The sequence below is a fragment of the Somniosus microcephalus genome, chromosome 25 (assembly GCF_052327205.1).
Source record: "Somniosus microcephalus isolate GS21.2 chromosome 25, FLI_Smic_1.0, whole genome shotgun sequence".
NCBI lineage: Eukaryota > Metazoa > Chordata > Chondrichthyes > Squaliformes > Somniosidae > Somniosus > Somniosus microcephalus.
Window position 1 is genome coordinate 54,756,297 of NC_141011.1, and position 71,542 is coordinate 54,827,838.

General features: G+C 47.8%; 2 protein-coding genes across 3 annotated transcripts; one reads left to right on the forward strand and one right to left on the reverse strand.

Annotated features, from left to right (window-relative positions):
* Positions 1–466: 466 nt before the first annotated feature.
* LOC147100906 (calglandulin-like) lies at positions 467–37,750 on the forward strand. 2 transcript variants are annotated; one of them, XM_085967582.1, is made up of 5 exons: positions 467–619; positions 27,094–27,268; positions 30,919–31,063; positions 36,380–36,480; positions 36,714–37,750. In XM_085967582.1, exons 2-5 carry the CDS (start codon positions 27,145–27,147, stop codon positions 36,758–36,760), a joined length of 417 nt encoding a protein of 138 aa, XP_085823708.1. In that variant the 5' UTR covers positions 467–619; positions 27,094–27,144; the 3' UTR covers positions 36,761–37,750. The 2 variants fall into 2 exon arrangements, with proteins under 2 accessions (XP_085823708.1, XP_085823707.1); XM_085967581.1 differs by lacking the exon at positions 467–619 and adding an exon at positions 22,425–22,537.
* Positions 37,751–43,457: 5,707 nt separating this feature from the next.
* Positions 43,458–50,109, reverse strand: LOC147100907 (transmembrane protein 52-like). The gene is made up of 5 exons (XM_085967508.1): positions 47,624–50,109; positions 47,374–47,426; positions 46,838–46,873; positions 45,335–45,489; positions 43,458–44,263 (listed from the first exon to the last, which is right to left on the reverse strand). The coding sequence occupies exons 1-5, from the start codon at positions 47,759–47,761 to the stop codon at positions 44,022–44,024; spliced, it is 624 nt and encodes a 207-aa protein (XP_085823634.1). The 5' UTR covers positions 47,762–50,109; the 3' UTR covers positions 43,458–44,021.
* Between the last annotated feature and the right edge of the window lie 21,433 nt (positions 50,110–71,542).

Sequence of the window (71,542 nt, forward strand, 5' to 3'; positions counted from 1 at the left end):
ACCGGCGCCCGGAGCCAACAGGGTCCTTCTTTACATATGCATGTTGTGGCCCGAGGACATCATTGAGGTCCGACTGTAATTCTAACTCCGGCCTGTGCGGGGAATCCACCTGGAGTTAAAATCAGGGCCGAAGTGAGTTCTCCGAAGTGACCCCATGGTCCCTGTATAGTGAAGTGAGTACATTTTTATTGTTATTATATTGAATTGAAACCAAGAAATGTTTATATTTGATCAAATAATGAACTAATGTATTATTAGATTTAGTACATACTAAATCAATTTTATTACATTTTGTGTCCAGCATGACTAATTTATGCTGGCACAAATTATATTCTGCAGCAATTGTTAACATTAAATGTGGAGTTATGCCAGCACTGAAATTAAACTCAGTTCCATTCCAATAGTTTTCACTGGCACTAGCAGTCACTGCGGTGCTGTACTCAATGTACCGGAGGGATTCTGGATAGTCGGCGCTCTCTGTGCCTGAGCGTCTCCTTTTAGCTTTCAACCTGTTGGTACAGACGGCCTCACACCATAAATCAAATTTTAAGTGGCTTAATTGAAGTGCCTCACCAGAAACTACGGAGCTTAAAAACTATTTTTTCCTGTCCTTGAAGAGGTGAGTCCAAAATAGAACTATGCCTGCTCAAAAAAAAAATTAAAAAGCTGTTCTATATTATTTTGATTTGGGAGTAATTTAAGATGAGCAGTGACTGACGTTAAGAATGCAAATTTATCCAGTGGAGCCATTTTGAATTGCATGGGAATAGCATAATTGGCTGACGGCACAACACTGTGGGTTTATCAACTTATCCGCTGCTGAAACCCTCACCGATGCCTTTATCACCTCTAGACTTGACTATTCCGATGCACTCCTGGCTGGCCTCCCACATTCTACCCTACGTAAACTTGAGGTCATCCAAAACTCGGCTGCCTGTGTCCTAACTCGCATCAAGTCCCATTCTCCCATCACCCCCTGTGCTCGCTGACCTACATTGGCTCCCGGTTAAGCAGCACCTCGATTTTAAAATTCTCATCCTTGTTTTCAAATCCCTCCATGGCCTCGCCCCTCCCTATCTCTGTAATCTCCTTCAGCCCCACAACCCCCCCTGAGATATCTGTGCTCCTCCAATTCTGCCCTCTTGAGGATCCCTGATTATAATCACTCCACCATTGGCGGCTGTGCCTTCAGCTGCCTGGACCTGAAGCTCTGGAATTCCCTCCCTAAACCTCTCCGCCTCTCCACTTCACTTTCTTCCTTAAAGACGCTCCTTAAAGCCTCCCTCTTTGACCAAACTGCCCTAATATCTCCTTGTGTGGCTTGGTGTCAAATCTTGTTCTTCCTTTTGATCACATTCCTGTGAAGCGCCTTGGGATGTTTTATTACGTTAAGGGCGCTATATAAATACAAGTTGTTGTTGTTTGGATACATCAATACCTTTGAAAAAGGGACAAAATGTCTCTTGTGCAAGAGTATCTCCCTGTTCCTTGTGGGATCATCGCACCACAGCAAGCAGAGGGGGTCAAATGTTCCTGGTGACACGCACAGTTGGTAAGCGACCAAAGGCTTATTACCCACGTCTCCTGGTATCGATAGTAACAAGGCTGGGAGCGGCGGAGCTGGGAATTTGAACACTACCCGCCCGGCGGAGACCGGGCGGATTGCCAGTTAACGTACCCCTGGATACTTACCCGGTGGAAAAGCGCCCGGATCCCGCTGCTTCCGATTTTAACGGACAGGTGGCTCAGTCGCCCGCCCAACGCCGGTGGGGTCCGAATTCGTATAATGCTAATCAGGGATCTGGTGACATCATTGGGTCCTGATGGCGATTTTAACTTTGGTGCGAGTGGGGAAGCTGACAGTGACATTCATGCCCGGTGAAGGCCGGCGTGAAGAGGATTGGAAAGCTCTCCAGGCATTGTTTTATCCGGTCTGCTGAAAAACATGGGCCCAAGAAGTCCAGTGATGGCCTCTCCGTGTGGCACTGAGTCACGTAGACAGGGAAGATCCCAGGCTGGATCCACAGTCTGTGCTTGCCTGTGATATTCCCCGTGTTAAAATAACCAGCAGCTGCTTGATATCTGGGTTCACACATGAAGATTGACTCCCTCAATGAAGCACAGAAGAGCTGCCGCTATCTGTACTCCAGCGTAAGTCGCAGACGTCAGAAGAGTGAAAATTGGGAAAATAAAATTGGTCCTGCAATGTATTGTTATCTTAGGTTTATAGTCGCCATCATGTGGCAAAAAATATATTGCAGCAACAGAACATAAGAATTAGGAGCAGGAATAGTCCATCCGGCCCCTCGAGCCTGCTCCGTCATTCAATAAGATCATCGACCTCAACTCCACTTTCCCGCCCGATCCCCATATCCCTTGATTTCCCTAGAGTCCAAAAATCTATCGATCTCAGCCTTGAATATACTCAACAAATCAGCATCCACAGCCCTCTGGGGCAGAGAATTCCAAAGGTTCACAACCCTCTGAGTGAAGAAATTCTTCCTCATCTCAGTCTGAAATGGCCGACCCCTTATCCTGAGACTATGCTCCCTAGTTCTAGACACTGCAGCCAGGGGAAACAACCTCTCAGCATCTACCCTGTCAATCCCCTTCAGAATCCTGTATGTTTCAATGAGATCACCTCTCACTCTTCTAAACTCCAGGGAGTATCGGCCCATTCTACACAATCTCTCCTCATAGGACAGCCCTCTCATCCCAGGAAGTCATATTTTACATTAGAGCAGCAATTTACTGAATGGACCAGTGTTATTCTTCCAATCATTGGAAACATTCATTTTTTAAGAAATAGCAGAGTTTTGCAAAAGTTAAGAATAGTTGTGAACAAAACAAGAACCAGATCTCCATTATTAATTTATTTTCTTAATCATGGCTCCAATTAATCTGAAAATGCATTGCAAGCTCCTTTGTGAGGTTTTGTCAATGGGAAAATGCATCGTAAAAGTGTCAACATTTAACTGAAGTACTAGTTACGTCTGTAGGTGGCACTGAGACTATGTCACGTAACGTTAGGCTGATGGTGTATTCTGGTTATTGGGTCTGTATGCAGCTCCATGCACTGGCCACTGGGTGGCTCTACTGCAGAAATGTCTGCTTCAAATGCAAGTCTAAGTTGTATCAGTTGAGCCTGAAATACTGCAGTGAAGGTAATTGTAATTCATCTAAATTAAGGTTTTTGCATAATATTCCTGTCTGTCCAACTCTCAGCATGGTAATCTGCATGGGATAATAGTTGATGCTGAAGGTAGCCATCGATGAACCGTCAGACTTTCTGACCCACGGGCCCTGAGTAAAGTGCCCCAGCTGATCTAAAGCTCGAGTAGCCTGCTGCTTCCTCAGACCCAGCATTAATTACAGCCTCATCTCTCCCGCCCTCCCTCCACTGTCAGCTTTCGTCAGACAGCTACCGCCCCACCCCACCACCGGTCCTCTCTTGCAACCTGTTGCCTTTGGCTGGGCTTGTTCTTAAGTTCTGTTGCTCCAATATAGGGTTAGCTCCCACATATAGGCTGCTGACACCTAGCTCTCTCTCTCCGCCACCACTCTTCAACCTCCGTTGCCTCTGTACTGTGAGACTAGTCTGACATCCACTCTTAGATGACTGCAACTTCCTCCAGCTAAACACTGGGAAGACCAATGCTATCATACTCGGTCTACATCACAAACTCACACATTCCCCTCTCACAACCCGCTCCTCCTTTAAGACCCTCCTTAAAACCCACCTCTTTGACCAAGCTTTTAGTCGCTCCTCGGAAAATATCTCCTTCTTTGGCTCAGGAGCCAAGTAGAGAGAGTTAGAGGAAATTAGAGACAGAAGGGGAGGAATCCCGTGAGCTGCTGTGCCACTGGAAGTGTGATGGAGCGGAATTTTGTCTGCAGCTTTCACCTACTAATGACGCGTCCCACACCCTGGGAACAGGGTCATTTACATAATGGGGTGGGTGACTGTGCCAGTCGTGATGCAAGAGGGGGGAGCCAAAGGCTCAGATTGGGCTGCAAATAAAGGCTACATTTTTTACGTTAATTTTCCTTTGAGGGAACAGAAGGGGCCGCGCTGTAATTGGTTCCTCTAAGAGTGGTTATTGACATGAATCAGTCATTCATGAAAGAAAGACTTATGAAATAATACTGAGCGGCCTATGGTTGGCGATGTCCAGGGAGAGTATAAATACTCGGTCACGGGCCCAGCTTGCTCAGGACATTCTTAACAGGAACTAGTGAAGGACACAACTAGATCTCCATGTTGTAAAGCAGTTGATTAAAGCTTTGTTTAACGCTTAGACCAAGTGCCTAGTAGTTTTCTTACATCAGTTATCATTTCCCTTTTCAATGTTATGGCCTTAACTGGGCTCAAAATGAGACCTGCGCCTACTGTCAGCAGACGGCGTTACTGCTGAGCCTAGCGGGGGCACTTCTGGCAGAATTCTCAGGGTAGCCTGGAAATGCCCCCTCGGGTATACCCCCAAACTGCTACCGGGGGTGTGGGTGTGGGGGGGGAACAGGCAGAAGAAGCGTGTACCGTCCAGCTCCTAATTTCCTGATGAGTCTAAATGGAGCAGGGAACTACTGGATGGATTCAGGGTTTCGTTTCAAATTTCGAACCCTCCCCACAGCAAGTTTCTGCACCAAGGGGGCAGAATATCTAAGCTACGGTTCTTAAAAAAAAATTGTTCGTTAGCAAAGCCCTGAGAAATCAATTAGCTTTGCTGACATATTTCCAGCTAACTTTAGAACAGCTCATATGATCGGACACAAGGGAGTACGAGCAAATGCTGACAGCTGCCTGTTAAAGATATTTGCTTGAGATGCAAGTGGATGGGATGTCAGTAAATGACAGCTGATATTTTTACTCTGCTCTAATCTTCAGTGTCTCTTCACGGTAGTGAAATAATGCCTCTGATCTGAATGGCAGGTTTCCCTTCAATAATGCTGCAAAATTGCTTTTAAAAATACCATTCCAACTCTTCCCTTCTTCAAAATCACTGCCACATCTAATCAATCATATCTTCCCCGATAAAATGGACTGTTTTTCAAGCCAAAAAATGTCTCCTGGAAGAGTTCCAGATATTTTAAAATATCAAAATAAGAGTGTGAGTCCCGGGGGGGGGGGTGACTGGGGTTGGAGGTCACAGGTTGTGATTAAGCCGGAAGTGGTAGGTTTGAAGCCCGCCACTGTGTCAACAGGGGAAACCAATCTGGGCCGGGGAATTTGGACAGGCCCGAGCCTGAAATCAGGTAGATAGCAAACTGAGAAGTGCAGAGGATCAGAGGGACCTTGGAGTGCACGTCCACAGATCCCTGAAGGTAGCAGGACAGGGAGATAAGGTGGTTAAGAAGGCACACGGGATACTTGCCTTTATTAGCCGAGGCCCAGAATATAAGAGCAGGGAGGTGATGCTAGAACTGTATAAAACACTAGTTAGGCCAAAGCTAGAATACTGCGTGCAGTTCTGATCGCCACATTACAGGAAGGATGTGATTGACTAGAGAGGGTGCAGAGGAGATTTACGAGGATGTTGCCAGGACTGGGGAATTTTAGCTATGAGGAAAGATTGGATCGGCTGGGGTTGTTTTCTTTGGAACAGAGGAGGCTGAGGGGAGACTAAACTGAGGTGTATAATATTATGAGGGGCCCAGATAGAGTGGACAGGAAGGACCTATTTCCCCTAGCAGAGAGGTCAATAACCAGGGGGCAGAGATTTAAAGTAATTGGTGGAAGGATTAGAGGGGAGTGGAGGAGAACTTTTTTCACCCAGAGGGTGGTGGGGGTCTGGAACTCACTGCCTGAAAGGATGGTAGAGGCAGAAACCCTCATCGTATTTAAAAAATACTTGGATATGCACTTGAAGTGCCGTAACCTACAGGACCAAGAGCTGGAAAGTGGGATTAGGCTGGATAGCTCTTTTTCGGCCGGCACGGACAAGATGGGCCGAATGGCCTCCTTCTGTGCTGTAAATTTCGATGATTCTATGATTCTGTGAAGTGCATGGTTGGAAGTGGATGTGGGATGCCTGCAAATACTGTATGCAGTGGAGTCTGGAGTCTCCTGATGCCTTATTTTATTGCGCGTAAAACCAAAATATCAGGCTTTAAACACCCATTAAATAGGGAAAAAAAGCCCCAAAATTAGGGAAGAAACGATGTAGCAGAGGGAGTTGAACGACTCAAGCCACAGCACTACCTAGTGGCCAGTGCCTGCAACCACATCAAAATAGGCAACAAATTCTCATCATTAAATGGTGTCTGAAGGTCAGTTTGCAGCATCCCATTATACAGGTAATTGCGTCTGTCAGCAGTTCCAATTGTAAATGATGACATAAAGTGTGACAGGAAGTAAATCTTAGCCTGTGCAAATTCCTCAGCTTTGCCCTTACTACATCCTGAAATGCTTCCTACTCACGTGGCCTTGGTCAGAATTCTTCGCCAAAGAAATGTGGATCAATGAGCTGTGGAAGATACAAAGAACGGAAGGGAAATGACTACCAGGCCCACCCATGCTCACCCGATCCATAATGCAGCCTCACGCACGGTTCCCCTCCCCTTCCTCCCCCCGCCACCAAATGCCCCCTCTGCAAGAGGCAGCAAAGACTCCTGTGGCCAATGGCAGGAAAACCTCTTGGAAGTTTCACCACAACTCCATAGACAATCAAGCAAGCTTCGGGAGACCATGGTTACCCTTGGTGCATCACGAGGTCAATTTAACTAACCTACACTTCCTCCCTATCCCAATAAACCAAATGTCCTCCTTTCTCAAGTTCCTCTTTTTTGAAAATTCTATGGTTTACAAACACTTACCAACTCCACTGTCCAAGGAGATCTTCAACACCAACAACAGCTTGTATTTATATGGCGCCTTTAACATAGTAAAACGTCCCAAGGCCCTTCACAGAAACGCTATCAGACAAAACTTGACAATGAGCCACATAAAGCGATATTAGGACAGGTGACCGAAAGCTTGGTCAAAGAGGTAGGCTTTGAGTTCTTGTACTCAATGAACCTAAATCAAGGGAAATTCCTCAAGCCTCAGGCCTACCCGGCTACCGACCATAGAGCACATATACCAGAAACGCTGTTTACGGAGGTCACGGTCCATCATCAAAGACCCTACCCACCCCAGCCACAGTCTGTTCGCCCTCCTGCCATCTGGGAGACGCTACAGATGCATTCGCACCCGTACGACCAGATTTAGGAACAGCTTCTTTCCCAGGGCTGTCATCCTACCGAACTCCACAAATAAACTCTAAAGCCTGCACATCTGCCAATGCACTTTATTATGTTTATGTTAATGTATTACAAGCCAAATGAATGTTGAATGTTTAAATGTCTTAATCTAAATGTACACTCTCGGGAGCCGCAAGCCTACATTTCGTTGTACTGCACTTGTGCACTAACAATGACAATAAAGTTGATTTGATTTTTGATTTTTGATATACACCAACAGCGGATATCTACGACACCCAAATCTCTCACGTAAGTTTAAATAGTAAGGCAGAAAGACATATAACTCAAATGGGGATCGTTGACAATGCAGAGTATGAAGGGCCGCTCAATCTTTATGATAAAATATAACTGATTGAAACAGAAAATAATTATTAAGATCTTCCTCAAGCCACACCTAATATTAAACCATTAGTCAAATTTTGTGTCATAGACCTGCTCTGATGATGGGCCACCACAATGCACTTGCCTACACCATGTACTGTACCGAGCCACACGTACCTGTAAAATAGTTACAAAAACAAAGATAACAGGTTCTAAGAAGACATGGGAGATACGATCAGGAGTGTTATTTCTTCCACTCGACTCTGTCTGGCACAGTCGTGTTATTTTGAAATGGGGAGGCTGTGTGGTTGGAAGAGCTTCACCGAGGCATTGAGGAGAAGAGGGGCCCGGTCCAATCCAGCAGCACCATCCACTCCGCCAGCATTCCTGAAGTGAAGCAAGTCAGAGTTTGGCAAAGTGTTCAGCTAAGCTTGATACAGGAACTTGTCGAGGAACTGAAACATGAGAGTGTTTTCATTGTTACGATGTCCTTGTGTCTCAGCCCCTGTGATTAAAGAGAATGTACAGACCTTTGTGACTGTTCTATGAGCGACTGTCTGCTTTTAGTTTGGTCCTGGACTTGCCAGATGTCTCATCGGAAGTGATTCAGATGACTGTGTATTGAAGCGATTGGTACATAGACAAAGGATTCTGTCTGTCTGTTTTATAAAGTTGGTACATCTACGTGCATGTCCTGTCTGTCTCGCTTCAAAAAGAAAGACTTGCATTTATATAGCACCCTTCATGACCACCGGACATCCCAAAGCGCTTTACAGCCAATGAAGTACTTTTGAAGTGTAGTCACTGTTGTAATGTGGGAAATGCAGCAGCCAATTTGTGCACAGCAAGCTCCCACAAATAGCAACGTGATAATGACCAGATAATCTGGTTTTTAGTGATGTTAAGGGATAAATATTGGCCCCAGGACACCGGGGATAACTCACCTGCTCTTATTCGAAATAGTGCCATGGGATCTTTTACGTCCACCTGAGAGAGCAGACGGGGCCTTGGTTTAATGTCTCGTCTGAAAGACGGCACCTCCGACAGTGCAGCACTCCCTCAGTACTGCACTGGAGTGTCAGCCTAGATTTATGTGTTCAAGTCTCTGGAGTGGGACTTGAACCCACGACCTTCTGACACAGAGGCGAGATTGTGCTACCCACTGATCCACGGCTTCAGGTATCACACACTGGCATCGCACTTCCTGCAACAAGTCAGAATGAAGGAAGTAGGGAACATATAAATCAAAGGCGGGGCAAGTGCTAGAAAACTGTCATTGAGAAACTACAGAGGACCAACCAATCCTGAATGGCCATTCTGGAGAACCTACTGATGAAAGAAAGGCAGAAGCTTATCAATCAAATTTCTTAAATTATATTTAGAAAATGATGTATGAATATCACCATTCCGCCTCATCCATCGCACTTCTAAACCTTGCCCATGTCCGCACAATAACAGGTTTAATTAACCTTCATTTTATTTATAACCCAGGGTGGGAATGTCCTTAGTAAGTCTCACTGGTGGCAGTGTGTGATGGAAAGCCAGATATAGGGGGTGATTTTGCCAGCCCTGGGGAGGCGGCTATGGGGGCGGGACTGCCGTGAAAATGGCAGAAACTGGGAGCGAGAACCGAACTCACCCCCAATCCGCCTCCATGCCATCTTCCCGGGAGGCGGGACCCCGACTCGCGCTGGGACCCATCTCCTGGAGGCGGGAAGGGGATTACAGCCACTTAACTGCCTGTTAACAGGCAGTTAAGAGGATTATCCCCATTTTTCCAACACAAGTGCGGGCTTCCCGACATTGGGAAACCCCACCAGGGTCAGCGAGGCGAGCAGTGGGTCTGCGGGTTCGAAAAGTGCGCTGTGGAAGTGAGTGATGGGTGCAAGCCTGGAGAGGTAAGTATGTGAGGTGAGTGAAAAGTCTTAGAAAAAGTTTCCTTACCTTTGTTTCTTCCAGCAGGCTTCAATCGTTGGAGATCCGGAGGCTCCGGCATTTCACCGGCAGAGATGACAGAATGGCTGCTGCATTCTCCGATGTAACAACCATCTGATTTCTGCTCAGGAATAGGTTTGGTGAGTCTTGAGTACAAGAACTCACCGAACAACAGAGAATGTCAGTGTTTGACAGTTTCACAGAGCTGTCAAACGATGACAATTCATCTGTCAAAATTTTTTGACTGAACCCGCTGGGCGGGCTTAACAAGGTCAATCAAGGGACATAGCGTGGGTTGGCTGGACGTCGATGGAGGCGGGACTAAAACCCGACAAGCAGCAGCCCCGCCTCCAACTCGCCCCCATTGGCAAAATCACCCCCTAAGAATTCTTGGGCCCCTGGATGCCAAAAACATTTGTGGCCCCTCTGCAACCGCCCCCCCCCCCCCGCCACCCCAACACAACCCCCCACAATCCATTAAATGGATCTCCATATTTGTTCAGGGCCCTTGGACACGAAATCTGTCGGACTGTGTGTCAATCCACCCCTTGAGTAATGCTATAACTCTTTAACCTAATCGGGTAATCCTGCTCAGTGCTATCTGAGTGGTGGGATCACATGATATGAGCTTCGAGACGAGTGACCCTCGTCTCATTGCAGCTAAGTCCTGAAACAAACCAGCTGCAGGAGGCATCTGATTCTGCTGCCTGAGCAGCCTGGCCCTGCCTCCTCTCTGCCGCATCTCTCTGCGGGCTTCTGAAGGGGTCGGTGCAAGTTAACACATTGTATGCTCGTAGTAAGGTAGTGGGATTCTGGGCCTTCAGCACATCCTATAGTCCTGGGCAGGAACCGAGTCCTTTTTGTTACCAAATTCCAATGCGGTGCTATACAGTCTCTGCTGGAAATGTCGGCTCTTCCGCAGTAATACTGCTTTTAAATTCCCCACGAAATGTTAGACCGTTTTGCATTCGGTGTAACTGGGGTTTTAACAGTGTATTGACTGCTAAACAACGTTATGGCCCTGAAAAACTCATTTTAATTTTGTGCTGTGTCAAATTTTTTTTTACCAGTTTGTCCAGGTTTGCTTTTTCCCCAGGCTCTCTCCAAGATTTTTAAACCGTTAGAATTTTAGGAGCTTATTCTCTTCCTGGTTCCTGGTCTGTGAGAATTCTGCATTTTGATTGGCTGCTTAGACAGCCTGTTGATGTCACAGCAGCTTGCGTTAGGGAATCCCCATTAACTTCTGTTGATTTGAATTAGGCGTCGGAAAACACGAAATTCGCGACGCAGAGATCGTGAGATCTTGGTGCGAAGCTTACTTCGGGGCCGGCGACGAATGTCTTCGCTTCGCCGCTGACCGCAAATTCCGGCTCGATATCATTCCTTAAAAGAAGCTCTTAAAGATGTTCTTACATTGTTTTTACTAGATCTTCCCAGCCACTGGCTCTGGCAAAAGTAACGTTTATTTTGGGCTGCTATTGCAGTGTGTTAGCCTGGGTCTCACGTAATATAAATGCAGCGTTGGGATAAGGGAGCTGATTATCGCAATGCAAACGCAAGGGCTTTGATCTCCCATGACACAAATTAAAGAAACACCAAATATAAAAGGCTTAACTGATTCTTTATTGCTTTTGATGACAGGCTCCTATGCTGGGGATGCAAAGTGCAATTTGGTTTAGACATTTCCCTCCAATAATAACAAATAATATTTGCATTTATATAGCACCTTTCAAGCTGAAACATTTCGAGATGCTTCACGTTGATTTATTGTTTGAAGGGCAGCGACTTGCGATGTTAAAGGTGCTATATAAATATAAGTTGTTGTTGTTGTTGTTCTAGGTAAAGAGAACAGCCAATCCCAACCAAGAGTGATGAGATGATGACCAGGTAATCTTTTTGTTGACTGAAGAATATCAACAAGGAGAGATACTGTTTGATCCAGGGGTGAGACTGCTGCCAACGGGGGCAAGCCAATGCTGACCTTTAAAGACATCATTGATAATAGGTTGTCTATTAGCAATTGTTAGCTTTAGTTCATCCCTGGGTGGTCCATATGCGACACTGGGCCTGAATCTGATACCGATCTACAGGGCCATTAATAATTAGGGTTGTGAGTTAGTGTTAGCCAGTGGCTCAGTGGGTGTCACCCTCACCTCGGAGTCAGAAGGTTGTGGGTTCAAGTCCCACTCCAGGGACTTGAGCACGAAAATCCAGGCTGACACTCCAGTGCAGTGCTGAGGGAGTGCCGCACTGCCGGAGGTGCCGTCTTTCGGATGAGACGTTAAACCGAGGCCCCGTCTGATCTCTCAGGTGGACATAAAAGGTCCCATGGCACTATTTCAAAGAAGAGCAGGGGAGTTCTCCCCGGTGCCCTGACCAGTATTTATCCCTCAACCAACATCACTAAAACAGATGATCTGGTCATTATTGCATTGCTGTTTGTGTGAGCTTGCTGTGTGCAAATTGGCTGCTGTGTTTTCCACATTACAACAGTGACTACACTTCAAAAAGTACTTCATTGGCTGTAAAGCACTTTGGGACACCTGGTGGTTGTGAAAGACGCTATAGAAATGCAAGTCTGTCTTTCTAATGGACCAGATTTCAGGGAATGTGTAGCAAACGCAGCAGGCATTTAATAAATAACCGTTGGAGAGAATAAATCTCCAGCTTATGTCTTGTCCTTAGTAGAGTTAACTTGTCCCTTGCTGGTAATACCAACTGTCTGCACCTCCTTCAGCTGTATTGCCCAGCTTGCTGATGTAGTTATAATTTGCCACCAATTGTGGGCAGGGGGTTAGTGTTTATTCACAGAGTTCTTATATCAGTGCAGTTGTGCGCCATGCTAAAATTAACCTTTTAGTCAATACAGTATTTAAATAAACACAGAATCAGCATCGAAAGTTAACTATGCAGAGCAGGTTTATAAAGGTCCAGAATGTGAAATACCCTCTGGTTCTCTGGAGACGAGTTAAATAAATGTTCTCTAATCATTTGCCTTATTTGGTGAGCTGATCTCTAACTGTGCACTTGGGACTAGCAGACACCTGTTCTGAAGCTGGCTGCTAGGACTAACACGCTGAGCATTTCATTCTAACCCATTTTTCTGAATTATGGTTGTGGAAAAGGAAGAGACCGACGATACCAGGTGATGAGTGTAACAATCTAAAAGACTATTTTTTTGACAACGGGTCGGGACCCCGCTGTCAACCCACCGCCACGCGCCTTTCCCAAATGTCGGGTCCTCCAGCGCTGGGCAGACCCGACACACAGCGGCGGGGGAGGCAATTCAGGTCATTATGACCTTGTTAACAGAACATTAAGAACTATTTTCAGCTCACCTTCAGAGATTACCAGGTCGCCCACAGGGTCCACGCTGCTCGGAGATCACGTCAGATAAGCAGAGCGGGAGCTGAATGGCCATGGAATCATCTCATTACTTGACAGCTGCAAATGTGCTCACCTCATTGGAACAACCTCATTGACAGATCGCTTCTGTCATCTCAAGTTCACCTGCCATCTATTACATCAGTATCGGTGCCCTTGAAACTGTCTCACCTTGGTCCTCAGAATCCCACCACGATCAGCCCCAACACCAGCAGGCACACCAGCAGCACCAACAACAACACCAACCTTCTCTGCAATCAACTGATGCTGCACAGGACAGAGGGCATCAGCACCCGACCACATTGCTGCCCAGGACGCCAGGGATGACTTCACCATGGCCAGATTTACTTCACTTGACGCTGTACACCCTGGCTGCCACATGATGCGCCAGGTTGGCACCACCCTACACCAACACCATAAAGCATTCCTACAATGCCCAAGCCATTCCTTTCACACTCATGACCATTGCGGGGGGTACCGTTACGTCTCAACATTCACTGCAACTCACCTAAGCCACTTCCAAAGGTGCACACAAATCTGTCCAAGAACACAAAGTGTTGAAAATAAAGGTTTCAATGTTTGACACCACATTAACAGAAACTTTACATGAACATTGCATAAAACACCCTTGTGTGTTGTTAGTTGGTATGATTGGACTAGGACGAGGGTGAGTATGAGGGGTGGCTAGTGAGATGGGGAAGTGATAATGTAGATAGAGAGGGATGGGTGGAGGTACAAGGTAAGTTGGTGTGAGTAAGGATGTGCAGGAGTAGGGTAGGGAAGGCAGAGTGATGGGGGTGTGATGAGTGGCACAGTAGGATGAGGTTGAGTGTGGCTTTGCAGTAACGTTTCGTGATCTACTGAGATCATTGAAAGGTTTGCGCCACTGCAGCCTGGTCCTCCTGACAACATCCCCGCTTGTGTCCTCCTGTGCAACCAGGCTGTGTTGGTCTCCTGGGGCGGTCTCTTCTGCCCATTGGAAGGGAAGAGAACCTCCCTGCGTGCTGTGACTCCCTCCATAAGCATAAGTCATGGGAGAGCCTGGGTGCAGCCGTGCACCTCTGTGCAGTGCTTGTCAGTGTTTGCAGCACCTCAATGCTGTAGAACACTGACAGCACAACTATCAAAATAAATTTGCGCATGGTCCCTTTAAGGAAGCTGGCTGATGACATGTCATCAAATGATGTCATCAGACCCACTTCCTTCAATTGGCTGGGAAACGCGCTGGGCGGGCTTAGTAAGTCCAATCAAGGGAAAATCATTTTGGACAGCGGGCTGGAGCCGGCAGCGAGGCCGGGACCCGCCCCCGACCTCGCCCGCCCCCGACCTCGCCCACCCCGGACCTCGCCCGCCCCCGACCTCGCCCACCCCGGACCTCGCCCGCCCCCGACCTCGCCCGCCCCCGACCTCGCCCGCCTCCGACCTCGCCCGCCCCCGGACCTCGCCCACCCCGGACCTCGCCCGCCCCCGACCTCGCCCGCCTCCGACCTCGCCCGCCCCCGGACCTTGCCCACCCCTGACCTCGCCCACCCCAGCATCAAGAGGTATGGGGAGAGAGCAGGAATATGGTATTGAGATAGAGGATCAGCCGTGATCATATTGAATGGCGGAGCAGGCTCGAGGGGCCGAATGGCCGACTCCTGCTTCTATTTTTCTATGTTTCTATGACTCTGCAGTCTTTTCTCAAAACTCAGACCCCTGACTCTTGGGATTGGCTGCGTTGCTCCTCTCTGCACTGACCCCAGTGTATGAACGCCTCCCTTGTGTCACAGGGACCAGAATTTGACACGGTGCTCAAGGTGCGGCCTGACCAGAGCATTGTGCTGTTTGATCACAGCTTCCTCTGATTATATTAAACATACTATTGGCTTTATTGATCGCTGCTCTGCATCCTTATCATGGAAAATAAAATATAATATTAATAATGTACAATTTCAGGCATCGGCCAAACTTTTAACAGCCAATAAAATCCAAATGTTCACGTTTTCAGACGTTCAGTTCTCACATGTGGCAACAAATGAACAAATTGTGAAGAGGTGATGGAGATGAGCAGGTTAGACAGCGATGAGAAGTTAGCAGACACTGGCGTCGCCTTGCTGAATATCACCAGTGTAACTGTAACCGTCAGCCTGGGAAATACCACAGCAGGAATAGACAAACATGGAAGCATTTTGTTTTGGGATTTGGCCTGGGGAGTTTTGGAATTTCACCTCACATCGGCGCAGTAGGTATTTCCACACTAGTCAACTCATCCGTCAGCTGCACTGAGATGCAATGGTTTAGTGGCATGCATGAGGCGAGAAGCGATTATTCATTAAAATTTGTTCCTCCTGTGGCTTTGTTGATAACTGCACAACCCAGCATGGTACTGAGCCACGCAGAGCAGGAAGGTCCGAGGAATCACCTCAAGGCTCTGCTGAGACACCTGGGCAGCATTAAGGGTGCTCCCTTTGGCCTCGGGACCCCAGGGCTAGCGTGCAAAAAAAAAAACAGCCAGGGTTTCCACTGGTTAGCGCTACCCTGTAACCAGTGCCGCAAAGTAGACATGTGTGGCTAGCAAGCGAAGACAGCAGTGGGCTTGGGTTGTGATGCTTCTCCTGGTCAACCATCCCGCTGACACTCAAGTGTCGAAAATCCTCAGCCACACTCTGTCAGCGGAGGTGTAGCAGGGCATGTGCCGGTGACCTCCGCCCCTGACCCTACTGGAGTATCTGGGGTCAGAGCGGGGGGGGGTCACATAATTTACACGCAGGCGGCAAACACCCTCACTATGGGGGCTTCCCGGGTGCCTGGCAGCGAAGGAGGGGCGGGGAAAGCACCTTCATGTCTGTCCCAGACAGAACCTCTCCAGAGCCTCATTGCTGCAGATTTCTAGATTCCTCAATGGCTGTCAGAGTGGTCCCAGGGAGCGGTGAAGATGGATTACCAGATTAAAGGCAACAAGAGACTGGAGGTTACGTCACAATAGGTGCTCCCAGTACAGCAGATAGTTAAGAATCAATCAGACTAATTAATTCAGCTCCTTAAAAGACTGGCTTTAACGAATAGTGAAAAAGGGTATTTAAATAAGAACATAAGAGTCAGGAGCAGGAGCTCCGCCACGCGGCCCCTCGAGCCTGCTCCGCCACACGGCCCCTCGAGCCTGCTCCGCCACACGGCCCCTCGAGCCTGCTCCGCCACACGGCCCCTCGAGCCTGCTCTGCCATTCGGCCCCTCGAGCCTGCTCCGCCATTCAATACGATCATGGCTGATCTTTGACCTCAACTCCACTTTCCTGCCTGATCTCCGTATCCCTTGGAACATGCGTTTTAGTGAGAAAACCAAATGCACCACCGCTTTCTTAATGGAGCGTTGCCTTTGACAAAAAGCAGAAACTGCCGGCAACGGACGAGTTAAGGTTTCAGGTGTAGACCCTCCAGCAACACTGGATGACATTACGGGTGAGCAGCATTTAAGAAGGAATGTAAAAAAGGAATGGGAGGGGGAAAACAAACTATTTTTGGAAAGTGAGGAGAGGCAGAAAGATCATGGATCATTTATAGAATCATAGAAATCACACCACGGGTGGCCATTCGGCCCATTGGGCCTCTGCTTGTGCTAGTACATTGCGACTATCTGCTCCAGTCACCTTTATCTGTTCTTTGTTCACAATTACTTATACAATTCCACTTTAATTTACGTTCCAGCCTCTGCCGCAACAGCCACGTGTGGTAAAGTGTTCCATGTTCTAACAACGCTCTGTGTGAAGAGATTTCTTCTGATTTTCCCTGTCATCCCTTTGTTTATGCCTCGTTCACCAACCAATGCAGACAAACTTTCACTATTTACCCTATCAAAACTTTGCATATTTTGAAAACCTCAATTATCCTCTCTCCCCCTCCCCCCCCCCTCCCCCCACCCCCAAATCTCCTCTGTTCCTTTCTCCATGTGTGGTCTTTGACTGTGAGTGTCAATGGGCTATTCAACCGGAGTGTGATTCATAATGGAGAGCCAAAATAACGAACGGGAGGCCAGTCAGCGCCACATTCCCCCAGACAGCCCTTTGTTCAAGATGATGAGTGGAGCGTGTCAATAGTACAGGCGATGGGGTGGGTACGTGGTGCACACGGTTACATATTACATAGCATCTACAGCACAGAAACAGGCCATTCGGCCCAACTGGTCTATGTCCGCCATCTATGGTTGTGCGCTATCTGGATGGGGTGGGCTTGATGGTCTTTTCCCATTCTTATTTTCACAAGTTCATACGACGCGATATCTGCAAACAAAAGTGAAATCGACACACCAGCCGAGACGTTACACTGGAGTGAGAGGTCTTGGATGGGAAATTAATCCTGACCCACGTCACAAGCTTCCTGTCACCTGCGATTTCCTGCTGGGAGTGACACGGAGTGTGTTTTACTTCCACCCGTGTGTGAGTGGGTGCATTCTAACATTGTGCAAACAACAGAAAATACATCATCCAACTCTGGGTGGTCAAGCGTCCGCACTAAGCGGCCTTTTTATTAACGGTTCTTTTTGGGCAGCCCAGCAGCCACTGCCCACGTTCTGCTACACCACTCTTCACCCGCACCCACAAAGCAGCCTGACCCCATTAAAACAGTCGGGATCAGGGGCGCATCCTAGTGTGGGCGGAACTCCTACCCCGCTGAAGATACTGCAAGAGTGGAAAATCCAGGCCTCCACACCATCCTTTATGATGCCATCCAACTCACTGTTGATGAAGGCCTTGAATAGGATTAGTGACAATGGATAACCTTGCCGTGGCCCTTTTTTAAAAGGGGTAGGTTCAGTGAGCCAAAAGCCTCATGAAAGCAGCAGAAGTGGCTTCCTCTGAGCCTTATGACATGTTGCAATCTCGTATAAAGTGTATTGATGAAAGAATTTAAACTGACCCAATTTGGAATTCTTCTTTCCCCCCACCAGTGCGATAGCCACCATTGAAACAACAAATGCAGGTACCCAAGTAACTTAGGAACATAGGAACAGGAGGAGGCCATTCAGCCCCTCGAGCCTGTTCCGCCATTCAAAGAGATCATGGCTGATCTGTGACCTAACTCCATATACCTGCCTTTGGCCCATATCCCTTAATACCTTTGGTTAACAAAAAGCCACCGATCTCAGATTTAAAATTAACAATTGATCTAGCATCAATTGCCGTTTTGCGGAAGAGAGTTCCAAACTTCTGCCACCCTTTGTGTGTAGAAGTGTTTCCTAATTTCACTCCTGAAAGGCCTGGCTCTGATTTTTAGACTATGTCCCCTAGCCCTAGACTAGCAGAATCAATGGCCCAGAAATTCGGGTCGGGGGCTTCCCGCGGGTGCAAGCCCCCGATCTGCACTTACCTAGCGCGCCGGCCGTTGAGCTGTGGGCTCCCGTGGAATTCCGATCCGGGGCCTGGTCCAGCTGCCGGCGCGCAGTGCTTGCGTATCCCAAGGGCGCAGTTAGTTCGATGCGTCCCCTGGGATCACGTGGGCCATGGGCAGCCAATCGGAGCAGGGAATGCTCCATTCATAAGTCTGACAGGAAGTGCTGTCAAGACTTATAAATACTACGGCCCCAAAATAGCACTAAACCTTCAAATAAATTTTTTAAAAATCACATTTTTAAAATAAACTATAAATTACATGAAATAACTATTTTAAACAATAATTTAAATTTTTGAAAAAAATAATTTTATTTTCTAACGGGGCTAAAAATAAACTTACCTTTCTTTAAAGTATTTAAAAATAATAAACCTGTGGAAAAAATGTTTTAATTTTAATTAATTCACCACTTACCTTGTAAAAAGCAGGCCTTACGCCTACTTTTTATATTTCTAAATTCTGCAGGCTTACGTTCCCTGGAAGAAAAAACGAAGTTCGATGCGCACGCGCAGCCTCCCCCGCGCACGCGTTCGACCTCTGAACCTCTTTGTTCAGAGGAATGGAAGTGCCGGTTTCCCGCACATGCGCAGTGCACGCAGGAAACCGACACTTCCATCGGGCCTACGGGTGAGTACCCCGTGCGTACTCACCCGTGGAGACCCGAATTTCTAATATGGGAAACGATATTTTGAACATTTGCTTGCTTGGCTTGGACCTGTTGGCAGCATGCACCAAAATCTGATGGCCCATTATCGCCTGAAGGACAATGTGTACTGTCGCCCCAGGGTCATGTTTGTGGAGCCTGACCTTCCTGCAGCATGCTAATTCAACTAGCCCTCCTATTCTTTCGGATGAGACGTTAAACTGAGGCCCCGTCTGCTCTCTCAGGTTGATGTAAAAGACCCCATCGTACTGTTTTGAAGAAGAGCAGGGGAGTTATCCCCGTGTCCTGGGGCTAATATTTATCCCTCAACATCATTAAAACAGATGATCTGGTCATTATCACAATGTTGTTTGTGGGAGCTTGCTGTGCACAAATTGTCTGCCGTGTTTCCCACATTACAACAGTGACTACACTTCAAAAAGTACTTCATTGGCTGTAAAGCGCTTTGGGACGCCCTGAGGTTGTGAAAGACGCTATAGAAATGCAAGTTCTTTATTTTCTAACTTACAACCCTTGCTGATCCTATATGATTGCTTAACATGCTCATAACCAAATCCCTCTCTGTGCTATGTTAAGGTAAGTGTTGGACCATTTAAATGGCCAACCCCTGGTCTGGCCTCAGCAACATCTCACCTTGACAGCCTCCTGCGTGTTCCTGGTCATTTCTCCCGTTTATATTCCACTTCACTCCCACCGGTTCTGCTCACCTTTTAATAACACTTTGTCTTTCGAGCACCTTTTCACAACCTGCTTTTTGTTAGTCAGTGATTTTCACAGCTTTCTAAGAATCCGCTCACGGACTATTTAACACAACTGCTCCTTTGTACTTTTACCTGATCTTCTGCCCGCCCACCTTTGACCTGGTCAGTCTTATAGAGGGACCTGCCTTGCTTTTTCAGATCTGATGAAAGGTCTTTACCTCAAATGTTAACCTGTCTTTGCTGTTCTGAGTTGCTAATGTATCTGCTGTGAATTTCTATCAATGTTTGGTTTTATTCCAGATTTCCAGTATTTGCATTTGTTTTCCTTTAGTTCTCTTTTGCTAAGACTACATCCTTCAAGACAGATTTTTTTTTTAGAACATTTGCTTACGATTCCTAGACATCCAGATATATCTGCACCTTTCACTGCCTGAGATAGGGATATACAAAAATGCATTAGAAATAAAAGGGGGGCTTTTGGCAGTTACAAAAGACTAAAGATGGAAGAAGCCCTAGAGGAGTATAAAAAGTGCAGGGGCATACTTAAAAAAGAAATTAGGAGGGCGAGGAGGGGCCATGAAATAACACTGGTGATGCAAAATAAAGGAAAATCCTAAGATGTTTTATAAGTATATTAAGGGCAAGAGGATAACCAGGGAAAGGGTAGGGCCCATTAGGGACCAAAGTGGCAATCTGTGTGTAGAGCCAGATGATGTAGGCGGGGTTTTAAATGAATTTTTTGCATCTGTGTTCACTATGGAGAGAGACGATGCAGACATAGAAATCGGGCAAGGGGACTGTGACATACTTGAACATATTAGCATCGAGAGGGAGGAGGTGCTAGCGGTTTTAGCAGGCCAAAAAGTGGATAAATCCCCAGGCCCGGACGAGATGTATCCCAGGCTGCTGTGGGAGGCAAAGGAGGAGATTGCAGGGGCTCTGACACAAATTTTCAGAACCTCTCTGGCCACAGGGGATGTACCAGAGGACTGGAGAACAGCTAATGTAGTACCATTATACAAGAAGGGTAGCAGGGATAAACCAGGGAATTACAGGCCAGTGAGCCTAACATCTGTGGTAGGGAAATTATTGGAAAAAATTCTGAGGGACAAAATTAGTCTCCACTTGGAGAGGCAAGGATTAATCGGGGATAGTCAGCATGGCTTTGTCAAGGGTAAATCATGTCTGACAAATCTGATTGAATTTTTCGAGGGGGTGACTAGGGGGGTGGATGAGGGAAATGCTGTGGATGTGGTTTACATGGACTTCAGTAAAGCTTTTGACAAAGTCCCGCATAGGAGACTGGTCAAGAAGGTAAGAGCCCATGGGATCCAGGGTGCCATGGCGCGTTGGATCCTAAACTGGCTGAGTGGCAGGAGGCAGAGGGTGATGGTCGAAGGATGCTTTTGTGACTGGAAGCCTGTGTCCAGTGGGGTACCTCAGGGATCGGTGCTGGGTCCCTTGTTGTTTGTGATCTACATAAATGATTTGGATGAGAATGTAAAAGGTATGATCAGTAAGTTCGCAGATGACACGAAAATTGGTGGGGTGGTAAATTGCGAGGAGGAAAGCCTCAGGCTACAGGACGATATAAACGGGTTGGTCAGATGGGCGGAAAAGTGGCAAATGGAATTTAACCCTGAAAAGTGCGAGGTGATGCATTTTGGACGGACAAATAAGGCAAGGGAATACACAATGAGTGGTAGGACCCTAGGAAGTACAGAGGGTCAGAGGGACCTTGGTGTACATGTACATAGATCTCTGAAGGCAGCGGAACAGGTAGATAAGGTGGTTAAAAAGGCATATGGGATACTTGCCTTCATTAGCCGAGGCATAGAATATAAGAGCAGGGAGGTTATGATGGAGCTGTACAAAACGCTGGTGAGGCCACAGCTGGAGTACTGTGTGCAGTTCTGGTCACCTCACTATAGGAAGGATGTGATTGCTTTGGAGAGGGTGCAGAGAAGATTCACCAGGATGTTACCTGGGATGGAGCGCCTCAGCTATGAAGAAAGACTAAACAGGCTGGGGTTGTTTTCCTTGGAGCAAAGAAGGCTGAGGGGGGACCTGATTGAGGTGTACAAAATGATGAGGGGCATAGATAGGGTAGATAAAGAGGAACTTTTCCCCTTAGTAGGGGGGTCAATAACAAGGGGGCATAGATTCAGGGTAAGGGGCAGGAGATTTAGAGGGGATTTGAGGAGGAACTTTTTCACCCAGAGGGTGGTTGGAATCTGGAACTCACTGCCTGAAAGGGTGGTAGAGGCAGGAACCCTCACAACATTCAAGAAGCATTTGGATGAGCACTTGAAACGCCATTGCATACAAGGCTATGGACCAAATGCTGGAAAATGGGATTAGACAGGACAGGGGTGGATGGGTGGCGCGGACACGATGGGCCGAAGGGCCTCTTTCTGTGCTGTAAAACTCTATGACTCTATGACTCTATGACTCTATCTCCCAGTTCCAGGGCGTTGTGGCATTTAGCTATTGCATTGTCAAACAGTCAGTAGGTGCTATTTTGCAAAATAAATCCCAGCCTGAGATAGTTCGGAGTTTATGTTAATAGAGACTTCACATATAGAAGATAGAAGTATTTAGTCCTGGTATGAAATTTGCAGCTTTACCTCGAAGAAATGATAATTTTGATGCTAACTGGACTTTAATATGATTCTACTTAATCTTTTATTACTTGGCAATTAGTTCATGAGAACTCACGTAAGAAAATGAATCTGCACTATCCAGAAATAGGATCCAATGAGACTCTCTGTCAAACCTTAAAAGGCAGCTTTAACTTTCAAATCCACTGGGCATTGATAGACTTACTCTCTCCAATAGTGTGAAAGATGTGTCTGTTTTCTGGCTGGGCTAGACAACTGGAAGACCAAGGTTGATCTCTATCACTGGTCCCGTAGTTACTAAACATGGTAAGTAAAATCTGAACAGAATATTGGAATGTTGTGTGAATGCAGTGGACAGTTGGAAATCGTTTGCTTGTATTATAAGATTGATTGAAACAGGCATATCTGAATGTCGACTTAATGGCTAAATGTGTGTTACATAACTATAGGTTTTTAATATATGTTATTTTAAGATAGGGGTCCATGTTTCCTCTGTGAGTTCGTGTTTAATTGTTGTTTAGAAATGAAATGATTGAGTCTGCTCCCAGCAAAGTAATTTTGCCAGCCTTTGCATCCTACACGAATATCTAAGTTTTTAAAATATAAAAGTGAGAGAGAGAGAGAGGACAAAGTGAAATGATTCACAAAATGATGTACACAATTGATAAAACTATAAGTCTGGGCTGACAACTAGAAAATGTTTTAATGCATTAGTATTTTTTGTTGAGTTAATAAATGTAATTTGTCGAGTTTTCAGTGATTAGTAGAAACACGTCTAAGACAGAACAACACAGTTAAAAAAAGACAGACTTGCATTTCTGTAGCGCCTTTCACCACCTCAGGACGTCCCAAAGCGCTTTACAGCCAATGAAGAACCTTTTTTGAAGTGTAGTCACTGTTGTAATGTGGGAAATGCAGCAGCCAATTTGCGCACAGCAAGCTCCCACAAACAGCAATGTGATAATGACCAGGCAATCTGTTTTAATGAAGTTGATTGAGGGATAAATATTGGCCCCAGGACACCTGCTCTTCTTCAAAATAGTGCCATGGGATCTTTTACGTCCACCTGAGAGAGCAGACAGGACCTCGGTTTAATGTCTCATTTGAAAGATGGCACCTCCGACAGTGCAGCACTCCCTCAGCACTGCACTAGGAGCGTCAGCCTAGATTTTTGTGCTCAAGTCTCTGGAGTGGGACTTGAACCCACAACCTTCTGACTCAGGAGGCGAGGGTGCTGCCCACTGAGCCCCAGCTGACACAGTGAAAGGATGAAGCTTGCTCTCCAATGGCTCAGCTGGTAAACACACGGTCTCTGCTTCAGCTTGTAATGAGCCGTACAGACGAGGAAGGTCTGGGCTGGGTGAACTGATGGCAGGAGGACGACACTGAGTCAGTACAAATGATTTCAGCATTAGTGGACTAGGGCGGTCATGGGATCTGCTGCCAAGTGACGGAAACCCTTGCAGATAACTAACCAGAAAGGAGTTGCAAGCTCTTTGTCTCCTATTCTTAACACCTATCGGGCTACAGCATTTTTATTTACGATTTCTGCATGTTAAAAAAACCGTTACAAATTATTAATTTTTGAATGTACTTCTAAAATCAAAATGAATATTTTGAATATAATAATGTACGGAGAAATGTAAATCCTAAGAACCCCTGCATTGAGAGAGTTAATATAGCATTTAGATTTTAAATGATTTCATTGTAACCAAAGTTTTTTTTTAAATTGCGAGGCTGAATGCATTTGGAATCAGTTTGGTAACTTGCCATTAATGTGTAACAAACTAATCTAAGGGGGTTGTCACCATTGAGTACACTACCTGAGATTCATTTAAAAATAATAAATGAAACTGCTGGGGGCGTGTAATGGAATGGCAGATAAACGTGTCCGCTCTCTCCCCGTCCATTCCGCCATTTCCCCCTGCCATCCATTCTGCTCCCTGCGCCTTCCTTGCCTTCTGACTTATTCTGATATATTCCTACATTGCACTGCAGGCAGTGCCCGGATATTTTAAAAGGAAGTCCTCTGTCCGTTTACCATCCATCTCCACTTCCCCGTAATTCATGTCCTCCCCTCACCATCCATTCTGTCCCCTCCCCTTGTCATCTATTTCTCACCCCCCCTTGCTATTCCAACATGTCCGCTCTCTCCCCGTCCATTCCACCACTTCCCCCTTGCCATCCATTCTGCTCCCTGCTCCTACCCTACCTTCCCTTCCCTTCACCCTCCTCTCCTCTTCCTATCATTCCAACAGTGACTCCACTTCAAAAGTACTTCATTGGCTGTAAAGCGCTTTGAGATGTCTGGTGGTCGTGAAAGGCGCTATATAAATGCAAGTCTTACTTTTTTATCCTCCTCTGCCCTCCCCTCCCTTCTTCTCCAGTCACCTCCCTTTCCCTTCCCTCCCTTTCCTTGCCTGCTAATAAAAGAAAGACTTGCATTTCTATAGCACCTTTCACGACCACCGGACGCCTCAAAGCGCTTCACAGCCATTGAAGTACTTTTTGAAGTGTAGTCGCTGTTGTAATGTAGGAAATTCAGCAGCCAATTTGCGCACAGCAAGCTCCCACAAACAGCAATGTGATAATGACCAGATAATCTGTTTTTGTTATGTTGGTTTGTTGGTTTGTTAATGCACGAAATAGGTCTTCCTCCTCCTCTCAGTGCATCCCGACATGGATGGCTGACATTGCCACCTCTGCGTACCGTGGTGGGGGCATGTCTGGGGCATCAGCCAACGGAAGCAGAAGGAGCCAGACTGGTGGGGTGGGGTGGGGGTGGGGGGGCAGAGAGATGGAGGGCAGGACTGGTGGGGTGGGGTTGGGGTGGGGGGGCAGAGAGATGGAGGGCAGGACTGGTGGGGTGGGGTTGGGGTGGGGGGGCAGAGAGATGGAGGGCAGGACTGGTGGGGTGGGGTTGGGGTGGGGGGGCAGAGAGATGGAGGGCAGGACCGGGGCAGGGCTCGTGCTGATTTTTGTCAGCAAATACTGCCATAATTGTCAGGCCCCCCAAAAGGCTGACTGTCAACGTCAAACACTGATGGTCGTCGGGTGTGGGTTTGAGTGGTTGAACGGCAGGTTGGTGATTTAACTCGCTGCCCGTCCAGTGCTCGGATGCTGGTTTGTGCCTGGATTCTCCACGTGCCGAATTCCTGAGTAGAACGAGCTGCTTACATAAGAACATAAGAACATAGGAGCAGGAATAGGCCACTTGGCCCCTCGAGCCTGCTCCGCCATTCAATAAGATCATGGCTGATCTTGGGCTCAAAGCCACTTCCCCGCCCGCTCCCCATAACCCTTCACTCCCTTTTCTTGTAAAAGTCTGTCTATCTCCACCGTAAATGTATTTAATGACCCCGCCTCCACAGCTCTCTGGGGCAGAGAATTCCACAGATTTACGACCCTCTGAGAGAAGAAATTCCTCCTCATCTCAGTTCTAAAAGGGCGACCCTTTATTCTGAAACTGTGCCCCCGAGTTCTAGATTTCCCCACGAGGGGAAACGTCCTCTCTGCATCTACCCTGTCAAGTCCCCTCAGTATCTTATATGTTTCAATAAGATCACCTCTCATTCTTCTAAATTCCAATGAGTATAGGCCCAACCTGCTCAACCTTTCCTCATAAGTCAAACCCCTCATCTCTGGAATTAACCTAGTGAATCGTCTCTGAACTGCCTCCAATGCAAGTATATCCTTCCTTAAATAAGGAGACCAAAACTGTACGCAGTACTCCAGGTGTGGTCTCACCAATACCCTGTACAGTTGTAGCAGGACTTCCCTGCTTTTATACTCCAACCCCCTTGAAATAAAGGCCAACATTCCATTTGCCTGTTTGATTACTTGCTGTACCTGCATGCTAACTTTTTGTGTTTCATGCACAAGGACCCCCAGGTCCCTCTGAACTGTAGCATTTTAGAAGCATAGAAGATAGGAGCAGGAGTAGGCCATTCGGCCCCTCTGCCATTTAATGAGATCATGGCTGATTAAATTTAAACTTTGCATTGGCTGGGAATCAGAACCCGGGCCTCGAACATGGCAGGCGAGAATTCTACCCCTGAACCACCAATGCTCACCATTTTGCCATCTCTCTCCATTTAAATAATAGTTTGCTTTTTTATTTTTCCTGCCAAAGTGGATAACCTCACACTTTCCCACATTATATTCCATCTGCCAAATGTTTGCCCACTCACTTAGCCTGTCTATATCCCTTTGCAGATTCTTTGAGTCCTCTGCACAACTTGCTTTCCCACCCAGCTTTGTATCATCCGCAAACTTGGCTACATTACACTCGGTCCCTTCATCCAAGTCATTAATGTAGATTGTAAATAGTTGGGGCCCCAGCACCGATCCTTGCAGCATCCCACTAGTTACCGTTTGCCAACCAGAAAATGACCCATTTATCCCGACTCTCTGCTTTCTGTTAGTTAGCCAATTCTCTATCCATGCTAATATATTACCCCCAATTCTGTGAGCTCTTATCTTATACAGTAACCTTTTATGTGGCACCTTATCGTATGCCTTCTGGAAATCCAAATACACATCCGCTGGCTTACCTTTGTCCACCCGGCTCGTTACATCTGCTTCTCCAAAGGGGATGAGGGTAAATTGGAGGGTAATTTGGCCCCAGCAGTTCCCCAGCTCCTCCCGCTGATCAGCCGAAGGGCTCCAGCAGCAGATGCCTGAAAACGGGCTCCTGCAGCCAGAAACTTGTGTGTGGAAAGGGAGGGTGGAACCTACAATTTATAAAGTGTGAGGGTTTGGAGATTTTGAGCAAAAATCAAGAAGATCCTGCGTGTTTTGCCCAGGGGTTACATGTGGTTTTTCATTTCTAATTGCTTTTCATTCATTTATGACATTTAAAGGCAAACGTATTGCCCCCTGAGCTGCTTGCTGAGTACAAGGGAGTGTTTGAAATGTTCGATGAAGAAGGAAATGGCTTGGTGAAAACAGAGGAATTGGCCAAGCTCATGAGTCTGGTCGGCATAAACATAACTAAGCGGGATCTGGTACAGATGGCCAAAGATGTCGATAAAGACGGTGAGAAACCTTTTCGGCTCTTCTGCCACATTGTCTGTAATAGTAGATAGAAAGGCTGGTTTGTTAATGAAGTAACATCACTAACAGAAATACAGCTACCAAGACAAATAAGGAAATTATTAACAGCGTATGGAGAACGGGCAGTGGAATGGGACTAAGTGGTTACTGAGATGAGGAGGAATTTCTTCGCTCAGAGGGCGGTGAATCTTTGGAATTCTCTGCCCCAGAGGGCTGTGGATGCTCAGTCGTTGAGTATATTCAAGGCTGAGATCGATAGATTTTTGGACTCTAGGGGAATCAAGGGATATGGGGATCAGGCGGGAAAGTGGAGATGAGGTCGATGATCAGCCATGATCTTATTGAATGGCGGAACGGGCTCAAGGGGCCAAATGGCGGAGCAGACTCGAGGGGCCGAATGGCAGAGCAGGCTCAAGGGGCCGTGTGGCAGAGCAGGCTCGAGGGGCCGAATGGCGGAGCAGGCTCGAGGGGCCGAATGGCGGAGCAGGCTCAAGGGGCCGAATGGCGGAGCAGGCTCAAGGGGCCATGTGGCGGAGCAGGCTCGAAGGGCCGTGTGGCGGAGCGGGCTCGAGGGGCCGAATGGCAGAGCAGGCTCAAGGGGCCATGTGGCGGAGCAGGCTCGAGGGGCCGTGTGGCGGAGCAGGCTCGAAGGGCCGTGTGGCGGAGCGGGCTCGAGGGGCCGAATGGCAGAGCAGGCTCGAGGGGCCGAATGGCGGAGCAGGCTCGAGGGGCCATGTGGCGGAGCAGGCTCGAGGGGCCGTGTGGCGGAGCAGGCTCGAAGGGCCGTGTGGCGGAGCGGGCTCGAGGGGCCGAATGGCAGAGCAGGCTCAAGGGGCCATGTGGCGGAGCAGGCTCGAGGGGCCGTGTGGCGGAGCAGGCTCGAAGGGCCGTGTGGCGGAGCGGGCTCGAGGGGCCGAATGGCAGAGCAGGCTCAAGGGGCCGTGTGGCAGAGCAGGCTCGAGGGGCCGAATGGCGGAGCAGGCTCGAGAGGCCGAATGGCGGAGCAGGCTCGAGGGGCCGTATGGCGGAGCAGGCTCGAGGGGCCATGTGGCAGAGCAGGCTCGAGGGGCCGTATGGCGGAGCAGGCTCGAGGGGCCGAATGGCAGAGCAGGCTCAAGGGGCCATGTGGCGGAGCAGGCTCGAGGGGCCGTGTGGCGGAGCAGGCTCGAAGGGCCGTGTGGCGGAGCGGGCTCGAGGGGCCGAATGGCAGAGCAGGCTCAAGGGGCCGTGTGGCAGAGCAGGCTCGAGGGGCCGAATGGCGGAGCAGGCTCGAGAGGCCGAATGGCGGAGCAGGCTCAAGGGGCCGTGTGGCCGACTCCTGATCCTATTTCTTATGTTCTTATAACTCTTTCAGAAAGCTGGCACAGGTGCGACCAGCCGAATGGCCTAGTTGTGGGCAGTTTCATTCCGATTCTCAGCTTATCCAGAAGATATTTAACAGCTCCCCAGTGGCTCAGTAGGTGACTGAGCCACCAAGTGTGGTGCCGAGTGTGGTGCCGAGTGTGGTGCCGAGTGTGGTGCCGAGCCATTCTAACCAGGACGATGCGAGGGGTCAAGTGCAGTTTGAGCTGAGTTAAGTCGTCTTGGTTGGGGTGACGGTAGGGACACTACAATTGGCGCCATCACCCCAGGTTATGGATGGAACACAAATGAGGCACGATCCCCGCCTCTAAGCAATATCCAGGGGCCCTGCTGGAGAGTGTGCGCTTCTGTTCAGACATCGAACGAGGACCGAAGCAGCTACCCCCAACAGTAAAATCCCTGCTGACAATCGCTAAGATATGAAGGATGGGACTTGGCTGAGGTACCAGAGGCTGCAGGCACCCATGATCGTGTACCTAGCGTGAGCATTCAGGAGAGGAGGAGAGAAGATACTTAGCCAAAGCATAAGAACATAAGAAATAGGAGCAGGAGTTGGCCATTCGGCCCCTCGAGCCCGCTCCACCACACGGCCCTTCGAGCCTGCTCTGCCATTCGGCCCCTTGAGCCTGCTCTGCCATTTGGCCCCTTGAGCCTGCTCCGCCATTCGGCCCCTCGAGCCTGCTCTGCCATTCAATAAGATCATGGCTGATCTTCGACCTCAACTCCACCTTCCCGCTCTATCCCCATAACCCATTCATTCCCTTAATCAAATGAATTAAAACAGTTAGCTGAGACGGCACATCCTGCTTACAGCAAAGCTAGAAAGAGTGGGACTCTGTTTGTGATAGTTCTATATCTTTCACCAGGACAGATAGTACCTTCATCTAACAACTCATGCTAAGGACAGGCTTCTTCCAGAGCAGTGCCCTTAAGTTTCAGTAACGGACATGGAGCATCCCTAACACACACTTTGGAACTGCACACTCCAAATCCTTTATTTAAGTCAAGTAGATTTTATCAAACGATTACAGTTTGGGCTCTCGTAGTGGTTCAGGGTTAACACCTTGCTTGGCGTGCCATCGAGCTACACAGATTGAGAAGGTTCCAGGTTAAGTTCCTGATCCATCCTGTGTTGGGTGATCCCAGTCAGTGTGCCAGGACCACAATTAGCTCTCAATTGCTACCACGCGATCCCTGCGAACATCACTTGAGTGCAGGATCAGTCTCGAATGTGTTGCCACCTTGGTCAAACAGCCTACTACTTGGGTGAGATACCTGAAGCAACTCCCCAGTGGAAGTGTACCAGAACATGAGTCAACACCTTCAGAAGAGGAAATGTTACATAAAAAAGGAATGGGTACGTGGTTCAAGGTGCAGGTTAAGGGGTAGAAGTTGGGTAGCGCTACCTTCGCTGGGGCTCTAATTTTAGCACCCCGAAAAGTTAGCGCACTCTCAGCCGATTTTCCCAGGTAGCACCCCGAGAGGGAGGTGGGGTGCTACTGGAAGCGCCCCGCGTCCCTCTTGGGGCGCTGCGGCACGTCACGCCGCGGTACTGTAGACCTTCCTCCCCTTATTAAAGGGGAGGGGCCTGGCACAGCGCGTCCCGGCGCCCAGCTGGGCCACCAGGGATCGGGAGTGCCGGCAAATGAGCCCGCCACTCAAGAGGAGTGCCGGGCTCACGGAGAACAGCCGGCACCCCGCAGGGGGGGGCTTCACGGGGGCCGGGGACAGCAACAGGGGCAGGTGCTGGCAGGCGGCCGGCAACAAAAATGGTCGCCTGCCACCTCCCCTTTAACTAGCGCCGCCCCAGCCGCAGGTAGGTCCCCCTGACCCCGGCGGACATAGCGTCCGGCGGTAAGTCGGGGGGCGCCACCCAATATTACAGCCGGGGCGTGAGCGAGGCGCTGCGCACGGCGATGATGTCATCGCCGGTGGCACTAACGGTTAGCGCCACCACTAACCTCTCACTGAATTTCGCAGGGGGTGTTAGCTGCGCCGCGCCCAGGTGCTAGTTGATTTGCGCCCCATTAGCGCCCTCTTAGGGTGCTAACAGGAGGTGCAAATCAACTGAATTTAGCCCCCTAATTTCCTTCATTGATAGCATTATATAATAACAACTCTTAAAGGAGACCGTGCACCAACCTTATATTCTGGGTATTTACATTGAAAAGGTAACAGGGAAAGTTAAAATATGAATCTATCGTCACACGTACAGTTGCTTTGTGGCAGAGATGATAGTTTACAATTTGTTCTGTGTATTTATGGGACAGGGAAAGGTACGTTTAGCTGCGAAAACTTCTTGGTCCTGATGGGAGATTTCCACGAAAAATCGAAGAATCAGGATGCAGAGCTCAAGGAAGCTTTCTTGGTATTTGATCCAGAGAAAAAGGGCTACATTGAATGGAACACTTTAAAGTAAGTAGCTTCACCGTCACGAGCAGTTCCAGCAGCGACAGATGCTGTCTGCTCTAAGTTACATTAAACCCTATTAAAGATTTATTCTTAAAATGTTTAAAAGCTGCGCTTCTAGTTTTCCATCACTTGTGCTCTTTGAGTTTTGTGCAATCTGTTCTCCTTTTTTATTACCCGTCGTAAATATCAATTGCACTTGTAAATCAAATCTTCGGCAGCACCTCCCAAACCCGCGACCTCTTCCACCTAGAAGGACAAGGGCAGCAGGCGCATGGGAACACCACCACCTCCAAGTTCCCCTCCAAGTCACACACCAGCCTGACTTGGAAATATATCACGGTTCCTTCATCGTCGCTGGGTCAAAATCCTGGAACTCCCCCCCCGCTAACAGCACTGTGGGGGCACCTTCACCGCACGGACTGCAGCGGTTGAAGAAGGCGACTCACCACCACCTTCTCAAGGGCAATTAGGGATGGGCAATAAACCCTGGGCTTGCCAGCGATGCCCACATCCCATGAACAAATAAAAAAAAATCAATTCTCATAAAAGGATCTACACCACTGTTTTATGCTCAATATCAAACAAACTGTTACCTTTCTCTGCACTTCCAGAAAACAGGATCCAATATTTATACCCTACTACAAAGCACCGTTCAGCTCTCCACCTCAGTCAGTGTTGCTTTTCTTGGTGTTGGGAGTTTAGGTAAAAACATCTAATTCAAAATATGATTGAAGGTTGTAGGAATACGAGCAGTCAGAGATGATCAAATATTCCACTCTTTCCCTCTTCCCAAGTGCACGTCAGTCAAAGCAGAGCAATAAAGTTTATGTGCTGTTGGGACAGGGACAATGTAATTCATGAGATGCAAGTGCCCCAGTTTGAATAATGAGGATGTAAATGTTCAAAAGAATGAAAGAATACAAAGGCTTACATTAATATTGTACCTTATCAAGTCTCGCAGAAAGATTTCAAAGTGCTTTACATACAACAGGTTACCTTCCAAGGACAGCCACTCTTGCATTGTAGACGAACATTGCAGCCATTTTGTCCATAGCAAGATCCCACAAACAGCCAAGGGACGAATGGCCATGAATATATTCTTGGTGGTGTTAATAAATATCATGGAGTTTTGCTTTATTGTCTTTGGACAGCAGGGAGAAATTTTGTAAAGGTTTCTCTTAAATAATTAAATAAGTGGGACAAAGTCCATGATAGATTGCAAGCATTTCCAAAACATCAAGGGAACAATTTTCCTCTGCTCTTACACCCAGACTATACCCAGTTCTCAGGTGCAAAGCAGAGTTAGAAGGGGTGGAATCTCCTTACACCTGGTCCTGGGCCCTTTGTGCTTCAGGTGCACAAACAGGTATCATCTGGGCATGGGCAGAATGTTTCCACCTGAAGCAGGTGGGAGAATATTTAGATCTAATGTAAATGATGTGGCAATGATCTCAGAACATCTCCTTACTCATTTTCCCCAGTTTCCACCCGGCAGCCTCCTCCCACCCCAACAGGTGCTTTGTAGGGTCAGTAAGCAGGATCGATGGAGCTGCAGTCCATTTGGCCGCTGTTTCTGAACAATAGCCTTAGGGCCCTGAACCCAGCAGCCATTAGCACTTTGGTGGACCTTTCAGGCTTGTAGTAGCTATCAAGTTTCTTCCCCAGTTTTAGCCGCGCATCTATTCCAAAGGTTGTGCTAATGACCTGATCCTAGAAATATGGGTGGTGACATGAATCAGTCATTCATGAAAGAAAGACTTATGAAATAATACTGAGCAGCCTACAAGTGGCGCTGTCCAGGGAGAGTATAAATACTCGGGCACGGGCCCAGCTTGCACAGGACATTCTTAACAGGAACTAGTGAAGGACACAACTAGACCTCCATGTTGTAAAACAGTTGATTAAAGCTTTGTTTAACGCTTAGACCAAGTGCCGAGTAGTTTTCTTATGTCAGGTGGGTTCAGATCCATTTGGGTGGTGCACACTTCAGGCACGCGCTGCTTTGACTGACGTGTGCTTGGGAAGAGGGAAAGAGAAGAATTGGCATCTGTCAGCACTATTCTTTTCTTGACTTATCAATATTAGAGCAGAGTTAAAGGGACCACTGGCCAGTTTTCTCTCATCCCCTCAGATAATATAACAAAGGTATTCAGCCCATTCCTGCCACTGGCCATGTACAACTTAGGGATGGGCAATAAATGCTTGGCCTTGTCAGCGATGCCCACATCCCACAAACACATTTTTAAAAATCCCTCTGTCTCATCCCAGTGAAAAACAAGTTTTACTCATATACTCCCCTGATCCCCAAAGATAATCATTCCACCTCTCCACTGTTCAGCCCTGCCCTCCACACATCGAATATCTCCCCCTTCAGCTCCAGCAGCAGAAGCCACTGTATCCTGTGTAGTACTTGATCGATCGTCTCAATCTATACCCATCCCTATAACCTTCAATCCCATTCCAACTCGATATCTATCAATAAGTAGTTGGATAGATGCCCTTGTGGGAAGGGTTGGCCTGAAGTACCAAACAGCCCTCCTTACACCCAGTCCATGTCCAGTGCACCGGCCCTTGGATAGAGTGCTGGGCTACTCCACCCTCATCCACACACTCCACTTCATGCCGTCTATTGCTTTTTGCCACCTGATTCTTCCCCTCCCCCACCCTACAGTCTTTGGAAAGGCTGCGATATATTGAAAGATTACTTTCCATCTTTAAAAAGGTTGAAACGATTTTTTTTTAACCACATATGTAACCACTGGCCTTTAAGTAGCTGCATCCTTTTATATTTTTTCATCAGCCCTTTAAGAGCTGCTGGGTCACCGGATATCCCACCCATGCACAGTGTTCAGCATCATTCACAACTCCTCAGATATCACGATGTGGTCTCCTCTACATTGAGGAGACCAAACGCAGATTGGGTGACCGTTTTGCGGAGCACCTCCGTTCAGTCCGTAAGGGGGACCCCGAGCTTCCGGTGGCCTGTCACTTTAATTCTCCGCTCCATTCCCACTCAGACCTCACCGTCCTCGGATCTTGCATTGTTCCACGGAAGCTCAGCGTAAGCTCGAGGAACAGCACCTCATCTTCCGATTAGGCACTTTACAGCCTTCTGGACTCAACATAAAGTCTAACAATTTCAGATCATAACCTCGGCCCCTATCACATATATATATTTTCTTTTTTTTACCCACACTTTTTGTTTGTGCCTTTTTTTCTTCTCTCCCACGTGACAGCTTTCCTTCCATTCTGCCAGCGCAATTCACACCCCATCTAGAGCCATCCTTTGTTCCTTAACCTGTCCCATTACCACCTCCTCTCGCCTTGAATATCTCTCAATCTCTCTTAATCTCTCCTGCTTTCTATCCTATCTCTGACCTTCCCTTTTGTTCTTCCATCCCCTCCCCCTTTTCCCAGCCCCTAAACTTGCTTTCCATTTCCTGCTTTTTTCCCGTTCTGAGGAAAGGTCTTTGACCTGAAACGTTAACTCTGTTTCTCTCTCCACGGATGCTGCCTGACCTGCTGAGTTTTTCCAGCATTTTTGGTTGTTAACTCAGATAATGAAGCAGTCCATGCCCGCATGCAACAAGACCTGGATGACATTCAGGCTTGGGCTGATAAGTGGCAGGTAACATTCGCGCCACACAAGTGCCAGGCAATGACTATCTCCAACAAGCGAGAGTCTAACCACCTCCCCATTACATTCAACGGCATTACCATCACCAAATCCCCCACCATCAACATCCTGGGGGTCACCATTGACCAGAAACTTAACTGGACCAGCCACATAAATACTGTGGCAACAAGAGCAGGTCAGAGGCTAGGTATTCTGCGGCGAGTGTCTCACCTCCTGACTCCCCAAAGCCTTTCCACCATCTACAAGGCACAAGTAAGGAGTGTGATGGAATACTCTCCACTTGCCTGGATGAGTGCAGCTCCAACAACACTCAAGAAGCTCGACACCATCCAGGACAAAGAAGCCCGCTTGATTGGCACCCCATCCACCACCTTAAACATTCACTCCCTCCACCACTGGCGCACCATGGCTGCCGTGTGTACCATCTACAAGATGCACTGCAGCAACTCGCCAAGGCTTCTTCGGCAGCACCTCCCAAACCCGTAACCTCTTCCAACTAGAAGGACAAGGGCAGCAGGTGCATGGGAACACCACCACCTCCAAGTTCCCCTCCAAGTCACACACCATCCTGACTTGGAAATATATCGGTCGTTCCTTCATCGTCGCTGGGTCAAAATCCTGGAACTCCCTCCCTAACAGCTCTGTGGGAGCACCTTCACCACACGGACTGCAGCGGTTCAAGAAGGCGGCTCACCACCACCTTCTCAAGGGTGACTAGGGATGGGCAATAAATACTGGCCTTGCCAGCGACGCCCACAACCCATGAAAGAATTTTAAAAAGTGCTCTCCAATGTGAGCAGGGAGCATGTTGAAATTATTGAAGTGAATTGGCCTCACAAGTCGTATGAGGCAGGCTAGCTAACCTGCCAAACAATGCATGACAGTGTCAGCTGTGGCTCAGTGGACAGCACCATCGCTTCTGAGTCTGCTGGGGGAGTGCTGCACTGTCGGAGGTGCCGTCTTTTAGATGAAATGTTAAACCGAGGCCCTGTCTGCTCTCTCAGGTAGACGTAAAATATCCCATGGCATTATTTCGAAGAAGAGCAGGGGAGTTCTCCCCAGCGCCCTGACCAATATTTATCCCTCAATCAACATCACTAAAACAGATGATCTGGTCATTATCACATTGCTGTTTGTGGGAGCTTGCTGTGCGCAAATTGGCTGCCGCGTTTCCTACATTACAACAGTGACCACACTTCAAAAAGTGGCTGTAAAGCACTTTGGGGTGTCCAGTGGTCGTGAAAGGCGCTATATAAATGCAAGTCTTAACTGTTTCTCTGGTTTGCTCCGGCAGTGCTGCACCAGGAACAGAATGTCAACCCTAATGTGTCAATGAAATGGTCCAAAATTGTAGCTAAGTTGTAAGAACAAGTTTTTCTTTCAGTTTAAAGCCAGCAGAGGGCAGCCTTACATCTCCAGCACATGTTCGGAACTGTGATAAATGTGTGCTGGGATGGGGAAGCGGGAGGGAGGAAGGGAAGCATCTTTCCACCAAAATTAGAACTTTACACTCCAAATTCTGTCTAAGTGGTCGCAGTGAGTACATTTTCTCCCAGAGCAGCACCGATTTTATTTGACCGCGACCGAGCCATTGAGAAGCTATCGTTTAGTTTTAATAAATTAAGTACAAAAACGTAATTCAAAAATGATAACCTTTGCATTTGCTTTTTTTTATATTGAAGGTATGTCCTGATGAACGCGGGGGAGCCTCTCAATAACGAGGAAGCAGAGCACATGATGAAAGAAGCTGATAAAGATGGTGACGGAACAATTGATTATCAAGGTAAGTAATCATCAGGAATGTGTGCTGATTGGGAATTGTTGGGAGTCCAGGGATATGGGGATAGTGCAGGAAAGTGGGGATGAGGTCGATGATCAGCCATGATCTCATTGAATGGTGGAGCAGGCTCGAGGGGCCGAATGGCCGACTCCTGCTCCTAATTCTTATGTTAACCAGGCTGGCACAGGAGGCTATAATCCCGCTGAACTGACACACAAACCCTGTCTCTTTCCTAGAATTTGTCGACATGATGACCGGTGAATCCTTCAAATTGATCAAGTAAACTCTTTGGAAGGAGGATTTCCCACCTGGACAGTGAATCACACCAGCCACAGCCAGCAGATAACGGCACAATGGTCAACGCTTGCATCCAGACCGTTTACATGACGACAAATATATATTTTTTAATTTTGATATCTTGTCTTGTTCTGTCTTAAAGTGTCACACAGCTGCCATTACGGTTTTTGTAAGTCATGAAGAACAATCCGGAAAGATTTGGCTACTGATTTTGCCCTGTGTCCAGTGTAAATGGGGCTTCGGTTGTTCAGTGTTTGTAACTGTGCCGTACCTCCTCTCTCCCAGCGTTAACATTAAGGAAAAGCACATTAGCAATGGCGAAATGGCAGCATCTCCGCAGGTATTGTTACCAGTGAACAGCAATGGGCAAACCTTGTCAATGGTGTGTGTGTGAGGAGGTGACACAAGTGAACTGTAGCAGTGACATTATTCAGCTCACCGACTGCGTCCCTGCTAAATAAAATAAATGAGCTTGGTCTGGTAAAGATCCACGTTAGAGAAGTTCACGCGGCAGCATTTAAATCACATCTGTTCGAGTGCAGCTTGGAAACAGAGCTTTCAGGAACTAACCCCGCCGGCAAACACCTTACACCGGCTGTGATGCCTCTTTAGGATTTGGTGCCTTCGGCCACATTGACAAATGCTGTACATTTTAAAGTTACAACGCCTATTTCCGGGATAGTGAAACTGTTAAACTCTGCACAGCCTGATGTCAGTATGTAAGTCACTATTTGTTCCCCTCAAAAATGTAATAAAAATTAGCTTTGATTGTGCCGTAGGTAAATCAATTGCGAATATTCTTTGTGGATAGCTGTAAACCCTGATAGTCCATGCACTGAGGGGCATCCCATTAGTCGATTATAATTTGCAACAAAAAGAATCGCCCACTGCCTGAATGGATACATAGTGAGAATAAACTCCCTTCCACCAGTTACAGAATCTCCGAATATTAGATCACCCACTGAGTTTGGTCTGTATTTCCACTTCTAATATATTTATATATAAAATACATCTATAGGTGTTCAGTGAAGTACTGTTGCTTCATTTTGGACATGTTAGTGCACATTTGCTTCGTTTGGAATACACACACTTCAAATATTAAACTCCTTGTTCAGAAATAATGCATTACTGGAAGAAGGGAAAGGAAAATGTTTGCATTTCTATAGCGCCTGTCACGTCCTCCGGACACCCTCAAGCACTTCACAGCCAATTAAGTACTTTTGAAGTGTAGTCACTGTTGTAATGTCAGCGTGGCAGCCAATTTGCGCTCAGCAAGCTCCCACAAACAGCGCTGAGAATAAATGATCAGATTATCTGTTTTTAGTGATGTTGGTTGAGGGATAACTATTGGCTGGGACACCGGGGAGAACTCCCCTGCTCTTCTTCAAATCGTGCCGTGGGATCTTTTACGTCCACCTGAGAGAGCAGACGAGGCCTCGGTTTAACATCTCATCCAAAAGACAGCAGCCCTGAATTTCCTCGGGTCTTCTGCTGCTTTCATATGTAAATGGGGGTTCCGACGCACTTCCGACGAAGTTAGAGCAACGCAACAGCAGGAAGTGTGGGGAAATTCAGGGGCAGCACCTCTGACAGTTCAGCAGCCCCTCAGCCCTGCACTGAGGCACTGACCTGCCGGTGTGGATTAAATACTCAAGTCTCTGGCATGGGGCTTGAGTGCACAAACTTCTGACTCAGACACAATGGTACCACCACTGAACCACGGATAACTCCTAGAAGGTAATGAGACTTATAATTGAGAGGCATGAGGGTTTCATATTTAAAGGTATTATTTTATTATTTATGCTTTCACTGTTAAGTTCTTCCTAACACAATCATCACTGCACTAGAGAGGGTGCCGAGGAGATTTACGAGGATGTTGCCAGGACTGGGGAATTCTAGCTATGAGGAAAGATTGGAGAAGCTGGGGTTGTTTTCTTTGGAACAGAGGAGGCTGAGGGGAGATTTAATTGAGGTGTATAAAATTATGAGGGGCCTAGATAGAGTGAATAGGAAGGACCTATTTCCCTTCGCAGAGAGGTCAATAACCAGGGGGCAGAGATTTAAAGTAATTGGTAGAAGGATTAGAGGGGAGTTGAGGCAGAAACCCTCATCACATTTAAAAAGTACTTGGATATGCACCTGAAGTGCCGTAACCTACAGGGCTACAGACCAAGAGCGGGAAAGTGGGATTAGGCTGGATCGCTCTTCGGCTGGCATGGACACGATGGGCTGAATGGCCTCCTCCTGTGCCATCTCACGTAGAAGCCACAAGAACAGTTGGTGTGTGAAACGAAAAATAAAATCCGGCGGCGCGGTAAGGAATGTGTTCTGAGCGTTCCACTGTCCTGCTCACTCCTGACCTGGGAGTGCCTGATGTTGACACGAGTTTCCCAATGGGGAGAAACATCCCGTTCCCTAGCGTGGACATCCTTAAACTGGCCGCCTGCACAAATTCACCAAGATAGAATTTGTTCTTTTTAAAAAATGTCTAGGGTTAAAAGGAAATCAGTTATTTTCACCCTACTCAAAGGCTCCTTCCTGTTAGGTTGGTGCACTTACGTGAACTTCAAACTAAGATCAAAAGACTTGGCACCCTGTGGAACGAGCTCAAAACAATATGTTGCTGTGGTAAGGCATATTGATTAAGATCAATGATCTAAGCTCGTCTGATGACGGCGCTAACTGACACAGGTGCCACTGATGGGCACTGGGCATCTGTTGTCCCCTATTATTGGGCAGACTGGCATGAGGTCAATTATGCACCTGATGCACAATGCCTGCCAAAATGCTACCCTGAAGTGTTTCAAGAACTCAGCTTGTGCACAGAAAGCACACCAGGCTCATTACAGCTGAGATTCGGGCTCCTTCCCATAACACTGCTGGAGTTCCTGAGCAACGTTCAGTTGGAATGGGCAGTTCAGAGGAAGCCCATAATTTAAAATGATTTGTTTCCTCCTGGTTGGCCCTCTGTTCTTAAAAGCAGGGCCACCTCTCACTGTTCCTCACTTCTTCAGTCTCCAAAGGCCAGTGCCTTGAAGGGATTAGCAAAATACTGCGGGGGCTGGAAATCCAAAACAACAGAAGAAAATGCTGGAAGCACTCAGCAGGTCAGGCAGCATCGAGGAGAGAAACAGAGTTAACGTTTCAGGTCGATGACCCTTCGTCAGAACTGGAAAAAGCTGGAGATGGAACAGATATTTAAGCAAATGTGGGGCAGGGAAAGGGGGAAGGGGAGGAAAGAACAAAAAGGAAGGTCTGTGATAGGATGGAAGGCAGAAGAAATTGAAAGACAATAGGGATGATGGTGCAAGGCAGAAGGAGATGGTAATGGGACAAGTTAAGAAACAAAAGATGACTCTAGATGAGGTGTAAATGGCGATGGCAGAATCATCAATAGTTGCCAATGTGAGAGAGAAAAGAAAAAATAGGGGCCGAGGTTATGGCCTGAAATTGTTGAACTCAATGTTGAGTCCGGAAGGCTGTAAAGTGCCTAATCGGAAGATGAGGTGCTGTTCCTCGAGCTTACGCTGAGCTTCATTGGAACAGTGCAAGAGGCCGAGGACGGAGAGGTCAGAGTGGGAGTGGAGCGGAGAATTAAAGTGACAGGTGAGCGGAAGCTCAAGGCTCTGGAGTGGGACTTGAACCTTCTGACTCGGCGGTGAGTGCGCGATCCACTGAGCCATTGGCTGACCCAGCACTTTAATGTCCTTCAATAGCTGCTGGACTCCAACAATCCAACCCATAACCACCCACCCCAAAGCACCAGAAACTGCACTGGAATATTTGACTGAGCTGGCCTTGCAAGACCACCTGGGGTCACCCTGGGCTGGAATTTCCTCTGTGCCCACAACCCGGAAATTCAACTCAAAAAATGGGTCCAATTTTACCGATACAAAAAGAAAATACTGCAGTTGCTGGAATTCTGAAATAAAAACATAAAATGCTGGAGATACTCAGCAGGTCAGGCAGCATCTGTGAAGAGAGAAACAGAGTTAACGTTTCAGGTCAATGATCTTTCATCAGAACTGGAAAAAAGCAGGAAATGGAACAGATTTTTAAGCAAGTTTAGGGGCTGGGAAAGGGGGGAGGGATGAAAGAACAAAAGGGAAGGTCTGTGAAATCCCATCGGAGAGAAGAGCAGAACTTCCTCAAGGTGGGCATTCTACCGATGTCCAGTTCTGCTCAAATTTCCTGTCAATCTTATTAGTAAATGTCCGAACGGCCCATGGGTAATGCCGAACTCACACCGTACATTCCTTCTTTAAGTATGAAAAGTAAAGTTTGAACTCAATTGATTCTTCACATCAGGCAAACCTGCAATCCAGGAAGCTTTTCAGTTTTTATTGCGATTTAAATTTATTCCATAAAAATGTATTCAAAGAAACAGAAAACACAGAGGCAGACCTCAATGACGATAAATGCTTTTGAAATGCTCAAAGAAATCCCAATGAACACACCAGAGAAATGACAGTTTCTGACTGCGCCTGAAAATGGGGCCCGAATTTGAAGAGATCCTCTGAACAAAGCCATTGCCGCAAACCTGCCTAACCTGGGGATGGGGGCCACGATTCTGGGCAGAGAAGCGTTCAGGTGGAGAGACTGGTAGATGGCCGTATAAAGTCAGGGAGATTAGGGCGGATTGTGCTTACGCACAGAACTAATTTACACCCAAAAGTTGCACAATCTTTTCCGGCTGTTTTTTTTAAAAAACTTTGTGCTCGGATTGCACAGGTCTGCAGGCGGAAATTCCAGCCCAAGAACAACAGCGGTCCTGGTGGCTGAATCTGCTCAGCTGGTTAAATTCAGGAGCCAGAGAGGCCAGGAGGAACCTCGGCTCCGAGAAGAAAAAAGAAATTCCGCCTTTCTTGCCCTCAGGACGTTCCAATTCCCCTCGACAGCCATTGAATACTTTTGAAGTGTGGTCACACTTGTAATGTAGGAAACGTGGCAGCCAATTTGCACACAGCAAGCTCCCACAAACAGCAATGAAATAAATTAGATAATCTGTTTCAGGTGTTGGTTGAGTGATAAATATTGGGCCCAGGGCCAACGCCTCAGCTCATCTTCAAATAGTGCCGTGGGATCTTTTACATCCACCTGAGAGCAGCAGGGACCTCGGTTTAACATCTCATCCAAAAGACAGCACCTCCGCCGCTCCAGCACACACCCAGTATTGTGCAGAAATGGGGACACCACAACTCTTTACCTGGGGGGAAAAGGAAGTAGTCTCCAGGGTTCCCATTACTATTTGCTGAATGCGTGCGAAGAGCAGGATTGGATTTAGCGGGACTATCCCGCCATGATTGTAAAGCCTGGTAACACCACTTCTACCTCATACATGACCAAAAAAAAAGTATCCCAGAGAGAGGTTCCTAGTGAACCACCTCAGGATTTGACTATCCCAATATTGCACACGTACACGAGGACTAATTAATTAAGGAAATTATCAATTTACTCTTTGAATACTTCAAATGATTTAGCATTCACCGTCATTCTGCTAGTTATCTCGTCCCTGTGAAGATACCATTAAATAATCATCAGTCAGTTCAGGCTTAAAGCACATTTATTATTTTATAAAATACTAAATCAATTGGGCTTTTCATAAAAAAAACTATAGAGATTCATTAATACATAAAAGCATGTAAATATCAGTTTAATTTGAATACATCCACATAATGTAAACAAGACCACCACGTCTCTCAAAGTTGGTGACAGGACTGTGCTATTTCCCCCCGTCTAGGCAAAAGCAGTTTTGGACCAAAAGCAAGGGATTTTATTTCAAATGATTTCACCGACATAAATATCAACTCACTTTATACTGGGTAGCCTGGAAACAATTTGGTTTGATTAAACTAGCCAATACATTCATGGATTGGTTAGCTTTGCAATGACTCAGTAAATTAATAAAGCATAGCTGGATTACCCGACACGAGCACACGAAGCAGGACGGATGAGATTAACAGTACAAAGTAAATGCTGTCAGGAAAATGCATTTATCAATTTTATTTGTGCAACTCCCACTAACAACAGAGCAAGGGTCCCAGCGAACAAGAAATGCTTTGATTTGAAGATGTACAATTTGTAATGAAAATGAATGTCTATTGTCACAGCAGAACAGTATAAAAGGTTTGATGAATGTTAAAGGCTTCCCGATGATGGGTGAAACTAGAACTAGGGGGCATAGTCTTAGAATAAGGGGCTGCTCTTTCAAAACTGAGATGAGGAGGAATTACTTCACTCAGAGGGTGGTAGGTCCATGGAATATGCTGCCCCAAAAAACTGTAGAAGCTACATCATTACATAAATTTAAAACAGAAATAGACAGTTTCCTAGAAGTAAAGGGAATTAAGGGTTACGGGCAGGAATTTGGACATGAGTCTAGGTTCGGATCGGTCATGGCCCTGTGGGTAGCGGAGCAGGCCCAGGGGCCGTGTAGCCTGATCCTGCTCCTATTTCGTGTGTCTAATTCTGTTAGATGCAGGAGATGGTTCTGTGATAGTGGATTGGCGATTAGGATCAGATCAGCCATGATCTTATTGAATGGCGGAGCAGGCTCGAGGGGCCGATTGGCATGTTCTTAACTGGAGGAGTATGGCTGTCTTTAGCTTTTGAAAACTATAACCGTGTAGTGCAGGGCACTCAGTGATGGTAGAAACAGAATTCCTCAAAAACCATTCCCCTGGAGCCAAAAAACACATGACGTTTGCCTACACAATGTTCAAAATATCCTTCATCAAAATCCTAATTTCTTAATTGCGTGACATTCAGATTGCTGTAATCCTATTTGCATTCATTTATTTAATAGAATATAATGAATAGTGAAACAACAGGAACTGCTGGAAAAACTCAGCAGGTCAGGCAGCATCCGTGGAGAGAAACAGAGTTAACGTTTCAGGTCTGGGACACTTTGTCAGATGAAAGATCATCGACCTGAAACGTTAACTCTGTTTCTCTCCACGGATGCTGCCCTGGCCGGCTGAGTTTTTCCAGCGTTTGCTGTTATTTCAGATTTCCAGCATCCGCAGTATTTTGCTATATAATGAATAGTGATATATCCCACTGATATAAATCACAGTTCAAATGTCATTACTTAGTAATGGAGCTTTGTTCTGCAGCAATTTGCTGAAGTGTTTCACTTCCTACAGCAAGAAGTACTCACTACAAGTAGTTCTTTTTGAAACCCAAGGAAGACCAGAATCTCAGTTGGCAGAGGAAAATATAAAAACAATTTTAAAAAAAGGTGTTGATTATGACAACGCTGCTGAGGTCACCTCTGTAGAATTCAACTCTTCATTCCTTCCCGGATTCTCTGCCCCGCTCTTCGGGTTGTAGCTCTCGATAGGTTTGGCCATTTTCAGGGCCACTTCATAGGATGGAGGCGTTTCAATGGCATACAGACTGTAAGGTGGAGGAGGCAAAATGAGGCCATTGGCCTCCTGGAATGGGATGCCATTCCTACTGGTGGATATATACTGCAGGGAACTATTTGCTATTGAAGAGGAGAGAAATACAAGTGTTAAATAGGTTCATCAGAATACAGAGTAAAAGATGAAAAAAAGTCCTTGTTCATGGCACCTTTCTAGTTGAAAACAGACAGTAAATATTACAAAGCTAATAGCTACTGATTTAAAAAAAAAATTAGCAGCAAATTCACTGATCCCATGTTCCCAGTGTGGAGCCGTGCTCGAGGGAGCGCAGGTTTTTTTGGGGGGGGGGGGGGGGGGGGAGAAAAGGGAGGAAGATCAGTGCTATCTCTAGCCGGTGCTCTTGGACCACAGCTCCCCACTAAAAAAGGTGCAGGATTGATGGCATTACCTCAAAAAACACTCAGAAAAGATGATTTTTAACAATAGCTTTCAGATAACATTTGAAATATGCCTTCAAATTAATTTCCTCCTGCATTTCATTACTGCCAAGGTAAATAAATGATGCTTTTACTTGCCAATTATCTACTCTCCCTTGGGTCGAGGGTGGGGTTGTTCCCAAGGCATTGACTGCTTGCTGGGGTGTAGAATTCGATAGTGACTGTCTGCAGCCCATTCAACCTCTGGGGGCAGAAAGTGGTATTACATCCGAGCCTGGTCAGGCCTCACCCAGTGTCTGCCCGTCCCAACAGGGGTTGATGGCAGGGGGGGGGGGGGGGGGGGAAAGAGGGTTTGGCCACAGGGAAGACCCATTTTCTCAATCATAAATGACTTGAGAAAAACCAGAAAAAAAAAAAAAGGGAAATAAAACAAACCTGATTTGCTGAATCTCATTTATACCAAAATCTGCAATAATAGAAGATAATTGGCAAAAAGACCCAGCGGCGATAGGAGGATTAAAAAAATAAATGCAACAAATGATGATCTGGAATGCACGGCATGCAAGCAGATTCAGTAATAACTTTCCAAAGGGAATTGAATAAATACTTGAAGGGGAAACATTTACAGGGCTATGGGGAAAGAGCGAGGAAATTAGACTAATTGGATTGCTGACACAGGCATGATGGGCCGAATGGCCTCCTTCTGTGCCGTGTCCTTCTATGAGAGATTGGACTGATGAATGGTTTGTTACTTACGTGGTACAGCATTGTCATTATCAATGGCAATCACGGTAACTTCATACGGTCTAGTTGGGACAGTGGGGACCTGGGGTTTAGTCCTCCAACAACATTTCACACAACTGGCTGCCACACCACACACCAACAGCAGAAAGATGGTCAACAAAATCAACCTGAAAGATAAAGGGAAAAAAAAGTTACTTTCAAAACTGCATAAATACTAGTGCGATCCTCATCAATAGTCTTCAGCTTTAGTAACCGTCAAAATAAAATGCACACAAAGTTATTAGAGAATACAATCTGCCCTCTCGGGTGGGTGTAAAAGATCCCACGGCACTATTTCAAAGAAGAGCAGGGGAGTTCTCCCCGTCCTGGCCAATATTTATCCCTCAACAACATCACAAACAGATTATCTGGTCATTGTCACATCGCTGTTTGTGGGAGCTTGCTATGCACAAATTGGCTGCTGCGTTTCCCACATTACAACAGTGACGCCACTCGAAACAAGTACTCCATTGGCTGTAAAATGCTTGGAGACGTCCTGTGGTGTGAAAGGCGCTATATAAATGCAAGTCTGTCTTTTTACAAAACTGATCTCAGGGCCACAAGCTTATCCCAGGATGATCAGTCATTAGGTGCATGGCTTTGTTGAATGTTGTTTAAGTGGGTGTCGAATTCTACACTTTTTCACGTTGCTTAACCACCTCGGGTTTTTTTATTTTTTAAATAAACCCTTTCTTAACTGGGTGCCGAATCCTCTATTTTCAGATTTCCCATTGCTGCTCAACAGGTCGCCCAGCCCATCATTACACATGCCGGAAGGTTGAAAATTAAAAATAAAACACGAGATTGAACGTAAACACTTGACAAGTCCTTGCTCCAAGGTGTGTAGAGAGCAGGTGGACAGAGCCAGTTGTGGATGTATTTAGGAATAGACTCTTAAACCCTGCACACCGAGTAAAACCCATGACAATGATGTGGTTCGCAGATGGGGGGGGGCACAGTCCATTCCACTGAAGCGTCGAGTTTATTTGGAAAATCTTAAAGTCTGGTTTTGTTTTGTTAATTTCTATGAAATCCTGTTACTGTTAAAGGGCACGGTTACTGTAGTTGATGCTGCACAGGCAGAGGAGGCCAGGACTGCTATTTCTGGGGCCCCTGCGAGTTGCCGTTTGAGGGCAAGCTTCTTTGAAGAGCCACCGCATCCCGAACCCTGATCAGCGCCGGGGGAGGGCGCCGCTCCCACAGCAAGGGGCTCTTTTAGGTGCAAAATTCGAGTAATTGTTCTTTCAGAAGCAGACACCGGAAAAGGTCTTTGCACCAGCTAATCTTCATCTGTTAATTGGATTCACAATTTAATCCCTTAAAATTTTAGCACTTGGAGTTGTGGAACCAATTTACCTACAGTCTAACACTTCTAAATGGAGAAACATTGCTCAGCCTCTGACGCGAGACAAACTGCAGAATCCACAGTGGTGGTGCTAAATCCGGTGATTATACAGGAGCTGGACAGACACTTACCAGACATACCAGAGGCTGGTCCAGCTGGTGGGACACCTGCAATTAACAAAAGAAATGGTTTTAGGGAGATTCGCCATGACCATTCTCTTCAATAGTACAGCGGCTGAACTCAGCGAGACTGTTACTAACAGAAAAGAGTGTGACAGAGGAAGGCGGCAAGAGGAACAAGCAGCGAGCAGACAGCAGGATTTATTGGGTGCACAATTTAAATTGCCCATGTTGGCGACTACAGGTGGCCAACCCGATAATAAATACAACAATACGGTAACTGGGAGCAGAGGGAGCAATACGTTGGTGATCAGAGTCATAAGATTAGAGATTAAAACAAAAAATGCAAAACGATTGGAAGTTAACACAGGAAATTAAGAATGCGCGCGATGTATTTTGTTGTAATAAATGGGATCATTCTGTGCGAGATTGAAATCCTTCTCCAACCCGACACAAGCACAATGGGCCGAATGGCCTCCCTGTGCTGGATGTGAAGCCAGTGTGAGCGAGTGATTTTATTTAAAACATAAATTGATGTCTAGACTCACCGGCTAGATTCTCCGAGGCCGGAGCCGCAATTCTGGGCGTCAGTAAGAGGCACCTGTTGGTCAAAACCCAAAGAAGGAGACAGTTGCTTAGCTCAGGAGTACAACATCCAATTAAAAAAAGTTTTAGACCGAACACATGATTTAAATGTAATTACACAACATAAGAGCTCTAAACTGCCTGGACAAGTATTACAAATACCGTGAACCCGGAATGATATTTAACCATAGTTTTTAAACCCATGGAACTGACCTGAAACAAGCAGAGAGCGACGATGGCCGCAGACTTATCCATCTCCTTTCTCCCTCTCTCCTCCTTCTTTCGTACAGTCAGTTTCCAGCCGGGATCCCGGTGAAATTGGCGAGCTGATGTCACTTTCCGATGTTTCATTCTCCAATCCGCGGCCCCTCCTATTTATAATCCCGCTGCCCCGCCTCTCCCTCTCTCAGCAAACACCCACTCCCTCCGCCACACAGCACAACAACCATCTCCCCCACACAACCTGTGCTCATTAACCCGGGACAGGACCCCAGAGCACTCAGTGTGTGTGAGAGAGAGAGATTGGTCGCTTTGTTCTGGGCAATCACTTAGATTATTGGATAAAGGCAAAATGCAAACACTTTGGAGCACCTCTAACAGGAATCAGACCAGTTTCCTGTTAAACCTATTATTACTGGGGCGAAAAGAGCATCGCGGAGGTCCTGTTTCAAACAGTTACACACCTGTGTACACATCCCCCGAAACTGAGCACCATAAATTAATGGAATCAATATTTATGGAAGCCGACCTCGAAATTCCACAGACATTGGGCGAGGAATCGAGTTTTGAAGGTTACATGAATCCTTTTAAAATTCTGAAACACGACAATGCCAATTAACATTTAAATCTGAAAGTTCAACAAAGTTTAAAAACCTGTATGTCCATCAATCACAAGATAGCCAGGGAAACACAAACGGAGTTACTTTATTTAACATATACATACCGAGACAAACTCGGAATCCCCGGCTGTTTATTAATATAAAGAACATTACCGAATGCCTCACTAAATTTAGAGCTGGCAATTGTTTAGGCCGGGTTAATACAATTAATTATTAGAATCCTGCGCCGCCCTCTGGCAGACACGCCTTGTTCTGGTTGCCGTATTCGGGTTGTGCTGGGGCAGTCCCACTAATCCCTGGCTACGTGACTCCTCCATGACCAGGCTGACTACATACAAAGGAATGTCAGTCATTTCCGCCTTTCCAAAACAGAATGAGAAAGAAATGTGTCGAGGTCTTCCCAAACCTACATTAACAGTAAAAAGTACTGCGTGACATCAAATGCTGCCAAATATAGCAACACTTTTCCACAATCCCATTGTATAACAGGAATAGTGTTACCATTCAATGAATAAACACTGTATTCTTGTACTCCACAGGGAGTGAAAGCATTACTTCTTCTTAGGCAGTCCCTTGAACCGAGGATGACTTGCTTCCACACTAAAAATGAGTTCTCAGGTGACTGATGAGTCCAATGCGGGACCTACAGTCTCTGTCACAGGTGGGGCAGACGGTGGTTGAAGGGGTGGGTGGGTGGGGTGCTTGGGTTGATGTGTGCTCCTTGCGCTGCCTGCGCTTGGCTTCCGCTTGCTCCTGGCGAAGAGACTCGAGGTGTTCGGCGTCTTCCCGGATGCTTCTCCTCCACTTTGTGCGGTCTTGGGCCAGGGATTCCCAGGTGTCGGTGGGGATGTTACACTTTTCCAAGGAGGCTTTGAGGGTGTCCTTGAAGCGTTTCCTCTGCCCACCTGGGGCTCTCTTGCCGTGCCGGAGTTCCGCGTAGAGCGCTTGTTTTGGGAGTCTCGTATCGGGCATGCGGACAATGTGGCCCGTCCATCGGAGCTGATCGAGCGTGGTCAAAGCTTCGATGCTGGGGATGTTGGCCTGAGCGAGAACACTGACGTTGGTGCGCCTATCCTGCCAATGGATTTGCAGGATCTTGCAGAGGCAGCGCTGGTGGTACCTCTCTAGCATTACACACACTGTGTAAAGGGTTGTTCCATTGTGAGGTATCACATTTAACAGTCAAGTAACGTGGTGCCTGTACATACACAAGTAAGGAAGCTTTTAAAGAGCTAATGGACCACGATTGCCCAGAATGGAAGGCCCCATTGTCTGTACGGCATGACTGTCCAAATAAGCTTCAATGAGGTTGAGCTGGAGGGACCTCGCCTTGGTAGAATTTGCAGTCAATCTGCACTTTGTGTTTCTGCAGCATTTAGACAAGGGGCAGGTAATGATAATAATGGCCAGCATTTCCCCCCATTGCTCTAACCCTCTGTAGCTGTCTTGCAGCTCCTGTGCCCTATTCCCCCCTCTGCCCCTTTTCAATCAGATCACGGCTGATCTGCACCTCAACTCCATATCCCTTGATGCCCTTACCTAATTAAAATCTGTCAATCTTAGCCGTGAAAGATCTAATTGACCCCCGGCATCCACAGCCTTTTGGGGGAGAAAATTCCAGATTTCCACTATTCTTTATGTGAAAACTTGAGTTCGCAACCTTTGTGTCATATTTGACCCTGAAATGAGCTTCTGACCACATATCCGCAGCATAACAAAGACCGCCTATTTCCACCTCCGGATCATCGCCCGTCTCCGCCCGCCTCAGCTCATCCGCTGCTGAAACCCTCATCCATGCCTTTGTTACCTCTAGACTTGACTATTCCAACGCACTCCTGGCTGGCCTCCCACATTCTACCCTACGTAAACTTGAGGTCATCCAAAACTCAGCTGCCCGTGTCCTAACTCGCACCAAGTCCCGTTCGCCCATCACCCCTGTGCTCGCTGACCTACATTGGCTCCTGGTTAAGCAACGCCTCGATTTCAAAATTCTCATCCTTGTTTTCAAATCCCTCCATGGCCTCGCCCCTCCCTATCTCTGTAATCTCCTTCAGCCCCACAACCCCCCGAGATATCTGCGCTCCTCTAATTCTGCCCTCTTGAGGATCCCTGATTATAATCGCTCCACCATTGGTGGCCGTGCCTTCTGCTGCCTGGGGCCCTAAACTCTGGAATTCGCTCTCTAAACCTCTCCGCCTCGCTCCCTCTCTCTCCTCCTTTAAGACGCTCCTTAGAACCGACCTCTTTGACTAAGATTTTGGTCACCTGCTCTAATATCTCCTTATGTGGCTCGGTGTCAAATTTTGTTTGATAACGCTTCTGCGAAGCACCTTGGGATGTTTTACTACATTAAAGGCGCTATATAAATGCAAATTGTTGCTGTTGATAAAGTGTTTCCCTAATTTTAAGATTTTCCCCTTGTTCTGGATTCCCCCACCAGAGGATCTAGCTTCCATATATCTACTCTATGGAATACGTTTATAATTTTAATAATCTCAATTAGATCAAGCCTCAACCATCTAACTTCCAGGGAATACAACCCAAGTTTATGCACCTTGTTCTCAAAGTTAGCCCCGGTATTATTGTGGAGAATCTGCGCTGCCCCCCCTCCAAGATCTTTCTGAGGTGTGGGGCCCGGAACTGAACGCAATATTCCAGATGGGACCTGACCAGAATGGTATCAGGGATGAGGGAATTCAGTGATGTGGAAAGACTAGAGAAGCTGGGATTGTTCTCCTTTGAGCAAGGAAGGTTATGGGGAAATTTAATAGAGGTGTTCAAAATCACGAGGGGTTTTGATAGAGGAGGTAAGGAGAAACTGTTTCCACTGGCAGGAGGGTCGATAACCACAGGACATGGATTTAAGATAATTGGCAAAGAGTCAGGGTGGAGAGGAGGAGAATTTTTTAAAAACTCAGCGAGTTGTTGTGATCTGGAACGCGCTGCCTGAAAGGGCAGTGGAAGCAGGTTCAATAATAACTTTCAAAAGGGAATTGGATAAATATTTAAAAAGGAAAAAAATGTGCAGGGCTCTGGGGAAAGAGCAGGGGGGAGTGGGACTAATTGGAGAGCTCTTTCAAAGAGCCGGCACAGGCACAATGGGCCGAATGGCCTCCTCCGGTGCTGTCAGATTCTATGATTCATGAATTATTGAAATGAGAAAATGTTCTTTTTTTAAAATTCAATGTATAATACAACTCCATCGTCCACTGAGACCCAGCCCTCAGATTCCACAGCAACTTACAGACCTGCTTCCAATGGAGGGGTACTACAGCATGAACTGGCCAAACATTTACTCACTTCAAACTCACAGGAAAATTCCACTTATCATCTCATCAATGAAGCTACTGTGAATTGCAGGATATCCACTAACTGTTTTGCATTCTGCTATTTTAATGCTAAGATGCAAAAACCATGTTGAAATGCATTGTCAAATCACTAGTGCATACGTCAACATGACACGGGGCTCTTCTCACAGCCCAAGGACAGTTTACTGAACATCTTTTCCTGAGGACAGGTCTCTTTTAATGCTTATTTATTTCTAAAGGGCTAGAAATTTGGAGCATTTGTGCCTCTTGTTAGCGCCCCTGCGCTAACAGGGCGCAAACGACTTTTCGCCCGGGCTTGGCGCCGCTAGCAACTCCCGCTAAATTCAGCGGGAGTTTTGCGGCGGCGGTAACCGGTAGCGCCCCCTTCCGCAGCGCAGGTGATGACAGCGACCGATTCAGGGGGCGGGAACGGAGCTGCAGGAGGCTCGCGGGGCGCTAACTAAAGGGGAGGTGGTGGGCGGGGGGAAAAAATCGGACGACTTACTTGTCGTGGCCCGTTGCGTCTTTGAACGTGAGGTCTCTGCCGCGATCTGGCAGCCCGGCACTCCTCTTGTGTGCCGGGCTGCTGGCACGGCTCCCTGCTCCCCGGTGGTCCAGGTGATGCCCTGCAGAGTTGTGGGCTTGGGCCATCCCCTTAATGAGGGGAAGAGCCCTTCCACGCGGCAGCGCTACGTGGCCCAGTGCGCAGCGCTGCAGAATGCACCGCCCCCATATTCAGGGTTAGCACTCCGAGAAGGAAGTGGAGCGCTTGAATTAGCTCCACCTCCCTCTTGGGGCACTTAAACTGAAGTTAGCGATCGCCGGCGCTATATTTCGCTGGGCGTTAAATTTAGCGCCCAGGTGATGTTAGCGACCCAAAATGGCCGCTAACGAATTTTTCCCCCACGTGTTTTAGTGGAGGCATTAATAATTCAATCAGTCTTTCGGCAGTGATTCAATATATAAACAAATAGCAATGGGAGACAGCTGCTAGGAAAATAGGAACAGGAGGAGGTCATTCAGCCCCTCGAGCCTGTTCCACCATTCAATTAGATCGTGGCTGATATGTATCTTAACTCTAACTACCCACCTTGGTTCTGTAACCCTTAATACGCTTGCCTAATAAAACCCTATCAATCTTGTTGTATCCGTGTGTTTCTGGAGACACGGAATGCAGGAGTTGGTTTACAGGTGTTTATTGAACAAAGTCTGGAGGTGAACTAAAAGATACAAGACACTATACAGGCTTATATAGCCCGAGTGGCCACTACCGGCATTACAGTACACAGGGGCTCTTAAAGGTACATACACCACAAATCTCAGTTTTGATGTTGAGCTTTTTACAGCCCCCACCAATGTTCCCAGTGAGCTGCACTTTATTCTGCGTGGCCTGTTTCTTTAAATGCGCGGTCCCTTTAAATTGCTGCGCATGCGTGGTGTTTACAGTGTAAAACGCCGGCGGGCGGCCTGCGCGGGACCTTTCAGATCACTGCGCGGCCGTGAGCGCGTGCACCTTGGTGGGAACATTGGTCCCCACCGTCCGCGCTTATCACAGACAGCCGTCTATACTGGGAAAATGGTGCGAACCGTTTGTCATGACCATAGGCGGCTAATTGGCGCAGTTCCATACTTACCGATTGAAAGCTCCTCTGATTTCAGGAAAAGTCAGATCTTCAGGCAGCTTCAATCAGCAGTTGACAGTGTTGTATCATTCTATGATTCCATGAAATCTCCATCACTCGCTCACACTTATGGCAGGCAGTCGGAAAGTGGAGATTGCAGGCAGCTTCGGGACTTGTTTCATTGGCACAACCCATTATGGTTTTACTGTCCACCGCGTATAGCGGGCAAATCCGGTTAGCACGAACGCACCCGCTCTCTGCAGTGGGGCCTGTCCTTGCAGAGCTGCCTCTTGAAACGGTTCAGCAATGCCAGCTGCAGCTGGTGTCGAGATGGTCCCGCTAATACTGTGGACTGTTGCCATAGCAGCCACTTCCAGAGTCAGTTGTTGCCATTAGCTCAGTGTTTGTCGGAAGCTGCTGCCTTATTCACTGGTGGGGAAGGTCCTCACAGAGCACTGCGTTAGTGGTTTACAGGGCAGCTGTAAGCGTTTCAGCCTCACCGCCCGCTCGAAGCCAAACAGCATGGCCGCCTCCTGCTCCAACAGCAAGCTGCCGTGGAGTTTCGCTGCTCTCAGAATGCGGTGCTGCTTTCTAAAGGCTCAGCCTGAAGCCACATGCACTGCTTGGATTACACTGATGGGTTGCCTTTGGAATGTGGCACTGTGGCAACTTCAATGTGATGCAACCAGCTGATGTCAGCCATGGCTTAGTGGGCAGCATTCTTGCCTCTGAGTCAGAAGGTTGTGGGTTCAAGTCCCGCTCCAGGGACTTGAGCACATAAATCCAGGCCAACACTTCCAGTGCAGTGCTGAGAGAGTGCTGCATTGTTGGAGGTGCCATATATCAGATGAGACGTTAAACCGAGGCCCTGTCTGCTCTCTCAGGTGGATGTAAAAGATCCCACGGCACTATTTCGAAGAAGAGCAGGGGAGTTATCCCCGGTGTCCTGGTCAATATTTATCCATCAATGAACATCACAAAAACAGATTATCTGGTCATTATCACATTGCTGTTTGTGGGAGCTTGCTGTGCACAAATTGGCTGCTGCTTATCCTACATTACAACAGTGACTACACTTCAAAAGTACTTCATTGGCTGTAAAGCGCTTTGGGACGTCCTAAGTTTGTGAAAGGCGCTATAGAAATGCAAGTCTTTCTTTCAAATAATGTTGAAATGCGTTGTTGCATCCTTGTGTAAGTGTCAGCATGATCAGGGCTCCATTCCCACCCCCAATAAAAGGATTCGACAAATACCTTTTCATCAGGACAACTCCCTTTGATGCTTGTTTAATTGTAAGCGATGTAACCTTTAGTTACTACATGAAAATTAAACAGCTTTTGTTTCAATCGCCCTAACTTCAATGACTTGAATAAAGAGCCATATTAAAGCGTATATGTGAAGCGTTACACAAATGACCAGATACATGGCCAGCTGAAATTGCAGTACCCCCTCTAATAGAAGGAGTTAAAAAAAAAATTAGCTGGAGTTCCTAGTGCTGTGAAATCCCCTCCAATTACAGTGAGGGGTGGATCTCAGAGCACAGTTGTTAAAAAAAAAGTCACAATTGAGAGTTTCATGTTATAGCTGTGGGGTCCACACAGACTAACCATGAGAAAGCTGCAGTCAGTTCTGCTTTCTGCTGATAGCACTGTGCCTTCTGTGCCACCTTGCTTCCTGTACAGCAACCATGCACTGCGATATAAATACAGCACAGCTAGTCAGATATCATCGGCAAAGGACTTCTCATTTTCACAATACCTGCATTAATACATTTTATTTTTCCAGAGCTACCTTTTTAAAAATTGGTGCTTTGTGTAATCTTTCGTCCATTATCACTTTGAATGGACTGGCGGTCCCTCATGGCACAGATTAAACGCCCGCACCAAGCAGGATTACTGGAGGAAGGATCTGGCAGGAGTAGATAGCCCAAAATGCAAAATTGGCAGAGTTCCCAGCAAGAGTAAAACACTAATGGATGGGGCAAAAAGCAATAACAAACCTCTCCCCTCCTCCAAAAATTCTCTTTATCAACACACATCGTACCCACCTTTAAGAGGACAGCTTCTGTGGGCCAGGGCCCCCCAGATGGGCACGCAGCAAGTCGTGGCAGTCCCTCACTCGCTGTCTGAACTTTGGGCAATTTTAATAAATATTGGATGCAAATGGCCTATTGGGAAATCGGGTGCACAGAATCAGTGCGTGGCCACCGGGCCAATTTCCCGACAGCCGCTGACTTTACGACAACTGCACATGAAGTAGTTCAGCAATGGATAAGCCAGCTCTCCTCTCTCTCTCTCTCTCTCTCTCTCTCTCATTCTGTTCTGCGCAGTCACCGCTCTCGAACTCTGCTCCCTGTACAGGGCCGCGTTACAGGAGCAAGAAGGGAACAAAAATAGGACCGGCAAGGACAGAGAAACACTGAAACCATAAGATGTTAACATTGGTCAGAAAATAAAAACTGCAAGAGGAAGCAAAGAGACTGAGGAGAGGAAAGGAACAGGAGAGTGAATAGTGATAAATGTTGCAATATAAGTTTAAAGAAAGAATGAACTTGCATTTATATAGCACCTTGCACATCTCAAGATGTCCCAAAGTGCTTCACAGGCAATTGATTACTTTGGAAGTGCTGTTAGTCACTGGTATTATGTAGGTAAATGTGGCAGCCAATTCATACACAGCAAGATCCCCAAAACAACAATGAGATCGATCAGTTAATTTGTTTTGTTTGAGGGATAAACACTGGCAAAGCACACTGGGGGACTTCCCCGCTGTTCTTCAGGATTTTTTTTACATCACTTGAACAGGTAGACGGGGTCTTACATTTCATTTGAAAGACGACGCCTCTGGCAATGCAGCGCTCCCTCAGTACTGCCCCTCTGGCAATGCAGCACTCCCTCAGTACTGCCCCTCCGACAGTGCAGCGCTCCCTCAGCACTCCCTCAGTACTGCCCCTCTGACAGTGCAGCACTCCCTCAGTACTGCCCCTCCGACAGTGCAGCGCTCCCTCAGCACTCCCTCAGTACTGTCCCTCTGACAGTGCAGCACTCCCTCAGTACTGCCCCTCCGACAGTGCAGTGCTCCCTCAATACTGCCCCTCCGACAGTGCGGCGTTCCCTCAATACTGCCCCTCTGGCAATGCAGCACTCCCTCAGTACTGCCCCTCTTGCAAATAAGCACTCCCTCAGTACTGCCCCTCCGACAGTGCAGCGCTCCCTCAGTACTGCCCCTCCGACAGTGCAGTGCTCCCTCAATACTGCCCCTCTGGCAATGCAGTACTCCCTCAGTACTGCCCCTCTGACCATGCAGCACTCCCTCAGTACTGCCCCTCTGGCAATGCAGCACTCCCTCAGTACTGCCCCTCTGACCATGCAGCACTCCCTCAGTACTGCCCCTCTGGCAATGCAGCACTCCCTCAGCACTGCACTGGTGTGCCAGCCTAGATTACACACTCAAATACTGGGGCTTGAACCTTTAACCTTCAAACTCACTGGCAAGGGCGCTGTCAATGAGCCAATGGGACAAAAAAAATTGATGAACAGTTTCATAAGTTTCATTGTTCCTGCTCTTTCCCCAGTGTATCCACACTAATATATAAACAGGAAAATATATAGGATCAGCATAAAGAAATTAAAAAAAAGACAGACTTGCATTTCTATAGCGCCTTTTACGACCACTGGACATCCCAAAGCACTTTACAGCCAATTAAGTACTTTTTGAAGTGTAGTCGCTGTTGTAATGTGGGAAACGCGGCAGCCAATTTGCGCACAGCAAGCTCCCACAAACAGCAATGTGATAAATGACCAGATCATCTGTTTTTAGTGATGTTGGTTGAGGGATAAATATTGGCCCCAGGACACCGGGGAGAACCCCCCTGCTCTTCTTCAGAATAGTGCCATGGGATCTTTTACGTCCACCTGTGAGAGCAGACGGGGCCTCGGTTTAAAGTCTCATCCGAAAGACGGCACCTCCAATAGTGCAGCACTCCCTCAGCACTGCACTGAAGTGTTAGCCTAGATTTATGTGCTCCTAAGAAAAGCCAGATCAGGATATGATGCCTGAATGCAGTGATGTCCATGTAGTCTCCTTTTACTCTCATAATCAAAATAGTGCCAGATACACAGGAACAGGAGCTTTGTTAGGTGGGCGTGTCCAAGGAGGGTTAGAGCCACGGGCATCAATCTGAAGGCCTGGAGTGATCTAAGTAGAAACTTCAACCCTGAGGAATCTTGAACATCCCATGAAGGAAGCATGGAGCAGTCATCGATCCTGGGATCCTCAAATGCATGACAGGGCGTGTGAGTGGAGTTGTGGATGACTTACTTGTGAAACACCAATACAAAATAGTTAGAGATGAACAGACTTGAGTTCAGACCTCAGTCTGACCTGGTCCAGCCTGTCCAGAATCTATCCAGCCCAAGATTACCTACCACTGCCATTATTACTAACTACCATGGGCCATATTTCCCTACCTGGGCTACCTTTAACAGTAGGGTCAACTTGATCCAGAAACTGGCCGGATCCACATGGGGAGCAGACGCTCAAACCCTTCGTACGGCAGCACTCGCCCTGGTGTACTCCACAGCGGAGTACTGCTCTCCAGCATGGCTATCAAGTCCGCATGTCAAATCTGTTGATGTCCAGCTGAATTCTTTGATGAGAATTATCACCGGTACGCTTTTATCGACACCAACGCTTTGGCTGCCTGTGCTTGCAAACATCGCACCACCACACCTACGCCGCGAATATGCAGTCTCCAGAGAATACAATCGCTACACCAGCAAAGACATGCTGATCCAGGCCGACTGGAACAACCTACCACCAACCCGTCTCAAATATAGAAGGTCATTTTGGACTGTCGCCGAAGCCCTTCAGTGATCTCCCCTCAGCCTTGACGACCGATGGCGAAATGCTTGGAAGAACTGCAACATACGGAATGGATTCCTTATAGAGGACCCCACAGTACAACCTGAAGGATCAAACCTTCCTCACAAACAGTGGACAACCATCAACCGCCTCAGATGGTAGATGCTGCCACCTTCTCCATAGATGGGAGATTAAAGCGTCCCCATCATGTGACTGTGGAGCTCCTGATCAGACCCTGGAGCACATCAATGAGCACTGCCCTCAGAGGAAATTCGCAGGCAGCCTACAAGATATCCACACTGTTACACCGGAAGCTTTGGCCTGGATATCTGACTTGGATAGTGACATTGATTTGCTTTGCTACTAACATACGAAAGAAGAAGACTTTAAAAACTGAGCTACACTGGTCATTCCTTCTGTTATTAACAACATCTTATCGTTTTCCTTGCCGTAACATTAAAATAAATGATTTTTTTTAAGTACCCTGGCTCGGTAAGCGTTAGCTGAGGGTTGATGCACACAGGGACAGGATTCCTCAGCTTGCACTAATAAGGAAAGTTTGTCAGGCCCGTGAGGAAGTCAGGCAACATAAAAAGGTTTTGCAGAATGATGCTGGACTGGCCCCACCACATCAAAGCAGCCTGGGAGACCTCTGCGGAATGGAATCATTGCACACACCATGTTGTCTGCAACCGCCCACCAAAAGGTACATTGTGTGTGTTTACAGTAAATGTTTACAGTGAGAGAACTGTAGTTACTTTACCTGATCATTTCAACCAACAATTTCCACTGGATCAGTTTGGTGGACTTTGGATAATATGTTTACAACACATTAAAGGATGACAGGCAATATTCCAAATAATATAATTTTACTTAATTTTTTAAAAATATATTCTTTCCTGGGATGTGGGCGTCACTGGCAAGGCCAGCATTTATTGCCCATCCCTAATTGCCCTCGAGAAGGTGGTGGTGAGCCGCCTTCTTGAACCGCTGCAGTCCGTGTGGTGAAGGTGCTCCCACAGTGCTGTTCCAGGATTTTGACCCAGCGACAATGAAGGATCGGCGATATATGGCCAAGTCAGGATGGATTGAACGGTGCTTGTGATGTCTGACTGCGTGTAATATTGCAATATTTGTTGTGTGGCAGTGCTGGTGGGGTGAGTGTTTGCGCAGTTTTCCTCCAGCGACTCACGAAGGCTTTCATCATCTAGGCTCCTCCTGCGCCCAGTGCGCCAGTGCTCACCCAGGGGCTGCCGCACTGTGGATTGATGGCAAAGCCAGCCGGTCATCCGATTGGCTACCTGCACCTGCAGTTATACATGACGGACCAGCGCCAGTGCCAGGAGTTTCCTTTGCTGCGGTTGCTGGGGGCTCACACGCTTTGCCTGCAGGGACTTGTGCAGGGCAAGCAAGAGGCAGTCAGGTGCTTCTGATCCTACTATCACTTGGCTGTTCCTGCACTTGTCCTTGCATGTCACTGCGGGAGACGAGCTCCTCACTACAACAACAACTTGCATTTATATAGCACCATTAACGTAGTAAAACGCCCCATGGCGCTTCACAGGAGCGATTATCAGACGCCGAGCCACGTAAAGAGATTTTAGGACAGGTGACCAAAAGCTTGGTCAAAGAGGTCGGTTTTAAGGTGTATCTTTAAAAGGAGGAGCGAGGTGGAGAGGTTTAGGCAGGGAATTTCAGGGCTTAGTGCCTCGGCAGCTGAAGGCACGGCCGCCGATGGAGGGGTGGAGGAAATCGTAGATGCGCAAGAGGCCAGAATTGGCGGAGCGCAGAGATCTCGGAGGGCTGTAGCAGGGCAGGACTGAAAGAACAATGGGCCTCCACAAGGTCACTCAGACCCTCTCCAAATGGTTGTAAAGGTTTATCCAAGAATCAAACTGGCTTTTGACTACTTCTTGGATCACGTGGAATGCTCCAATCATGTAATCAGGCTACCAAAGAAGGCCGATGGGGCACACACCAGGACCGTTAGGTGCACTGGGCAGCCTGTCAGTGAACTTGCACACAATGGCTCAGAGCGTGGAGAAGTCCAGCTTCAACTTGTGTCGGGGCTTCAGGCAGAGTATGGCGACCATTCTGTCCAACATGGCCTTAATGAGCCTTGTATGTAACTTTAAACCTTTAACTTCTTTACATGAAGGCGTTGCCTCCCTGCTGTACAATTTTCCTGTCTAAGCAAATATGGATTAAGGTACGTGGAAAGACACAAACATACAAAGGGGATAAAGGCTGCTTGGTCCTTCAATACTCGGTGCATCACTAAATGGTGCAGCCTTGTATCCCGTCTCTCCCAACTGGGAGCAATGAGGTCAACAAAACCTGTGGCCAATTTCAGGAAATATTCTGGGATATTCCTCCCCAACTGCAGAAGGTAATCAAGCAAACTCCAGGAGAACAAGGTTCCCGTCGATGCAAACTTAACGAGGGGGAAATTGATCTTTGGTGGAAGCGGAAAACAGACAATAGCCAATTGGCAGCTTGATATACACACGGCATGGCAGGGTGGTGCTTACAGCCAGCTGCTGATTCACTGCCGTCTGGTGTACACTGTCACCCAATTTCACTCCCAATGAACCGAGACATCTAATACACCACAACGCTCTTCGGACATTGTCAACACCTTTTTAAAAAGAAACTCTGTAACCGTTGCCATACTCACCATTTCCACTATCCAAGAAGATCTTTCTTAAAACATGTTACATCTCTAACCTTTTTTCCAGTTCTGGCGAAAGGTCATCGACCTGAAACGTTAATTCTGCTTCTCTCTCCACAGATGCTGCCTGACCCGCTGAGTATTTTCATCATTTTTTGTTTTTATTTGCGATCATATACTCACTGAATTAAGAGAAATTCCTCAAGATTTGCTCCCTGTTGCGGGCCTAGAATCAGCAGTAGAGACCGGCAACACCCAAATCTCTCTCGTCACCACCAATTAAAAGGCAGAAAGATGTACAGCAGGCAACCCAATTGGCAATGAATGACTGGAGATCAGTAAAAAGGGGTGATCAAACCATAGGATAAAATATAACTGATGGAAACGGCAAATAATTATTAAGATCTTCCTCAAGCCACACCTAATAGTAAAGCATTTGTCAAACTTTGTGTGGTAGACCTGCTATGCTGGTGGGTTAACACAATGCATCTGCCTCGCACTGTATTGAGCCACCCCTATCTATAAAATATTTACAAAAACAAGCATCAAAGGTTCCAAGAAGAAATGTGGCCCCGATTTTAACCCCTGGCGGGTTTTGGGCCGGTGGGGAGTGAGGTGAGTGCAAAACTCACCCGCTGCTGCAGAAATGAGGCCCGGTGGCTAACTCCTCACCCAGATTGGGCAGGAAGCGGCAAGAGATTGCGCTGCATGGACACAGGCCGCCGACACACAGTTGGTGGCGGGACTGGGTTCCACGGGCACCTTGCGGGGGGAGTGGGTGTGGGGGTAGGGGTGGGGGTGGGGGGGAAGAGTCCGGGGCAGGAGAGGCCTAGGATTTCCTGGTTGGGTCCACGCCTACTCCTCCCGGAATCACAAAGGAAAGAAAAAGAAAAGAAAATGACCTTTATCGGACTCTCCTTCCCAACAGGTCCCGACTGGCATTCACCTGACAGGGGCGCCGCGGTGGCTTTTCCCACTCAGGCCTCAGTTAAAATAGCAATCAGGTCCCGATGATGTCATCAGGAGCCAACATGCACGCGTCGCGAAGACCCCCCACCGGCTTTGGCCCCTGCTCAGGATGTCGGGGTCCTGGTGGCTTTGCGGAGGGTAAGTAACCCAGACAATTCTACCCGCCCACTCGCCGGGTTTCTGCCGGGCAGGTAGGGTTAAAATCGCCCCCATGGGAGATACGATCAGGAGTGTTATTTCTTCCACTCGACTCTGTCTGGCACAGTCCTGTTATTTTGAAATGGGGAGGCTGTGTGGTTGGAAGAGCTTCACCGAGGCATTGAGGAGGAGAGGGGCCCGGTCCAATCCAGCAGCACCATCCGCTCCACCAGCATTCCTGAAGTGAAGCAAGTCAGAGTTTGGCAAAGTGCTGAGCTAAGCTTGATACAGGAACTTGTAGAGGAACTGAAACATGAGAATGTTTTCATTGTTACGATGTCCTTGTGTCTCAGTCCCTGTGATTAAAGAAAAGAATGTACAGACTTTTGTGACTGTTCTATAGATCAACTGACTGCTTTTAGTTATGTGCTGGACTTACCAGATGTCTCATCGGAAGTGATTCAGATGACTGTGTATTGAAGCGATGGGTACATAGACAAAGGATGCAGTCTGTCTGTCTAGCCCATCAAGGTCATTGTCACCCCTGGTTATCTCCTGCTACCATTCCTTTCCCCCAGCACTGCTGCCTTTCAGTGTCAGCCGTGGCTCAGTGGGCAGCACACTCGCCTCTGAGTCAGAAGGTTGTGGGTTCAAGTCCCACTCCAGGGACTTGTGCACATAAAGCTAGGCAGACACTCCAGTGGAGTACTGATAAGGTGCCGTCTTTCGGATGAGATGTTAAACCAAGGCCCTGTCTGCTGTCTCAGGAGGATGTAAAAGATCCCATGGCACTATTTTGAAGAAGAGCAGGGGAGTTATCCCCAGTGTCCTGGGGCCAATATTTATCCCTCAACAACATCACTAAAAACAAATGATCTGGTTGTTGCTGTTTGTGGGAGCTTGCTGTGAGCAAATTGGCTGCCGCGTTTCCCACATTACAACAGTGACTCCACTTCAAAAGTACTTCATTGGCTATAAAGCGCTTTGGGACGTCCGGTGGTTGTGAAAGGCGCTATAGAAATGCAAGTCTTTCTTTCTTTCTCCCCAGTTAAATACCACCTAATTTCAAATCTGGTGGAACTCGCTACAGTATATATCCTGAACTTTAACAAAGTTAAGGGATAAATATTAAATGCATAATTAAATGAACATATTATAATAAAAACTCGTCAAGGCTTCTTCGACAGCACCTCCCAAACCCACGACCTCTACCACCTAGAAGGACAAGGGCAGCAGGCGCATGGGAACACCACCACCTCCAAGTCACACACCATCCTAACTTGGAAATATATCGCCGTTCCTTCATCGTCGCTGGGTCAAAATCCTGGAACTCTTAATTGTTGACATACTTCAATCATTAACTCCAGTAGTGCATTCCACACTTTTTAAATACCTCTTTCAACTCAACTGGTAATCTCCTCTATAACAACAGAAAATGCTGGAAAAACTCAGCAGGTCAGGCAACATCCGTGGAGAGAAATTTGAGTTGACGTTTCGGGTTTGACCCTTCTTCAAAACTGGAGAGAAAAGGAACTAGATTGAAGGCAGGGCTGCGATCGGACAAAAGAATAAAAGAACCAAAAGAAGTAAAAGAGATTAGAAGCTAGACGAGATGGTAATAGGCTGTGATTAGGTGTAAAGTGTACTGGCAGGGCAAAAGATAGCTGCCAGGTGTGAGAGAGAAACAAAAGGAAAGGGGGGGGGGAGGAAAGGAGTGGAAAAATATAAGTAAAAATGAAATAGGGGCCGAGGTTATGATCTGAAATTGTTGAACTCGATATTGAGACCGGAAGGCTGCAGAGTGCCTAATCGGAAGATGAGGTGCTGTTCCTCGAGTTTACGTTGAGCTTCCGTGGAACAGTACAAGAGGCCAAGGACGGTGAGGTCCGAGTGGGAATGGAGCGGTGAATTGAAATGACAGGCGACCGGAAGCTCGGGGTCACCCTTACGGACTGAACTCACCTTTCACCCCACCAGCCTCCACATTCAACGGATCATCCTCCGGCATTTCCGCTACCTCCAAAGTGATCCCACCACCAAACGTATCTTCCCCTCCCCTCCCCTTTCAGCATTCCGCAGGGACCGCTCTCTCCGAGACACCCTAGTCCACTCCTCTATCACCCCAAACAGCCCTTCCCCTTCGCCTGGCACCTTCCCGTGCAAGCGGAGGAGGTGTAACACCTGCCCCTATACCTCCCCCCTCCCCACTGTCCAGGGCCCCAAACACCCCTTCCAGGTGAAACAGCGATTTACTTGTACTTCTCGCAATCTAGTATACTGTATTCGCTGCTCACGATGCGGTCTCCTCTACATTGGGGAGACCAAACGCAGATTGGGTGACCGCTTTGCGGAACACCTCCGTTCAGTCCGTAAGGGTGACCCCGAGCTTCCGGTCGCCTGTCATTTCAATTCACCGCTCCATTCCCACTCGGACCTCACCGTCCTTGGCCTCTTGTACTGTTCCACGGAAGCTCAACGTAAACTCGAGGAACAGCACCTCATCTTCCGATTAGGCACTCTGCAGCCTTCCGGTCTCAATATCGAGTTCAACAATTTCAGATCATAACCTCGGCCCCTATTTCATTTTTACTTATATTTTTCCACTCCTTTCCTCCCCCCCCCCTTTCCTTTTGTTTCACTCTCACACCTGGCAGCTATCTTTTGCCCTGCCATTACACTTTACACCTAATCCCAGCCTATTACCATCTCGTCTAGCTTCTAATCTCTTTTACTTCTTTTGGTTCTTTTATTCTTTTGTCCGATCGCAGCCCTGCCTTCGATCTAGTTCCTTTTCTCTCCAGTTTTGAAGAAGGGTCAAACCCGAAACGTCAACTCAAATTTCTCTCCACGGATGTTGCCTGACCTGCTGAGTTTTTCCTGCATTTTCTGTTGTTATTTCGGATTTCCAACATCTGCAGTATTTTGCTATCGTACTGGTAATCTCCTCTGTTCTAATAACAGTCCCAATTTTTCAAGTTTTCTTCATCTTTATATTATATCACACCAGGCAACCTCCGAGTGAATCTGTCCAGTGCCCACTCTATTGACTCAACATGGAACTCCCTCCCTAACAGCACTGTGGGAGCACCTTCACCACACGGACTGCAGCAGTTCAAGAAGGCGGCTCACCACCACCTTCTCAAGGCAATTAGGGATGGGCAATAAATGCTGGCCTTACCAGCGACGCCCACATCCCATGAATGAATAAAAAAAATAATCAATTAGCTGACTGAGGTGCATTGAGGTGAATTGCGGTGTCCATCCAGCCACCATAGCAGAGACCGGGGATCGAATTTGAGACCTTGTGGTTCTGTGACATGCTCATATGGATCATTAAGCCATTTTTTTATTTCCTATTTAAAAACCCGGATATTTTGTGATTTCTATTTTCGCTGTCAATAAACAGAAGGGAATCAGGGGCAAAACCAGATCCCAAAAATACCTGGGTAAATTTGGAGAAAATATTTTCCAAAACGGAAACCATTTTATTTGGCCAGTTATTGTTCTGCACTTCAGGAGATTATAACTGACATCATTGATTTGCATGGGGAAGGGAGAATAACACCTCTCACAGCTGCTTGGGTGGCTCAAACGACAAGGAAACATAAGAACATAAGAAATAGGAGCAGGAGTAGGCCAATCGGCCCCTCGAGCCTGCTCCGCCATTCAATAAGATCATGGCTGATCTGATCCTAACCGCCAATCTACTATCACAGAACTATCTCCTAAATCTAACAGAATTAGACACATGAAATAGGAGCAGGATCAGGCTACACGGCCCCTGGGCCCGCTCCGCTACCCACAGGGCCATGTCCGATCCGAACCTAGACTCATGTCCAAATTCCTGCCCGCTCCCCGTAACCCTTAATTCCCTTTACTTCTAGGAAACTGTCTATTTCTGTTTTAAATTTATGTAATGATGTAGCTGATATGCCTATCAATCAGTCCAATAAAAGGCGACGAGTTAAGAACGTAACTGAAGGTTTTTATTGGCTAAATAACAGAGCCCACCCTCGTGGGTGATCCGATCCAACAGGGAGGAATACTAGCCAGTCAGCTACCTTTATACCTGGGCAGGTAATGGGCGGAGTCGGAGGTGGTCAGCCCAGGTATAACAGTGCGACAAGAGGCGACCTCGTGTAGTGATGTGACAGTGAGAACAGTGAGAACAATATACAGTGATAACTATAACAGTGGTTTACCACATTCACCCCTTGTTTAGATTAGAGTCCGGCGGGGTGAAGTGTATTACCAGCTCTGGTATGTCAGTCTGTCCGGAGGCTTCGTTAGCCTCTCCGATCGTCGCAGCGGCGGTGTTACATTATCCGGTGTTAAAGCTGGTGTCTGCGTAGTCGGCAAAGGCTCGTGGGGTTCCGGCATGCCGTCTACCTCGGCTGGACTCGGGGGGTTGGGAGGGGAGGGCGAGGGTGCGAGGTCTCGTAAGGAGACAGTGTCCTCCCGTCCGTCTGGGTAAGCCACATAGGCGTACTGGGGGTTGGCGTGCAGGAGGTTCACCTTCTCGACCAGGGGGTCCGTTTTATGGGCCCTCACGTGCTTTCGCAGCAAGACGGGTCCCGGAGAGGTCAGCCAGGTTGGTAGGGTGGTTCCCGTAGTCAACTTCCTGGGGAAGACAAACATTCGAGCATGGGGGGTGGTGTTAATGGCAGTGCAAAGTAGTGACCGGATGGAGTGCAGCGCAATCGGGAGGACCTCTTGCCAGCGGGAGGTTGGGAGGCCCTTAGACTTTAAGGCTAAGAGGGTGGCCTTCCATACCGTCGCGTTCTCTCTTTCCACCTGGCCGTTCCCTCGGGGGTTGTAGCTGGTGGTCCTGCTTGCTGCAATACCCCTCTCCAATAGGAACTGACGGAGTTCCTCGCTCATGAAGGAGGCGCCCCGGTCACTATGTATATAGTTCGGGAACCCGAACAAGGCGAAGAGTTTGTTCAGGCATTTAATGACCGTGTTACTGGTCATGTCTGGGCAGGGGAAGGCAAAGGGGAAACGGGAGTACTCATCAACGATGTTGAGGAAGTACACATTACGGTCGGATGACGGTAGGGGCCCCTTGAAGTCGATGCTCAGACGCTCGAAGGGGCGGGTGGCCTTGATCAGGCTTGCTCTGTCCGGCTTATAGAAGTGCGGTTTGCACTCAGCACAGATCTGGCAGTTCCTGGTCATGGTCCTGACCTCCTCGATGGAGTATGGCAGGTTGCGGGCCTTAATGAAATGGTAGAGTCTGGTGACTCCGGGGTGGCAGAGGTCATTGTGGAGGGTCTGAAGTCTATCACTTTGCGCGCTGGCGCATGTAATGCGTGAAAGAGCATCAGGGGGGTCGTTCAGTTTACCGGGCCGGTACAAGATCTCATAATCATAGGTGGAAAGCTCGATTCTCCACCTCAAGATTTTGTCGTTCTTGATCTTGCCCCTCAGCTTGTTATTAAACATGAAGGCAACCGAGCGTTGGTCGGTGAGGAGGGTAAATCGTTTGCCTGCCAAGTAGTGCCTCCAGCGCCGTACTGCCTCCACAATTGCCTGGGCTTCCTTCTCGACCGACGAGTGTCGGGTCTCGGGGCCCTGTAGGGTCCTTGAGAAGAAGGCTACCGGCCTACCCTCCTGGTTAAGGGTAGCGGCTAGGGCGAAGTCGGATGCATCGCTCTCCACTTGGAAGGGGATTGACTCATCCACTGCGTGCATTGTGGCCTTGGCTATGTCTCCCTTAATGAGGGAGAAGGCCGCGCACGCCTCTTCCGTGAGGGGGAAGGATGTGGTTTTCAGGAGGGGTCTGGCTTTGTCCGCATAATTGGGTACCCATTGGGCATAGTAGGCGAAAAGCCCCAGGGTTCTCCTAAGTGCTTTTGGACAGTGGGGGAGGGGTAGCTCCATGAGGGGGCGCATTCTTTCGGGGTCGGGGCCGATGACTCCGTTCTCTACTACACAGCCAAGGATGGCAAGGCGCGCTGTGTTAAACACGCATTTCTCCTTATTGTAGGTGAGGTTCAGCCGTTGGGCCGTACGGAGGAATTTCTCCAGATTCACGTCATGGTCCTGCCGGTTGCGGCCGCAGATGGTGACGTTATCGAGATAGGGGAAAGTGGCCTGTAGTCCGTTCTGGTCAACCATCCGGTCCATCTCCCGTTGGAAAACCGAGACCTCGTTGGTGACACCAAAGGGGACCCTAAGGAATTGGTAGAGGCGGCCATTCGCCTCGAAGGCGGTGTACTGGCTGTCCTCCGGGCTGATGGGGAGTTGGTGGTAGGCCGACTTGAGGTCGATGGTCGAGAATACGCGGTATTGTGCAATCTCATTGACCATGTCCGATATGCGGGGGAGGGGGTATGCGTCCAGCTGGGTGTATCTGTTTATGGTCTGGCTGTAGTCGATAACCAGGCGATTTTTGTCGCCGGTCTTGACTACCACCACCTGGGCACGCCAGGGGCTGCTGCTCCCCTCAATAATGCCCTCTTTCAGGAGTCGCTGCACCTCAGAGCTAATGAAGGCTCTGTCCCCAGCGCTGTACCGCCTGCTCTTAGTAGCGACAGGTTTGCAGTCGGGGGTGAGGTTAGCGAACAGGGAAGGTGGCGGTACCTTGAGGGTGGATAGGCTGCAGGTGTTACGCGGTGGGCGGTTTAACTTTCGCTGGTTGTCGACTGTGAGTGGGGGGAGGGGTCCACCGTATGCTAGGGTTACACTTTGGAGGTGGGATTGGAAGTCCAGCCCTAGTATGACGGCAGCGCACAGCTGGGGGAGTACGAGGAGTTTAAAATTTTTATACTCTGTCCCTTTAACCGACAATGTCACGACACAGTAGCCGCTGATGTCTGTGGCGTGCGACCTCGATGCCATCGAGATGCGGCTGCGCGTTGGCAGGACGGGGAGGGAGTAGTGGCTCACCGTGTCTGGGTGGATGAAGCTCTCCGTGCTTCCGCTGTCGAACAGGCAGGTCGTGGCGTGGCCGTTGACTTTGATGTCCATCATTGAGCTGGCCAGGTGGTGCGGGCGGGCTTGATCCAGGGTCACGGAAGCTAGGGTGTAGATGAGCGCGTCGTTGTCATGACAAGATGGCGGCGAAGATGGCGGCCCCCGTAGTTCACATGAGGCTCTGTTTAAATCGTTTGCCCCGCACAAAGATGGCCGCCCCTGCTGTTCCCATGAGGCTCTGCAGGCTTCGGCTGCCCCGCACAAAGATGGCCGCCCCTGGTTTTCCCATGAGGCTCTGCAGGCTTCGGCTGCCCCGCACAAAGATGGCCGCCCCTGGTTTTCCCATGAGGCTCTGCAGGCTTCGGCTGCCCCGCACAAAGATGGCCGCCCCCAGGGTTCGCATGAGGCACTGCTGGCTTCTGAGGATTTGCTTCTGCAGGCCTTGGAGAAGTGGCCTTTCTTGAGGCAGGTTTTGCAGGTCGAGTTTTTGGCTGGGCAGCGCGACCTCGGATGCTTCTCCTGGCCGCAAAAGAAGCAGCCAGCAGCCCGATCGGGGTTGCCTGATGTCGGGGCCGGTACCGGGGCTAGCGGGCCCGGTCGGATCCGTGATGCAGACGCTGAGGTAGGTCCCGGGGGCAGCGCTGTGAAGGGTGGTGGGGTGGGGGTCGGGCCCGAGTCCCAGGGTCGCGAATAGTACCTGGCAAACGCTTCCTGGTCTTGCTGGGTGGCCTCTAGGGTGAGGGCGAGGGCTTCGGCCTTGTCCAGGTCTATGTCCTTAGCTTCAAGCAGTCTTTGCCGTGTGTAGTCGGAACGTAGGCCTCTCACCAAGGCGTCGCGGACATTGTCTTCCATGTTCGCAGTAGCCGTCACCGCTTTAAAGTCACAGTTCCTGCCGAGTTGTCTCAGCGCTCGTGAAAATTCAGCTATCGATTCTCCTGGCTGTTGCTGGCGAGATCTTAAGAGATGCCTAGTGTACATGTAGTTTACCGGGCTCTGGTACTGCTGTTTCAGTAGGTTGATGGCGTCGTCGTACGTAGTCATGTCCTGGATGAGTGAATATACTCTCGGGCTCGCTTGGGCTTTCAGGACTCTCAGTTTGGATCTCTGAGGGACGACGGCTTCCTCCAGGTACGATTCGAAGCAGTCCAGCCAGTGTTTGAAGTCGTTGGCTGAGTTTGGTGCCTGTGGGTTTAGATCCAGGTATGGTGGTTTCAAGGCTTGCAGCCAAGCCGGCTGGTGTGGCCCGTTGTCTGGAGGCTGCTGTTGCTGTGCTGCTGGGTGAGCTCCTTGCTGTTGCTGTTCATTATCAGACATCTTTAAAATTTAGCCAATAAAATTGATATGCCTATCAATCAGTCCAATAAAAGGCGACGAGTTAAGAACGTAACTGAAGGTTTTTATTGGCTAAATAACAGAGCCCACCCTCGTGGGTGATCCGATCCAACAGGGAGGAATACTAGCCAGTCAGCTACCTTTATACCTGGGCAGGTAATGGGCGGAGTCGGAGGTGGTCAGCCCAGGTATAACAGTGCGACAAGAGGCGACCTCGTGTAGTGATGTGACAGTGAGAACAGTGAGAACAATATACAGTGATAACTATAACAGTGGTTTACCACAGTAGCTTCTACAGCTTTTTGGGGCAGCATATTTCATGGACCTACCACCCTCTGAGTGAAGTAGTTCCTCCTCATCTCAGTTTTGAAAGAGCAGCCCCTTATTCTAAGACTATGCCCCCTAGTTCTAGCTTCACCCATCATCGGGAACATCCTCCCCGCATCCACCCGATCCAACCCCTTCACAATCTTATATGTTTCAATAAGATCGCCTCTCATTCTTCTGAACTCCAATGAGTAGAGTCCCAATCTACTCAACCTCTCCTCATATGACCATCCCCTCATCCCCGGGATTAACCGAGTGAACCTTCTTTGTACTGACTCGAGAGCAAGTATGTCTTTTCTTAAGTATGGACACCAAAACTGTATGCAGTATTCCAGGTGCGGTCTCACCAATACCTTGTACAACTGAAGCAATACCTCCCTATTTTTATATTCTATCCCCCTAGCAATGAAAGCCAACATTCCATTGGACTTCTTAATCACTTGCTGCACCTGCATACTAACCTTTTGAGTTTCGTGCACCAGGACTCCCAGATCCCTTTGTACTTCAGTACTTTCCAGTTTCTTGCCATTAAGATAATAACTTGTTCTATGATTTTTCCTGCCAAAGTGCATAACCTCACACTTTCCAGTATTGTATTCCATCTGCCAAATCTCTGCCCACTTACTTAGCCTGTCTATGTCCCCTTGCAGGTTTTTTATGTCCTCCTCACTCACTACTTTCCCTCCCATCTTAGTATCATCTGCAAACTTTGATATATTACACTCGGTCCCCTCCTCCAAAACTAACTTTGTAAGCTTTCTTACAATTCACGGTATTTATTAATGACTTAGATCACGGCATAGAAAGTCATATATCCAAATTTGCCGATGACACAAAGATAGGCAGCGTTGTGGGCAGTGTAGATGAAACCATAAAAGAACAAAGGGATATTGTTGGATTAAGTGAATGGACAAAATTGAGGCAAATGGATTTCAATGTAGGCAAATGTGAGGTCATCCACTTTGGACCTAAAACGGATAGAACAGGGTACTTTCAAAATGGTGAAAGGCTAAAAACAGTGGAGGTCCAAAGAGGCTTGGGGGGGGTCCAGGTACATAGATCATTAAAATGTCCTGAACAGGTACAGAAAACAATCAAAAAGGCTCATGGGATGCTGGCCTTTATATCTCGAGGACTAGAGTACA

What these genes read in the sequence shown, in the direction of transcription:
- LOC147100906 (XM_085967581.1), top strand. An exon ending in ATTGAATGGAACACTTTAAA is followed by an intron (nt 31,064 to 36,379) that starts GTAAGTAGCTTC and finishes TTTATATTGAAG; the next exon opens with GTATGTCCTGATGAACGCGG. An exon ending in CGGAACAATTGATTATCAAG is followed by an intron (nt 36,481 to 36,713) that starts GTAAGTAATCAT and finishes TCTCTTTCCTAG; the next exon opens with AATTTGTCGACATGATGACC.
- LOC147100907 (XM_085967508.1), bottom strand. Translation starts at nt 47,761, where the DNA reads ATGAAACATCGGAAAGTGACATCAGCTCGCCAATTTCACCGGGATCCC. An exon ending in GGCCTCGGAGAATCTAGCCG is followed by an intron (nt 46,874 to 47,373) that starts GTGAGTCTAGAC and finishes TGTTAATTGCAG; the next exon opens with GTGTCCCACCAGCTGGACCA. An exon ending in TAATGACAATGCTGTACCAC is followed by an intron (nt 44,264 to 45,334) that starts GTAAGTAACAAA and finishes CCTCTTCAATAG; the next exon opens with CAAATAGTTCCCTGCAGTAT.